Source organism: Leopardus geoffroyi, chromosome A3 (assembly GCF_018350155.1).
Source record: "Leopardus geoffroyi isolate Oge1 chromosome A3, O.geoffroyi_Oge1_pat1.0, whole genome shotgun sequence".
Lineage (NCBI taxonomy): Eukaryota > Metazoa > Chordata > Mammalia > Carnivora > Felidae > Leopardus > Leopardus geoffroyi.
In genome coordinates, this window is record NC_059336.1 from 7,342,991 (window position 1) to 7,415,079 (window position 72,089).

At 38.7% G+C, this 72,089-nt stretch overlaps 1 long non-coding RNA gene across 1 annotated transcript; it reads right to left on the reverse strand.

The window, feature by feature from the left end:
* Positions 1-10,734: 10,734 nt before the first annotated feature.
* On the reverse strand, positions 10,735-13,125 carry LOC123579618. The gene is made up of 2 exons (XR_006702851.1): positions 12,948-13,125; positions 10,735-11,248 (listed from the first exon to the last, which is right to left on the reverse strand). It is a non-coding gene; the product is annotated as an uncharacterized LOC123579618 (long non-coding RNA).
* Positions 13,126-72,089: the final 58,964 nt, after the last annotated feature.

The following is a 72,089-nucleotide window of genomic DNA, read 5'->3' on the forward strand; positions in this document are numbered from 1 at the left end:
CATTTCTCACGTATTAGAGTATCTTACGAGCAGACAGCTTTGTATTAAACTCACGGACACTTGCATCTTAACACCATATTAGGTAAAGAAATTTGTTGGTTTTTAAAAAAAAATTTTTCAACGTTTTTATTTATTTTTGGGACAGAGAGAGACAGAGCATGAATGGGGGAGGGGCAGAGAGAGAGGGAGACACAGAATCGGAAACAGGCTCCAGGCTCTGAGCCATCAGCCCAGAGCCTGACGCGGGGCTTGAACTCACGGACCGTGAGATCGTGACCTGGCTGAAGTCGGACGCTTAACCGACTGAGCCACCCAGGCGCCCCGGTTTTTTAAAAATTTTTTAATGTTTGAGAGAGAGTGAGAGACAGAGAGAGAGAGAGAGACAGGGAGGGAGGGAGACACAGAATCCGGAGCAGGCTCCCGGCTCCCAGCTGTCAACACAGAGCCCGACGCAGGGCTCAAACTCATGAACCGCGAGATCATGACCTGAGCCGAAGTCGGACGCTGAACCGACTGAGCAACCCAGGAGTCCCGATTGTTGTTTTTAAAGAACTTTTTTTTTTTTTTTACTGTCTGCAGTATAACAAATTAAAAGCCAAAAATATAAACAGGTAAATACAACTTTTAGGTGTTACATCTCATTCTTTATATTAACACCATCTATGAAAATTGTGTTTCTATCAAAACAGAAAATCCCAGATACCATGATGATCAACGTATTACCTGAAAGGAAAATAACTTTTAAAATGTGATTCTATTTTTATTAACATTTTAACTTCCTACTTTTTAAAAGTTTGTTTGTTAGTTTTACTACATGCAATATTTAGAAACTATTTACCTGAGTACAAATCAGATGAAAAAAAATTAAGATCAAACCAGAATTTAAGAAATGTTAACATCATTTAATTGGTTTAACTGTTTTTCCCCCTCATGAAACCCACCCAGTTCTAGTCAGAGATAAGTAAAAATAGAACTAGTGTTAAATTTGTTGGTTAGCTAGAGGAAGTCATAAATAAGAATTATAGGCTTAGGGTTTAGCTATAACTTTGGTAGATCAATTGAGGTTTCTTTATTTTACTTGCTGCTTTATATTTTTTCAAAATTTTTTTGTAATACAATGTCATTGCAATATGTCAGTCTCCTCAGAGGGTATTTGATGGACTTAGGCAATGGCTATAATGTATTATGAATAATTAAAAACTACATTTACACAACATACTGAATACTTCACTTTCTTGTTGGTGTGGAGTTTATTTCCACTGAGCAGTAGTTGACTTCTGTCATTTCATTGTTTACCAATAGTTTCAAGCTATACTTGAAGTGAATTCACCAGCACGGAAAGAATATTTGCTTAATGTGCATTTGTGTTAATGATCCCAAATCTGACACCCCTTACCTAACCATGAGATCAACCTATGGATCTGATAAGAACTCTCGAAAAAAATATAGAAAATTACATGTATCAAGGTATGTGGGATGCAGCTAACGCAGTGCTGAGAGGGAAAATCATAGTACTACATGTTTCCCTTAGTAAAGAGGAGCCTCAAGTTAATAATCTAAGTTTCTAATTCAAGAAACTAGAAAAACAAGACCAAAATCCAGAACAATTGCAAGAAAGAGAAGTGAACTTAAAAACAGAAAAACAAAGTCAAGGGAGCAAAAAGTTGGTTCTTCAGGAAAAAAAAAAAAGGGGGGGGGTCTTTGACAAACCTGACAAAGATACAAAGTCAAGTGACACAAATTACCAATACCAAACATGAAACAAGTGCTATCACAACAGCTTCTGTAACTATGGTAAAGATAAGGGGATTAGTGTAGTAAGATTTTAGGATGTAGGTGAAATGGACCAATTAATTCATCATAAAGCACAAACTAGGATATCCCTCCTCATAGGATATAGATCATTTAAATTGCTATAGGACTATTAATGAAATTTAACTCCTAATTTTAAAATGCCAGCTTGACTACTTTTCAGATGTTGAGCCAGATTCCACATATGGAATAAATCCAATTTTGTACAGTATAGAATTCTTTTTACATATTGCTTAATTCTTGTCACCAATATTTTGAGGATTTGTTTTGTTTTTGCTATCAGGGCAGGGCTAGCCTCATAAAATGAGTTGAAAATGTTCCCTCCTCTTCTATTTGAAAGAGATCGTACAGAAGTCATATGGATACTTCTTTAAATGGTCAGTAGCATGTTCTAGTAAAATGATCATCACCCAGAGGTTTCTCGTACTGGATATTTGGCCTATTTCTATTCATTTGTTAAAAATAGTCAATATCTGACTCATACCAGTATTGGCACCAGGTGACTTAATTTCATACTATTTTCTTGGTATGAGTGATTTTTAATTGTATCCACAAATTTTTTGAGGAGATTCTGAATCCTATTTGCTATTCTACTGTCAGCAGACAGTCCCTCCACTGAAGTATGGCACAAGGGATACACTAATTGTGTGTTCAGCTTCCCGCTGGACCTTGCCAGTAACACTCTAACAGAAGTGGAACATTGGATCCCAGACTCACTGAAGATGGTGAGGCAAAAGTTTAGCACCCCCAGCCCTTCAGCTTAGTGGATACCTCCCACGTGTTTAATTGTTTCCATGTGGGACTGTATGAGGAGCTTCTCATTAGATCCTGCCGATACCAGAGTAGGCGAGGGAGAGAGGTGAAAGCCAGGCAGCCCAGCCTCCCTCCACCTCATTCCGCCTCACTGATGCAGAGTCAGGTAGAGGCTTAGCTTCCCCTGGGACCAACTGACATGGAGAAAGAGAAAGCAGGTTACTCACTACCCCACCCCATCTCGTACCACCTAATTCTGCTTCACTGATGCCAGGTCAGGGTATAGACTCAGCTCCCTACTGGTGTCCAGCTGACCCGAGGGAAGGGTGAAGCCGAATGGTCCCTGGCCTGACCTCACACTGCTTCTTTAAGTTTAGTTGCTACAGGTGAGGGTAGAGGCTCCGCTCACTGCTGAATTTGTTCCTCCAGGAAGATCACCTCATCACTCGGCCCAAACAATACTGCCCTGTCATGGTTATTGAGGCATCACCCAAGGAAGGGGATGGAATTTCAAGTGGATCTCATGGACTCTACCCCAGCAAGAGAATCTGATCTGATCACAGTTGCCTGCTTCCTCAACATGGAAAATGGAAGACCACCTCAGTTCAGCCTTCCGATACCACCTGTAAAATTGGAGCCCTTATTTTTCCCTTAGGACAAAGATGGAAGTTAGACTTCCCTGTTGACCAGTCAACACTATGCGAGGTGGAATTAGGTCTTAAACCCTGTTTCTGTGGGGCAGCCAATAAACCAGAAGACCAGGCTAAAACTGAGGAGGTGGGGTAGGGGAGAAGAGTTTTATCACTGGTGTTCAGCTTGAGTAGGGCTGTTATTGCCAGAACATTTTTCTTTCATTAGGCCAATTTTTCCCCAGACTTTTGGCTAGGTGGAGATAGGCTTTCCTTGAACGCTTCCCTCACCCCCTTGTCTATTCCTGTTGGAAGTTCCAGGTTGGAGATTTCTGCAGCATCCTGTCTGTACAAATGAGAGAAGGAAATCCTGGGAACTCACCTCTAGGCCATCCATCTTCTTGCTTTCACCTCTCTGATGCTTGTTAGGTTTGAACCGTGCCTTATTATTTGTAAGGAGGGGATCTTGGGAGGAAATAGGGCTATTCACTCCTGGCAGAACCAGAGGTCTGTTGGCTCCATATATTCTCACTCTATCCCCTCTTTCCACTTAAAATATTTAATATAATGATTTTTTGTAGAGCTTCTCAGAGTCTGAATTTAAATGATTATGTCACTGATGGTGTTTCTAAAGTCCACATATCCCCAGGATTTCCTGGAAATTTGGTATTTAGATCTGAAAGATTTATTAGATTCAAATGCAATTGGAGAGTGGCGAATGCAAAATTAATTCACAGTTGGGAGCACAAAATACCTGGTTACTGCTTGATAATTCTTGTCTAGATCCTTTAATTCATTAGGTGTTATAAAGTGATATTCTAGTTGCATAATTCTGTATTCATTCATTAATCAAAACACTCTATTAAGAGAATCTTCTCTCAATCATTTGGGTACCTAGAAATAGCAGGATATCTTTTGTTTTTTTACAGCTATGTAGTACTCAATTTTGTAGATATACCTTAAGTTACTGAACAAGTCCCTATTAATGGGCATTTGGACTATTTCCACTCATGTTATTAGAACTTATGCTACAGTGAATAACCTAATGCTAACCACTTTGTACCACTGAAAACTAGAAAGTTCAAGGAAGGGCACAAAATTTGCCAAAGGAAAATTTTTAAATATTTATTTATTTATTAAGAGAGAGAGAGAGAGAGAGTGAGTGTTGGAGGGGCAGAGACAGAGGAAGAGAGAATCCCAAGCAGGCTTTGCACTGCCAGTGCAGAGCCGGAGTGGGGCTCTAACTCATGAACCGTGAGATCATGACCCGGGAGGTAATCAAGAGTCAAACACTTTACCAACTGAGCCATGCAGGCATCCCAAAGGAGACCTTAAGACTAGAGAAGGAATTGCTCTGGAGATCATTAAACTTCAGAAATAACTCAACCACAAGGAGCAGAAACTCAACTGAACAAGGTCATCAATAATATTCGTTACTTAACACTAGTTTAAACCCTGTAACTTTTGTAAAAAGCCTTTTGCACCTACAGTCACATCTTTAGAGCAATTCCTGGAGGTTGCAGGAGAATGAGAAGAGAGAACTAGTTAATGGATTTGCTAAAATCCATGTAAATAACCGTAAAGGCTCTTAACTGCCAGAATAATCATGATTCAACAGACTAGTTGGTGAGAGTCTTTATTGTTTCCAAATCAAAAGTGCTGGTATTTGTAATTGAAACTGTGGGTACTGTTTGCCTTATGGGATTATTCTCTTGAATTAACTGCCTGGGGCACAAACTAACGCTCACTAACACACACAAGGAACCTTCCCAGGATCTTTGTTGAATAAAATGATAGCCCCCCTCTTAGGCTCTGACAAGCAAAATATATACTAATTGGATCAGCAGTACAGAATCATGATTCTATTAGTAAAACCACAGTTCACTTCGATGATTCCCATTACTGGTCTTTAGTTATTGAGTAAAAAGTAGAATAGCTAGAAGCCGGAAGCTTAGTTTGTTATTCCTTTTCTTTATATGCAGATTGCTTACTAAGATAGTGTTTATCTGAGAACAAAGCATGTATTTTTTTTAAGTATTCATTTTCTATGCTGCTGTAACAAATTACCATAAAGTTTGTAGTTTAAAACAATACTCATTCGCTCACCGTTCCGAGTCCACCAGCAAAGTCGACTGGGTACTCTGCTTTGAGGCTGTTGGCAGAATTCAATTGCATGCCATTGTAGGACTGAGGTCCTCGAGTCCTTGTTGGGTCATTCTCAGTTTCTAGAGACTGCCTGCACTTCTTGGCTTGTGAATTCCTTCCTGCAACTTCAGACCGAGCAGCGACGGGTTGAACCCTTTTTACACTTTGAACCTCTTGTAGTCCCCTCACTCACCGGGTCTGATTCCAGCCAGAGAACATTCTCTGCCTTTAAAGACTCAAGTGATTATACAGGGCCCACCTGGAGGACCCAGGGCATTCCCATGAAGGTCTGGAGCATTAATTCCATCTGCCAAGCCCCTTCACCGCAGTAACTAGGTTAGTTTTGATTGACCAACGGGGGATGGTAATCTTGGTGATGGAAGCAGGCTCTAGAACTCTGCCTGTACTAAAACCAATAAGTACGTCCCATTCCAAACTTGTCTTTTTTTATTCCTCAGTGTTGCAAGGTACAGAAGACGTCTTTTTATCCGACTAAATTTGGCCAAAATGTGAAAGCTTTAGTCGACAAGTAGCCAGGCACCTGCTGCCTGCCCCACTGTTCCGACACCAGGCTGACATAGAACAATAAAAGAAGGGCCCTGCTTTGTGGAGCTTCCATTTTGACAGTGAGACAGACAAGAAAACAAATAGATAATATGTGAGAGGATGAAAAGGACTTGGAGCAAAATAAAATAGGTGAAATGATAAGAAATGTCAAGGGATTGGGGACCCCTGTTTTATCAGAGGTAGTTTGAGAAGGCCTTGCTGATAAGGTGACGTAAGGGTAGAGACCGGGAAGAATGGGAGGAGGACACAAGGGGAAATGGGGACTATGTTTTCTAGGCTGAGCAAAGAGTAACATTCAAAATCTCAGGAGGATGCCTGGGGTGTTTGACGTAGAACAAAGCTGAAGCTCAGTGGTCATAGGAGTAAGTGGTAAGAAATCACGTCAGGGTGCGCCTGGGTGGCCCAGTTGGTAAAGCATCCAACTTCGGCTCAGGTCATGATTTCTTGGTGCATAAATTCGGGCCCCATATCAGGCTCTGTGCTGACAGCTCAGAGCCTGGAGCCTGATTCGGATTCTGTGTCTCCTCTCTCTGCCCCTCCCCCCACTCCCACTCTCTCTTCTCTCTCAAAAATAAATAAATCATTAAAAACTTAAAAAAAAAAAAAAAAGAAATCATGTTAGAAATGCAGCGGACAGACAGATGACCCTATAGAAAACTCTGAGATGGGGAACCCTTGGAGTTTAGAGCAGTGACTTGACATACGTTTTATGGGTTTTTTTTTTTTTAAGCGTATTTATTTTTGAGAGAGAAAGAGAGCATGAGCAAGGGAGGGACAGGGAGAGAGGAAGAGAGAGAGAATCCCAAGCAAGCTCTGCACCGTCAGAGTGGAGCCAGATGCAGGACTCGAACTTGCAAACTGTGAGGTCATGCCCTGAGCTGAAATCAAGAATCTGACGTTTAACTGACTGAGCCAGCCAGGCGCCCCCGACACGTGTTTGAAAATGATCACACTGTCTACTGTATTGAGTATAAACTAGGAGTAAAGGCAAAAACAGGATGACCAGTAAGCGTGTTACTTAAATAATGCAAATTAGAGGCGACGGTGGTGTGAATCATCGCAGCAGTAGAGGTCGTATTTTGAGGTAGAACTGGGATAAAACGTAAAGAGAGAAATGAAAGATAACTTTTTTTAGTCTGAACTGAAAAGATGTCATCTTAGATGCTCTGATAGACCACAGAGATCCCTCCGTTGGGTTGGCTATCTCCCCAGTTGCAGGATATGCCACCAAGCAGGGAGCCCTCAACTCCCAGTCGTCGCTGGAAATCGATTTCAGCTGACCAGAATTCCCTTGCTGAAGGTCACTCCCCATTGCCGGCAGTGTGCATCCAACAGCTGGCTGATATGGGGGTTGGGAGATAAGAGCCTGACTCACCGGATCCTTTTAAGGATGACTCAGGAAATCTATTCCAACTTCAGCATTCTGGAGAGCTCAGCTGAGGCTGTGTCTTACCCCAGCTTCTCCCTTTGCCCATCTCACTTCCTTCCCTTTCCCCACACTCATTGATTTTGAGAGCACTCTCTGATTAAACTTCCCACACAGTAATTTCCATCTCAGGGTTTGCTCCCCAGAAAATACTCAGTCTGCAAAAGATAGAGCCACCATTTACTGAATGGGAAAGACAGTACAGGAAGAGCAAGTTTTGGTGACAGAATCGGGAGTGCAATAGTGGAAAAACTTAGAGCAAATGCTACTGCTGTCTAAAATTTACTGCACACTTAGCCACTCTGGAAAACAGTGTGGAGGTTCCTCAAAAAATTAAAAATAGACCTACCCTATGACCCAGCAATAGCACTGCTAGGAATTTACCCAAGGGATACAGGAGTACTGATGCATAGGGGCACTTGTACCGCAATGTTTATAGCAGCACTCTCAACAATAGCCAAATTATGGAAAGAGCCTAAATGTCCATCAACTGATGAATGGATAAAAAAAATTGTGGTTTATATACACAATGGAGTACTACGTGGCAATGAGAAAGAATGAAATATGGCCCTTTGTAGCAACATGGATGGAACTGGAGAGTGTGATGCTAAGTGAAATAAGCCATACAGAGAAAGACAGATACCATATGTTTTCACTCTTATGTGGATCCTGAGAAACTGAACAGAAACCCATGGGGGAGGGGAAGGAAAAAAAAAGAGGTTAGAGTGGAAGAGAGCCAAAGTATAAGAGACTCTTAAAAACTGAGAACAAACTGAGGGTTGATGGGGGGTGGGAGGGAGAGGAGGGTGAGTGATGGGTATTGAGGAGGACACCTTTTGGGATGAGCACTGGGTGTTGTATGGAAACCAATTTGACAATAAACTTCATATATTGAAAAAAAATAAAATAAAATTTACTGCACACTTACTCAACAGATACTCTTTCTAGTATTTTATAGAGTTAATTAAAAAACATTGAATGAAGCAAAATATTATTTATACTCCCAACCACTCTGCTGTAATGCATCCCGGGCAATTTAATGTGTGTTGCACACAAACCGTCTTTTGCTAAAATCTCCTTTGTGGGTCATCTGGTTACACAAGTTCACAACACCGATTAAAAAAAAAATCCATTCCACATACAAATATGCCATTTGTAGATGTCTTTCTGATACTGAATCTGTCTTGTTTAACAAATATTTTTTGGATGGTCGGGTGAATGGATGAATGGATAAATGGGTGGGTGAATAAAAGAAAGAATAAATAAATAAAACACATATAGTGAGGGTACCACTTACACAAACACATGAAAGTGTGACAGAGCACAAAAACTATGGAAACTTTGCGCTAAGTTTAGTATGACAGGACTCAATGGTTAGGACTGAAGAATGACAAGAGTTGGGCTGGACAATTAAGCAGTAATCTGATCATAAAGGACCAAGTGTCAAGTTTCTTAGTTTCTCACGTATAGATATCTGGAGAAAATGCTAAAAACTGAAAGAATAGGAGTAACCATCTAATTATAGATGATTATTTACAATGATGTGCCAGCTTAACTTAGTACCTTTAGTAGATACCCAGAAGCCCCCAAACCAACTAATAGAGAAGAAACAAAAACATCAAACAGGAAAAAGCCAGAAGTCTAGAGCTGGGCTATCTACTATGATGACTTTCAGCCACATATGGCTATTTCAATTCAATTCAATTAAAATTAAAATTAAGAAATCATTTCCTTAATCACACTGCCTACACTTCAAATGCTCAATATCCACATGTGGTCAGTGGCTAGTGCACTGAACAGTGCAGACTTTATAGAACATCCTACCATTACAGAAAGTTCTACTGGACTGTGCTGGAATAGAGCCATAGGTACCCGCCACATTATTGCTGGATAAAAAGCATCATTTGTTGTTTAATGGATCATTTAGGACTCTTTTAGTTGCAGATAACAGAAATCACTCTAGCTCACAAATAAAAATGGAGGGTTTTATTTTAAAGATACAGTGATAACCGTTCAAGGGAGAGATGGGGCCAAGTTTTGGGAAGGGATTGCAATCTGGAACCACTCTCCAGGGATCCAGATCTCTGCCTTCTGTTCCTTTACTTCATTCTCCCATTGTTCTTGTGATTAATCTCATAGTTCATTGGCTGGCCACATTCCAAGTTTTCATGAAAAGGATGCAACTCACCCTGACTGGGTCATTTGACTGCCCTTGGTCCTCTTATAAGTTCGGATACGAGAGGTAGACTGGGGAGGTAGTCTACATATGGGGGGGGTACTCTATAGGTATACCTGCTGCAGGCACCTTGGTGGCTCACTTGGTTAAGTGTCTGGCTCTTGATTTTGGCTCAGGTCATGATGCCAGGATCATGGGATCAAGTCCCGCATCAGGCTCCATGGATTCTTTATCCTCCTCTCTCTCTGCCCCTTCCCTGCTTGCACTGTCTCTGTCTCTCTCTCTCAAATAAGTAAATAAACATATTTTTAAAGAGAGAAAAAATAGACATATCTGCCTAAAATACATCCCAGTCAACAGGGGGCCAGTGCTCTGGAAGGAAGAACATTGTGAATTGGGAAAATACCTTTACCAGTGACTATAACTTCAGTCAGCTGCTGTCCATAAGCATCCTTCCAATGCATTTTTCTTTGTCTCTATAGCTTATTTTCAGTCCCTGGTTTGGGGTACAGAGTGATGCATCTGCAGTATATGTTACCCCATATGGGATAGGGACTCACGGAGAATGCAATTTTATAAAGGGACTTCATACAAAGATGTAGGCTGAGTGTAGGGAAACCACAAGGGACGGTGGAGCACTATGGGATTGGTAACAGGGCTCCATTATCATTATAGAGGCTTGAAGGGGTGATAGGAGGAAGCCAATTCCCATCCCTGGAGACAAAGATGGCCATGGGGGGAGGGATGCTTACCTGTGACAGAACAATACATCAGCCCACAGGAACCCGATGACCAGAGAAATGGAATAAATAATTCAAACTTACTCCCTTCTCTCTTTCTGATCTGCTAGACACTTTCCGTTAGTGGACTCACTCCCAAGTCAGGAGGCAAGGGAGCTTGGTGATAATTTCCATACCAATTAGCCTCCTGAGGGACACAGCAGGGTTAATAATAAAGGCTAAAGAGTCATCCAGAGGGACAAATGGACATGAGTACACATCGTGGAAGCCATCCCATAAGGTGGAATATGGCTGAACTGCCTGGCCAACCAGACAAGACTGGTTTTCCTCCCCTGACCTAGGATTTCCATCCATACACTTTAGCCTCTGCTGAGAAAAGTCCAGCTTTTAGTCATGTTTATTCAAAAAAATAAAATAATAAAATAGCACCATATTCTCAAGCTTATCTGGAAGAAAGCAAATGTGCAATAGATTTAATCTGCCAAGTATTATTTTCAGTGAATTGCAACTTTGCCACTTTATTTATTTGCAGTGAAAAAAGTAAACGAGCAGGAAAGGAATCTCCAGAAGCTGATGTGTCTCAGCTGATAGGGTGAGACAGAGGCAAGGTGACTCAAGGACAGCCGCAGAAAGACAGCTCATACCTGGAAAAGGTTTCTGGTGATGGATTAATCACAATCACTAAGTTAAGCCAGAGATGCTCTTGGTAGTTTTGTTCTTGGATTTCTTCTCTTTTTCAGGCAGCCTTAGGCTGCTGTGTATTTCAGGTGACATGTTTGTCCAGATGCTTGCTTGCCTGCTCTCAGTCAAAGAGAATTTAGTAAGCTCACACCTTAGTTCTTCCGTTTTAATAGTTAACCCGGGAGCCATCCTGTAGTTAGAGTTTTCAATTACACTCTTCAGCTGTGTCCTGGGCTTCTTGGGCAGCGATTGGTCAGAGGTTGGTCATCATAAGACACAGAGTGTCCTCCGATGTGAGGTTGACGGGCTGGTACTGAGGCTTGATGAGAATTTGTGTTTCAGCACGAGCATGGGGAAAAAAGAAGTTTTAAACAAGAACAAAAAGAAGGCAAACAATTTTGTTTGCTCTTAAACATAATTCCTTTGCTTTTGGAATAAAACAAATTCTTGTGCTCTCTCACTTTGGTGATCTTTTCCAGGAGAGAAGTTAAAGAGAAACAGCCTGTGTGTGATAATTTTGCCAGATGCTGATCCTGCCCCAACTACAAACTCAGTTTATCATGTATTCCACTCATTAATGAATTTTCCATTCCACAAATTTTATGATCTGCTAAGGCTTATCTACCCACTCATTACATATCGGAGCAGTCAGGCCAGTTTCTGTGTCTTTTTCTTTCACTTTACAATACTTGTAGGGAAATGTCATCCATACTCATGATAAAATAACCATCTCTAGTCTAGAGTTCTATTTTTTTAACTTTATTTATTTATTCTGAAAGAGAGAGAAAGAGACAGACACTGAGAGAGGACATTAGCAAGGGAGAGGCAGAGGGAGAGGAAGAGAGAGAGAATTCCAAGCAGGCTCCACACTATTATCACGGAGCCCACCGGGGCTCAATCTCATGAACCGTGAGATCATGACCTGAGCCGAAATCGAGAGTCAGACGCTTAACTCGCTGAGCCACCCAGGCACCCCTACAGTTCTACTCTGGATTTGTTATTTATCTGCTTGTCCTCTCCTGTTTTTTTTTTTCCCAAAAGCACCTCAAATTCAACACATCCAGGGCTAAACCCATGGTCTTCTCAACAAACTTGACTGGGGTTTGAGAAGCATGCAATGTTTCTATCCTCAGTAAATGACACAACTCTTCTCATAGCTGTATGTCAGCAGCCAGGAATACATTTTAGCATCTCCTTTGTGGTACCTCCCCCCATTCAATCCATCCCAATTCCTGTCAGTTTGTTGGCAAAATATTTCTGGAATATTTTTTAAGAAATTTGTTTGATGTTTTTATTTATTTTTGAGACAGAGAGAAAGCACAAGCTGGGGAGAGGCAGAGAGAGAGGAAAACAGGAATTGAAGTGGGCTCTGTGCTGAAAGCAGAGAGCCTGGTGCAGGGCTCCAACTCACAAGCAACGAAATCATGACCTAAGCTAAAGTCAGACGCTCAGCTGACTAAGCCACCCAGGTTCCCCCTGTGATAAATGTTGATTGGTATTTTCACGTTTTCCTCCTTCGAATGCACTATTCATTCTACAACCAGAAGGCTCTTTTAAAAACCAAACGAATGTCAGGCAAGTATGCACCCCTGCCCTTAGTTTCATGTTACAGGAAATTCATGCTTCTCCCACCCCTTCAGTGGCTCATAATGATAAGGAAAATCCCCTTAATATGGCAACACGTCCTGCCTGGTCTGGAGCCTGCCTACCTTTCTGCTGTGACTCCCTCCAGGTCAGCCCTCACTTACTCCAGCCAGCCATGTGGAGCATGCTCTCTTTGGCCACAGACTATTTGCACCTACTCCCCCTGCCTAGAATATTTTCTCCTGCTCTTTATCTCAGGGAAGTCTTCTTAAATCTACACGACTTAATCACATACCTGTATTGTGGGAGCTCATAATTTTTTTAAAAATAAATTTTTGTCCGTGGTTTTATTAGATCAAAATTCTTTTTATTCCTTGTTGGTTTAAAATGCTGTTAAGTCTTCATTGCCTCATTTTTCACAGCTGGGATCTTACCTTCATTTCAGAGTTAGCTGCAGGGGAGCAGAACTGTCCACTATACATACAGCAACGTGCGCGTAATAGGAATGCTTTGCGCTCAGCCGACTCATCTATAAAACAAGAATAATAATATACGCTTCACAGGGGTTCTTTCTTATTAAGTGAGATACATCATCTTCTTAGGACAGTGTCTAAATCGTACAGAAACAGGCATTAAATGGTAGCCATGGCAACAGTTGAGTCTGTTGTTTTAGAATCCGTATTCTTTGAGTTCCACAGTTTATCAACAGTGGCTGCCCTACTTATCTCAAGAAGATTGGAAGATTGAGTGACTTTCTAATTTCGATGCCAAGTGAGGCATCCTTAAATTGGCCTTTCACAGTTGAATTGAAAGTTTGGGTCTAAGCATTACACCTAATTGTACACCATTCAGAGTTCTTGCCATTGGTTTGCTTTCTAAGTACTTTTCGGAGCACGTGCATTTCCCCCAAGGGCTGGCAGGGAGGAACTCAATTGAAGCATGAAACTTTAAAACAATGTTTGGTTCCCTAACGGGAAACTCTGCCTTGCTGTTTTAAATGTTCTCTTAGCTGACAAACACAATGTGCCACTTCAGGGAATCATGACCGGTAACCCCACAGACAGTAAGTCATCAATGACATTGTCAACCTCAGTAATTATGCCTTTTGTTGGGAGATTCTTGATGTTGCAAGTTCAGACTGAGCTAGTTTAGCAGTGAATTAAAATGAATCAGTTACAAATTGGTAACTGTTCACTCTGAAGGGAAAACGGCTTTGGAAACATGGCTAGCCTCACAGCCCAGGATGGCTGATGCCAGGAAAAACAAAACAAGCACAACAAAGGCAAGGTGTTACGGTTGTGTAAAAGACGTTGCTGATTCCCTGCTTGGATCCCCTTTACCAGACTGGTGCTCCCATCTCCTAGTTACTAGGACAGTTGAGTGCTCACAGCCCGTCACTCCACCCTTCTCAAGAAATCTTCCCTGGGCCTGATAGGAACCAATTCACCTGGAAATAACCTGACAGGTCACCTCCTTCCCTCTGGGATGGCCCACTGCCAATGACTGGTGTTAAGTGGCATAAAAGCCCAGTCCTGTTTCCTCAAGCTGGGATGCTTTGTGGAACTGTGTATGCTTCCAGAGTTCCCTGTGTTGTCAGACTGGGGAAAGACAGCATCTAAAACCAGATCTTATTTCCCCTTTTCCTTCTGCCCTATTCTGCTTCCTTCATATCCTTGTAGTTTTCTCCTGAGAGCACCCCCTCGATGAATCAGAATCTGTCTCAGATACTATATTCAGAAACCCTGATCTAAGTCCCATTGTGATCATTTCAATCCACGCCTAAGCATAGAGACTAGAAGCTCTGAATTCTACATGGGGGTTTTTGGATGGACCCATGATAAACACAAGCAAAAGACCAGATGGTAGAGTTCTGTTCCTCATGAAGCAACAATCTACTGATATTGTTCTCATGACATGAACCAGAAAATCTCTTTGAACTCTAAGATCTAAAAATCCATATTGACTATAGCAGGAAAATCCAACAATAGGCATTTTTTAAATTGTTTTTAATGTTTACTTTTGAGAGAGAGAGAGAGAGAGAGAGAGAGAGAGAGAGAGAGAACCAGCAGGAGAGGGCAGAGAGAGAGCGAGACACAGAACCCGAAGAAGGCTCCAGGCTCCGAGCTGTTAGCACAGAGCCCGACGCAGGGCTCGAACTCATGAACTGTGAGATCATGACCTGAACCGAAGGATGCTCAACCGACTGAGCCACCCAGGCGCCCCAATAATAGGTATTTTTGTTGTTCAGATCCGCTGTGCTTAGACTGGAGAAGTCGGAAGTCCCCTTGAGTAATAAAACAAGTAAGGAGACTTAAAAAGTGACCATTAGGGATTGTCTCAGCAAAAGGGATTTTCCCACATTGAGTCAGCAGAAAATGATCATTCATAAAATCCCACAGATATGAGGAAGCCTTGTTAAAAGACTACCAATAGCTTCAGAATATATGAAATACAGCAGGTTAAAAAAAATCAATGAAGAGTTATTTTTCAGGCCTTTGTGTTTGTGGATGTTTAAAGAATCTGTCGTTATGATGATGCCTTTGAGCAACTTTTAATAAAAACAAACATCTTTCCCCAGCTGTGTTTTGAAGCAATTTTTTCATGTATTTGAGCATGTTATGATCCATTTAGCATAGCTTTTAATTTTTTTTTGAAACAATGATGGAATGTCAATTGCTGAATATTTTTTCTGTTGTTTGTTATTCCACTGCTTCTTGGTATCTTGAATCTAGAGAAATTTAAAACCAGCTTTGCAAAAAGCAGTATCTCTTGCCCCAAGCCAGAGGTAAAAGTCAAGCCTTAGCCCCAAAATGCTGTCAATAACTACCCTGAATTAGGAGGGAGAGCTATCAAAAGTTGCCAGCCACGTAAGAAACAGTTTCTGTGGAGAGGGAAATCTGGTAGAGTTTTTTCATTTGTGCGGTTTCAGAACTTTAGAACTAGAGGGAGATAAGATGACAGTAATATGAATTCAAAGAGGGAGAAATGCAGGTTATAAAAATCGTTACGGCGTTTAGAATAATGGTGATTAAATAATTATATTTAATTATTTGTGGAAGTTTTTTTAAAATAAATTTTCATTTATTTTTGAGAGAGAGAGAGAGAGGGCATGAGTGGGGGAGGGGCAGAGAGAGATGGAGACGCAGAATCTGAAACAGGCTCCAGGCTCTGAGCTGTCAGCACAGAGCTCGACTCGGGGCTCGAACCCACGAACCGTGAGATCATCACCTGAGCCGAAGTCGGACACTTAACCAACTGAGCCACCCAGGTGCCCCAATTATTTGTTGAAGTCTTAATCAGCCTGGAATTCTCCATGCCCAGGATTTTCATGGCTGATTCACTGCTGCCAGGCAGATGTCAGCTCACACGTCATTGCTTCTGGGAGGCTTGACTTCCGGTCTCCATGGACATTCAGTCATGCTCTATGACACCATGCTTGCTAGTTATCTCCCTGTGCATTTCTAGTCCAGGTATCACCCATCTGCCCACATCCTTAATGATCAGCTTGGTTACTTTCCCTTCCTTTTGTTATGGTTGGCTCTACCTCTAGCATCTAGACCAGAGTTTGGTTCATGGTAGATGGCCACCAAATACTTGTTGGTTGATTAAATGAATTATTCCCACCAGACTCTAAGTTCTGACAAAAGAGAGGATGAGGTCTCTTTCGCTCTGTGCCTTGATGGTATCCTCACTGCCTGGCATGGAGTTAGGTGTTTAATAAATATTTGTGGAATAAATAAATTATCCTGGACCTTGAGGGTAAATGGGAAACACATAAGAAACGGTCCTTGGCCGTGGGGAAGCAGTTAAATCGATGAACAATACTTGAAGTGGCTCATTAACTCCTGACTTCATGGGAGCAGGGGCGGGGGAAGGAAAAATGTTTAGAATGAATGGGCCTCCACTCGGCAATGAGGCTTCAATATGTTCAGCTACACTGTTTATCTGTAAATGGCTTGAAGCCTGAGCATGCACAATTGTACATAATGTTTGGGAGTGTCTGGTGTCGATTTTTGTGTTCTCCTGAGAATCTGGGCTAAGAAAATGTTCTCTGCTGTCACGGGGTCAGATCTGGTCTAGTCTCTTCTGAAAGCCGACTCTGTGGACCTCGCCTGACATGTCCCTCCATGCCACCTGCCCCGGGACTGGTTGATTTCTTTTTTGGGAGAATATATGATTATGTGCTGCTGCTTCTTAGACCCCTATTACTTCCATTCCTCAGAGTTCACTTTAGCTTCAATTTTTTCAGTTGAAGTCTATGAAAGGTTTGCTTTCTTCCAACACACACTGCAAAATGCCAGAGTAACTGTGAACCCAGTAAGGTGACCTTAGTGCATTTGTTAGGCTCTATAGCTACTGCTCTTACCTAATTGCCTTCAAGAGTTGCTTTCTTTTCACTCAGAGAATGGAGGACAATTCAACTCATTTTTTTTACTAGTATATTCAATCTCCTATAGGCATCCTTGTTAAAAATAGACTTTCCCATTGTCCAGCTCCATGCCAGGTCCTACAGACCACCATCAATGGTCCCCTGGACAGGAGAAGTCCACCCTGTTTAACCATTTTCTGCCTGACAGGACGCCAGCTTCTCTGGCCCATCAAATGCCCTGCCTTGAATGCTTTCCTAAGTCTCATCCTGTCCATGCTGCCCTCACCTTTGGCTACTCCAGATTTCCTGGATCTTGTCTGGAAGCTCAAGTATCTGATGTCCCTCTTATCATGTTCCTTACTATTTGTAATTTCATGGCAGCTGAATCATTTATGTTACATAGTATTTTGGAAATGACCCAATTTGAGTATTGGAGAGCACATTAGTGGTTGCCAGAAGTTGGAGATTGGGGCCACAGCAAGATGGTTTTGTTTATAAAAGGAAAACATGAAGGATCTTCATGGGGTTGGATCTGCTCAGTATCTTGACTACAGTGAATACACAAAACTACATAGGGGATAAAACTATATGGAACTACATACAAGCAGATACATTCACACACAAACACTGATGGGTAAGTAAAACCAAGGATATCTAAATAAGGCTGATGGATTATATCGATGTCAGTATCCTGGTTGTGATATAATAGTATATTTTTGCAAAACATCACTATTGAGGAAACTAAACAAAGTGTACTGAGGTCTCCTTACCTTATTTCTTACGGTCGCATGCGCATCTGCAATTATCTGAATCGACCTTCTAATCAAAAATGAATGAGAAGTGAAATATATGGATTAGGGAGGAGGGAAGGCAGCGAGGAAGGAAAGAAGTGGGGAGGGAAAATAGAGAAGGAAAGAAGGAAGAAGAAGGAGGGGAGGAGACAGTAGAGGAAGAGCATACAGAAGAGTTGGTGAAAGAAGAAAGGGAAGAAAAAAGGAAGGAGGAGGATAAGGAAAGGGGATAGAAGAGAAGAGGAGAGAGAGAAGGGTGCAGAGGTGGTGAGAGGGAGAAAGGAGGAAGGAGGTGGCCAGGAGGCGACGGGAAGAACAGGAAGAGGAACTAGACTTGAGCATCTTGGCTGACTGTAGTTCTCAAAGGGGGAATCTTGCCACTCAGCGGAGACACCATCATCCAGTAAGGGACATGGAGTATCCCTCAAGTTTAGAAAAGAGAACTCCTCATTTCTCCCATAGCTGAACACGTCCCAAGCTGAACATGTTACTATAATGGACAGTTAGACATTTCTCACCCAAGTAGAGCCATTCAAGCAATTATTCATCTTAATAGCTCTTGTCCCTGCCAAATATTACTCTGGTGCCTTCAAAATGAAATTCCACAGAATAATCCAAAACACAACCAACAGACTCATGTTGTGGATGAGTATTTGGATGGCCCCTCGTCTGTCAATCCTCTGAGCCAAAGAACAAGCTAACTACAATCCAACTAGCTGTTGAACTGACTAATCTATAATCCTGTTGGCTGATGATAGTGTTCATCAACTGTTACTTGATGATCATTGGTGTTCCAATTTAGACCCTACTGCCAATTAACTGAGTGACTGCAGGCAAAACATTTAACCAGCTGGAATCTGTATCCAACTTTCCATATCATGAAGGCAGCACAGTATACTTTATGACAGCATGTTTTCAGAGCCAGACACATCCAGGTTTAAATCCCAGCAATGTCACTGGCTCTGTGACTTCAGGTAAGTCACTTAACCTCCCTGAGCTGTAGGTATTTCATTCATAAGGGAAATAGTTGCCTGACCACAGGCTTAACTATTGGTTCAGAAAATGAAGATATTATTGTATATGGACCCTCTGACACATGGGAGCTCCTAAGAAAAGTATTTTGCCCTGTTTCTGTCCTAAAAAAAAAAAGTTGTACTAATAAGAGTCAAATATTCTGAGCAATTAATATAGGGCCAGGCAATAAATTAGGTATCATATGTGCTAGGTCATTTCAAATTCAAAGTACTTCTGCAATATAGGTATTCCCAATTTCATTTTACAGTTGATGAAGCTGAGGTTTAGGGAAATTAAATAAATTACCTGTGATGCCACAAAGTGTATGCATCAGAGCTCAACTACCATACAGGTCTATCTAGAGTTCTAGAGTCTCTCTAGTCAGGTTCTGTCTATATTTGCATTCAAATATTCAAATATTTGATATCAGGGCTTTTGGCTTGCAAGAAGGGAAGGGAATGGAAGCAAATGGGCAGGAAGGGGAGGGGAGGGACATAACGTGAAGGAAGTGTACCCTGTGGTGATGGGGTACAGTGCTAACGCAGTTCTGCCTACTATGGTTTTAGAAGTAACACACCAGTATTGGGGTTTGGAAAGGAGTTTGACGTACACGGTACATTCAGAGGCCAGGTTGCTTCCTTCAGTCCTGCTTTGACCGTGAGCACCCTGGCTCGTACAAGAGCAGCAATCAGGAGAGAGCAAGACACAAAATCATCTTCCACCATCCAACCAACCAGAAGGAATAAACGACTGGTTCACCTCTTCCTACAGCAACTTCCTGGTTCCACTGTCATTAATGATTCTAGCTAGGTATAAGACTGCACAGGTCAGGATGGATGCCATGAAACTTCCGTACTTTGTGGTCTCTCAATTCTTCAGTGTCTTGTCAGGTATCCTCTTGTCCTCCCCTGATGACCCAGATGCTCACTGCTCTGTCTTTTCCTTGGTTCATCCTTTACCACTTGAGCCTATATCATCTCTTCTAGTGCAGCAACAGATTTAATTTAGTAATATTTGGGGGGGATTGTTTCAAGCGGTCAAGATTCACCTTCCTTGTCAACATTTTTGTACATTTTTTAGATTTAGGGACTGAACATTCCTTATTTGCTATTTTCAACAATGGTTACAGAGTGAGGGGATGTAGTAGGTAGGCAGTTATATTTTCAGTGAGTTAAATTATAAAATTACAAAGGCAGTACTGGCACCAAATGTGTGTGTGTGTGTGTGTGTGTGTGTGTGTGTGTGTGTGTGTGTCTATAAATAAAATAATGTTCAGAGCAATGGCTAGAAGACACATACTTTGAAATCCACATTGTTAATGAATAATAGGATCATGTTTGCTCTTGTTTTGATATAAATATTGGAGACTACTCCTTTCTGTATTGATATGGTATCTAGCACATTTTAGGAAGTTGGTAACGTGTTGTAAATAATTGTTGATATCATCGTTATTTCATGGAATTTAGGAGACCACTTAATCTATTGCAGTTGTCCATGTATTTTTTCAGTAAAAATTTATTAGGCATCTATGTGCCAATTAATATAGAGACAAGGGCAATATAGTCCCTATCCTCAATTATTCATAGTATAGATAGATACATAACTGAAAAGAAACAAGGATGTTTCACTTTCTGAATCACTCTGGATAACAGGAAGTTCACTGTTTCAGAACTTTGACACATCTAAAATTACGTATGCTTTTCAGATATATTAACTTAAGAGATTGTGTCTTTTCTCATGCTGTTTGACTCCAAATCAGTTCCATTTCTGCAGTAATGCCAGGGAAAAAGAAAGCATTATTGTCAATGTTTTATTAAAGGCATCAACATTGCTGTTTTTCATTACACAAAGCACTTGGGGGTACCTGAGGTATGAATGCCGACAAAGAGAAGCCAATTCAATTCTCTGTTCCATTGATCTGCAAGGAAAATAATTCCAGAGATACGCTGGTTGGGGAGGGAAATTGAACTTCCTGGGTTAGCTTTATAATAGTATTTCTAAATAGAGCTATCTACATAAGCACTGTTCCCCAAGATGGATGGGCTCACATTTCCATGATGAAGTACAATTTCTCTGAGAGTGAGAATATGGTCCTGGAAATCAACTCACAGAACAAACAACCTTTAGACGTTGCAACCTGATTGTCAGACTTTCTTGTCTCCTTGAACATTCTGAGACACACAAAAATCACATTTCATTCGGCACAGACTGCTGTTATTATTCCTATTTCTGTTGAAACCTCATTTTGTAGCTTGAAATTTCATATACATTGGCAACAATTAGAAAATATCTCTTTGATTTTTTTAAATACATATACCAACAAAGATATTAACATTTGGATATTATGAATATATATATAAATATATATCACGAACATAAAATTCAAAATATTTGTACAATTTTGAATAAAATTATCAAGATAAATTAATGGATTATTATTATAGCTTAATAAAGCAGCATCTATCAAGTATTATGATAGCTTATTAGCAGACTTACTTTTTTTAAAATAAATTTTTAAAGTTTATTTATTTACTTCGAGAGACAAGAGAGACCATGACTGAGGGAGGGGTGGAGAGAGACAGAATCCCAAGCAGGCTCTGTCTGCACTGTCAGCACAGAGCCCAGATGGGGGCTTGAAGTCACAAACCATGAGATCACGACCTGAGCCAAAACCAAGAGTCAGATGCTTAACTGACTGCTCCACCAGGCGCCCTGAGACTTACTTTTAAAAGTTTTGTGCAAATATCTTAGGACAGTTATTGGAGATTTTATTTATCTTGATGTTTCTGCTCTACACCCAAACAGGGAGCTATGTAAGGCAACATTTGAAAAGGGAAGTGGAGAAAACAGACCAATGCCTCCTTTTACCTGGGATCATGGTAGTGCCAGTGGGGCCATAAGTCGGGACGACCATTTTGGAAAACAATATGGCGACTGTCTGACAAAACTGAGGATGCACACAACTTACATTCTGACCTATACTTACGAGGAAACTTGCACACCAAAGGACTGCTCCAAAGTGTTTATACTGTGGTGTTTATAACAGAAAACAAATAGAAACAATCAGTTGAGACTAGATATTTTACAAAAAAGAAAATTCTTACAATGTGATTAATGGCCTGGAACATGGGTCAGCAAACTTTCTTAAAGAGCTAGGAAGGAAATGTTTTAAGCTTTGCAGGCCAAGACGCAAATTTGAGGATATTCTGTAGGTACTTGTATAGCTATTATATTTACATAATTATTTAAAGTATAACAATTTAAGGCAGATATCATATGATTTCACTCATATGTGGAATTTAAGGAAAACACACATGGACATAGAGGAAAAGAAGCAAAAATAAGAGAAAAACAGAGAGGGAGGCAAACCGTAAGAGACTCTTAAATACAGAGAACAAGCTGAGGGTTGCTGGAGGGGAGGCAGGTGGGGAATGGGCCAAATGGTTGATGGGCATTAAGGAGGACACTTGTTGGAATGAGTCCTGGGTGTTGTATGTAAGTGATGAATCACGAAATTCTATCCCGGCAATCATTATTACACTATATGTTAACTAACTTGGATTTAAAAAAAAAAAAAAACTGGCCAAAAATAAAATAAAATAAAATACAACAATTTAAAAATGTGAGAGAAAAAAAACATTTTTAACTAGCCAGCTGTAAAAAAGTAAAATCAAATAAAGCAAAATAAACTCTTGTACATATTAAATAATTCACGGCAACTTAAAATGTAGGTTAAAAAGTATTTTATGAAATGTCATGTTAATTTTAAGTGACAAAAACAAAATGCAACAGGGTCAAAAATCAGAGATACGGCATCCAACAACTTCCGTAAAGAAGACTTATAATAAATCAGGATGGGAGGGGAAAAAAAAACCCCAAAACCCTGCTTCACTTCATGTTTTAAAACTTTGCCCTAAAATTTCCAAATGAGGAAAATGAATCATGGCCCTGTGACCACTCCCACACAGCTGAATCACCAGTGGGAGCTGCATAAACCCTTTGATCTTCTCTTATTTTCCTTTGTTCCAATGAGAACTTTGCAATTGTCTGAATATCAAGTTCTGGGAACACTTCCACAGGTTAAAAAAAAAAAATAACATAAACAGAAAAGAGTGCCCTCGCTTGGTCTGCAGAGTGGCATCTGTGATGATTTCAATCGGGCTCACATTAACTTAAAGAGGCCACTGTCCCTTTATCATCCCTTTATCTCTGCTCTCTGACACTTGTTCATAAATAGTGACACGAACAATCAGGAGAGCTTTGTGGTTCGGGGGAAAGGGGGGAAACAGCCTGGGACAGGGCACTTTATCAACGTCACTACCTGTGTCAAGAGATGGTCATTACTGCCCGGAGGATTTATCGCCTGGGTCAAAGCAAATTACTTTCTCTTCCGCTAGCCCTGGCTGCTCAGGTTTTCAATCTTTCTCCTGTGTCTTGTCTTCTCTCTTGCTTGGGGCTGGGCGATGAGCCTCACCAGAACTTTTTTTTTTTTTTTTTTTTTTGATGATGATGAAGACAATTAATGTGATTGATGTATCAGAAATTGTGAGTCCATGAGAGATGAACACAATTATTGAATTGAAGGATTGAAATTCCTAAAACATGGGGCATCTGGGTGGCTCAGTCAGTTAAGCATCATCTCTTGGTTTCGGCTCAGGTCATGATCTCATGGTTCTTGAGTTTGAGCCCCGCGTTGAGCCCCATGCTGACAATGTGGAGCCTGCCTAGGAATCTCTTTCTCCCTCTCTCTTTGCCCCTACTCTGGTATATCTCTCTCTCTCTCTTTCAAAATAAATAAACTTTAAAAGAACCAAATAAAATTCCTAAAACAAGAAAACAACAATGTTCTCAATGCAACCACCTGAACATAATTTGCAGCACCCCCTTCCTAGTGTTCACCTACAACGATCATGTCCGCCTCCCCCACCACCATTGAATTCCTAATCATTCGTACTAATTACACAGGGGTGTTTTTCCATCATGTGATCTTTTTAAAAATATATCCATTCTAAATTCACCTACTTCAGCACTATTGGTCTTCAATGGCAAGCTTCCAACACACAAAGACTCTACCTGCTGATTTTTCTACCACAGGCGTCTTTTTGTAGATGTCCTTGTCATAAAGGTGCAGACATCCAAGGTCCGGTGGGCTCTAGGACCCTGAACCCGGGTACAAAACTCAGTGACTGGGTAGACCAAGCTATCCCACAAATGAGTGACAACGTGGCAGGGGGCTGGCATATCACAGACCTCATCCAAGGGCTCAGCTACTGTTCTCCCTCATCAATGGGGTCAGCCTTGGTCACCACATCTCGCTTCTCAAGAAAAGGCAGAGCTTCCTATTTTTAAGTAAAATTTTTCATTTTAAAAACATGGCGGAAGTTCAACAAAGCATGGGCGTGAGCCAACCCTAGTTAAAAGTGGCTGGTTTTTTTTTTGTTTTTTTTTTTTTTTTTTTTTTTTTTAATTTTTTTTTTTCAGCGTTTATTTATTTTTGGGACAGAGAGAGACAGAGCATGAACGGGGGAGGGGCAGAGAGAGAGGGAGACACAGAATTGGAAACAGGCTCCAGGTTCTGAGCCATCAGCCCAGAGCCTGACGCGGGGCTCGAACTCACGGATCGCGAGATCGTGACCTGGCTGAAGTCGGAAGCTTAACCGACTGTGCCACCCAGGCGCCCCAAAAAGTGGCTGTTTTTTAACTTCTGACATATTATGAATCTTTTCTATACTTCTCTCGAGCCATTCCATAACTCTCAAATTTACTCTCTGACTCCTACATTTGAAATGCATTCTCAAGACCCTGCTCGAAGGTCACCCCCCCCCCCCCCCCGCAACTATTTCCCCTTAATGTTTCCAGGGTGCAGCATGCTTCACTTTGGGCACACATCTTACCAATGCTTCTTAGCAGTTGTGTGTGTATCTGCCTGTAGCCGCCCTCCAGGAGGTGGTCTAGTCACCAGGGGATGTGTTAACTTGGCTTATGGAGCTCCTATTTCAATGGACCAGACACTGTTATCAGTGCTACTCCTGAAGCAGAGAGCACAGCTGTCTGTGTCCATGAACTCAGGAAGCTCACACTCAAGTGATTCAGAGAAACAAATCAAGAAAGCAGCACATTAAAAGAGAAGACAGTGTTCCTAAACTAAGCCATCATAAGCACCAACAGTCTTTGAAAACTCTGAAACTTTTCCATTTTTTTTTTTATATACTTGGGCAATGTTCAGAAAGAGGATCTGTGTCTGCAATCGTATTCTCCAAGAGATCCATGACCCCAAATAAATAGGAACAACAGCAATATTGTTCTAAAGAGAAAGTAAGGTGCCTGTTCCCTTACTTCACTTCAATCTTCTTTAACATCAAGTGGTCCTTATAACCAGCTACTTCTTAGTAGTAAGAACTTGAACTTCTATAACTTACTGGCAGTTTTCAAAGCACATTTCCTTGCATGATTTATTCGCGTTCCCATAAAAATGCTATGAAAAAGTTATTATCATCACGCGGCTTTACAGATGAGAAATTGAGGTTCAGAGAAGTTAAGTGGCTTACTCAGAATCACATGCTTGACTGGAGCTAAACCAGTCCCTAACTTGAGACCCAGCATCACACCATGTCACGTTACCTCAGGTTGCCTCTGTGACTAAGCCAAACCACTGCCCATACTGGGAGCTCTCGCAGATGAAAGATGTGATCTTAGCACAATGAATTCACCTACCAATTACTAATCAACCCTAACTTGTTTCTTCTCCATTTTAAATTCTTATTTATTATATTTATTATACTCCCCCCCCCCCCCCGCCCCAATGGACTCAATGATCTGACCTAAGTACTATCGGCTTTCCTTACCTCAAAAGTAATGTTTCCAAATCTTGGAAGGAAGCACTTCAAAGAACGAAGAAAGTTTAAAAGAAAATCTATGGAGTTTCAGAATCCAATCCAAATCTACCTAAGGACCACACTTAGCAGACAGTTCCTGGGATGTGTATTTCAGCTAGTTTTTCAAAACCCTGCAAATGCAGCCATTTTAAAGATTAGCCTTTGGGAAACAACACTTGAACCATTGTATCCATAAGCTCATAATTTTTCCCAAATTCTAGGCACCTCAATCTAAGGACCCTACTCTGTTGAAGTTGTATATTTGTGGTTGAAATAATTATATTTTAAAAATAGACATAATATATAAAATATACCTATGTGTGTGTGTGTGTGTGTGTGTGTGTGTAAAACGCATATATGTTAGTTATATATATTGAGACTTACTTTAGTGAGACAAAGACAATTGTAGAAACTTCACATAGTTAATGCAAAATAACTCGCACCCTGAGTGAATTTTGAAAGGTGAACGACAGAAAAGAATAAGTCCCTACATAACATCTTTCTGCTTTGGATGTAAAGGAGTGGGGGTGAATTTCATCAGACCAAAGAACAGACAGTCCTTAGCCTCTACCAGGGAGGGACCAGTGGTATGAAAGGTCAGGTGGAGGGAAGGTTGTTCTCCAGTTGATGGTAATTTGGATTAGAAAACAGACCCAAAGATACAACTGTCACTGTGGCCATCAGCCCATAAGCTAACTACAACAGGATCATTAGGGGAGGAGAAAAGCTGACAAAAATTTTCACTCTAAGTGCAACAGATGGGCTTGCAATTGAGCTAAATATAACCCTCAGACTCTAAGTCGCGCACAATGCATTCAGCGTCCACCCTCTCTTGGCTACAGGTGACAGAAACTAACCTCAAACTTGTTTCAGCAAAAATTCGAACTTAGTAAATCACATAACTGGGTGTCCACTTCAAGCACGACCACCTCCAATACCTCAAAATCGTATATATTTCTCCCCTCTCATTCTCTTTTAGCTGTGATTCTTTGCTTCTTTGGATATTTTGGTTCTACTCTTTCCTTATAGGAAGCTTTCTCCATTAGTCTGGAAAGATGGCCACGGTAACCCCAAGCACACATGCTTCTGACGCATGATACAAGAACACAGAGATTTATCTCTCAAATTCTGGTTTTTAATATTCTGGATAAAGACAGATTGGTCTGGTTGTGTTACTTGCCCCAAAAGACGTGGTCCTATGATTGCCTAGCCTGTGGTCACTGAGTAACTCCCATGGGTTTCACCAGGACCATATGGAGTAAGTGAGGAGTGTGCATAAAGGAAGGATACAGAGCAGGCAAAAACAAGAGATGGAAACAATTCTCCATCGTCCTGGTTAAGAATACTTAGTTTGTGGTAAAGATGAATAGCACCTGAGAGTTAATGCAGACCTGATTCAAATTGCACTTTTGTTTATACATTTTAAATCCTCGGTATACACAAGATCAAATGGTTGATGTGTGTAAAGCGAAGACTTCTAGACAACAGTGACACTGTTTTGAAGAAGAGTTAGAATCAATCAATAGCAGGACTGAGCGGGGGGGTCTCTGTTTTCATAAAGATGGAGGCTATTTAAGAATCAAACCTACCTGAAAGAGACGGTCCACAGTCATTTATGAATGCATTCATTTCTTCACTGAATGCACATGAGGCAGATGGCATTAGCAACTGTGGCGGGACTTAATTTATTACTTCTAGTACACGAATCATTCACAGACTTGAAAACTTTAACTATCATGAACAATAGGTTCATATTTAGAGTGGCCACAAAAACCAGGCAAACTTTACAGATCCACACTATAAAGAAACGGCAGAACTTCTAAAGGCTATGGGCAATGCTCTTACCATAATGATATTCTCACTTCTATTTCAGGCAATCATTTATACCCTAGGTTGACCTCCCTTTTATAACATCCTCTTACTGACTTATGTCGAGTTCAGGGTTTACAGTGTCCCCAATTTGTTTTCTGGCCTTTCTTGGAAAAAAAAAAAACCCTGCATTATGAAGCGACCCATTTTTTATCAGTCTCTATTTATCCCCATGTAGAATTATTCATCCTAGAAAAGGTCTGAGGAAGATGGAATAATTCTCTAAATAATAAAACCTTGCAGCCTTTTTCTCTGACAATACCCATAGTGCAGAGGTACAGGGAAGTTACTGCCAGGCAGAGCCAAAAGATAAGGTCAGACACTGGCATTTATTCATGAAAATAGTAGCAAGATGGCTCAGATTTATTATTTTTTAAGGTCCCTTGGAAATGCATGACAATGCTTTTAATAAGCATTTTTGTATAAGAATGTCAGCACAACACTGCATGGGAAACTGGGGCTTCTGTCTCAGAGGTGTTTGGGGGAGTCTATAAAGCTAATGGCTTAAGTGCAAATCATCATTGTAGGAGAGGCTGCTGGCATTGCTTAACAAAACTCAAGCTCCAGGAGAAGAAAGTCTGCTTTTCAAAGAATACTTTCCCTTCTCCTGTTATTATAAATATACCCACAGGCGTCTGAGAGCAAGGGGTAGTCTATGGAGTTTTAAAACGCTAAAAAAGAGTAGCTTTCCAACTGGAACTATTCTATAAAGGGCACAGACATTTTAACATGAATTTATTCTCATGCAAAACAATAATTGTTGTACCTATCTTCCTTTTTTTTTTCCTTTGGCACGTGCTTATGTAAAACTCTTTGACGAATATTTTTAAAACACGAACTCTGGAGATATAACCATAATGAAACTATCCGTATTTTAGGTCTTGTTCATATTGGGGGAATGTATTGAGTAACATATATTGTCTTTTTGAGAAACCCAGCTCCAAACATCTTATAAACAGTGAGCTCTAAAAACCATGGAACCTGAGGAAAATGACAAGAAGGACTAAATGTCGATTGCTTGGAGAAAGGAAAGAGAGAAACTCCTGATGTACGGGTAACTGGAGAGCAATTTTTGAAAAACGGTCCCATTTTCACGAAATCAAACAAAGCGACAGATCAACATACATACATAAGCTCAATATGAAGTGCATCTAGGAGTAACATGAAACAATCTTATCATCTCGGAACTTCAAAACTATCACCTGCTACAAGGAAGGAGTCAAAGTATACTTCCTGATGTTATCATGCAATTCATTTGTTGGACTTTCCACTCAAAAATGAGAAAAGAAAGGTAATTTCCTGAACTAACGAACATTAACAATCAAAAGCTCCCAATACGGCTCTGTTGAAATCATAGGTAATTTTAACACAGGTAAAAATATGATGAAAGTCTCGGTGACACTGGTAGCTGCGATAAGCAGATGTAATTGTAAGGTCCCAAGGCAGAGAGATGAACTTGGTTGCTTTCTTTCAAAGGAGACACCAAGGTTTAGAGCGATGTTACCAAAGAGCAGGATCTGTTGGAAAATAAAACCCGACAAAATCCTTTTAAAAAAAATTTTTTTTTCAACGTTTATTTATTTTTGGGACAGAGAGAGACAGAGCATGAACGGGGGAGGGGCAGAGAGAGAGGGAGACACAGAATCGGAAACAGGCTCCAGGCTCTGAGCCATCAGCCCAGAGCCTGACGCGGGGCTCGAACTCACGGACCGCGAGATCGTGACCTGGCTGAAGTCGGACGCTTAACCGACTGCGCCACCCAGGCGCCCCTTCTTTTTTTTTTAAATTTTTTTTTTTTTCCGACAAAATCCTTTTAATCTTTCTGTTAGTGGGTATGTTTTTCTTCTTCCTCTTAGGTATGTTAATTTACAAAGCACCCTCCATAAAAGCAGGCATCACCATGGAGACAATGCATGGAAACTGTTTATAGCAGAGCCACCAAGACTTTGCTGTTCTGTTGATTTAGCATTCTGTTGTTTGTTAGCAGACAGGTGTGTGTGTGTTTGTGCGTGGGGAGGTGGGGTGGGGAGGAATGGTGTATGCCCAAGTCCAGTCTTTTCCGACAGAGACAGATATACTAAAATTGCATTCCTGTTGAAATTTCATCCAGACTCTAAAAGTCCACATGCAGCCCCCACCATCAGGCTTGTCTGTTTCATGGAATTAGCTAAGGAGTTTATCAAAATGGATTCAAACAAATGATGCCTCCATTTGGCGTAATCCAGTAGATCAACGAGGGCAAATTCAGCGTCTATAGAGCCCAGGTAGATAAAACAAATTAGTACTATGAATCTGGTATGGAGACCTGTAACTCCATGGCCTGTATATAGAAGGCAATCTCTACTCAGTGCGATACTCTCTTGCCTTGCCATAATGCACCTCCCAGTATTGGGGGACCTGTTTCTTTATGATAAGTCAAAAAATCAGGCCACATGCATGGAATTTTCTGAGTTTTCCTGTTGAAAACGAATTCAAACTTTTAAACCGTTGCCATATCCTCAGGCCAGATTTCAGGTTGGTCTGCAACCCCAGCAGATCGGGTTCCCATCTCCTCAAAGAAGGAAGGACAAAGTCATGCCTGGTCTGTGGTTAAGTAAATACTGTTGAGACTAGTGCTACTTCTCAAATAGGTTGGGGACCATATCAAAAGAAGGAAGAGTATAAAGTGGCTTTTAAGACACATTCTAGTAAACTTTTTCACAGATTTATAGTATTGGTTTTTGTCTCATTCAGTAACGATTGATGGGGTTCCCAGACACCATTGAGGAAATATGGGGACGGTAGAAGAGTTTATGTTTGTTTGTTGTTAAATGTGGGATCTCATTTCATCTTTGCAAGCAAATGGAAATGACCTAACTGAAAACAAAACTAGGACTTTGCTCAGCAGAAACTGCAAGACCACATATTATTATTAAATGTGAAACACAGCATTCTCTTGCACACAAATCTCCCAGAGTATTCCACCCTCTGGGTGATAGCCAGTTCTACTTCAGAAGTTTCTCATGGAGAGGTGCCTAAGGCTTAGGTCTGGCAGTATCTTTTTCCTCCTCTAGAGTCCTCTTTCTTGGTCTCCCTGTTGTTCTGTGGTTGGTTAAATCATTTTTGTCAAGATAATTGGAGTTTGTAGAGTTTGATGCACCAATTTTAGGTTAAAGGGACACATTTACTTTCTCACATAAAGCAGACAGATCAATTTTCCCTCGCAGCAGTCTGCTAATAAAATATTTTCTCTCTTCACTAAACGCACGTAAATACTCATAAATACTTCTTCACCAGTAAAAGGTTTAACCCTTCATCCCATTTAAAGCCTGGGGATTGGTGGAGGTGGGGCCGCGCGAGGAAGATGCACAATTGATGGGGTTCCGAAGGAGAAGGCTTTCTTCAAACATTAATTTAACACAAACCCGGCATTTCCAGTCTTTCCTGCTACCTTCCTCTTTCTCTCTGTGCCCTTCACACGCCTAAAGCATTTTTTTTAATTATTAGAGGAGGCAAGACGGAAAGTGGGAGCGTATATGCAGAACACAGATAAATAGCTACTAAACACAGAAACAGGCATTTCAGTTTCGTGGCAACTGGGGCCTCGGAATCAGGGCTGGGCTTCTTCCACAGTATTGGTTGGAAGATGTTAGCTTCTCCCATATTTGTGTAAAATATGTGGGACGAAGTTCACTGCCTATACAGAACACGCTCGGGAGGAAAATACACTAGGTAGTTATCAATTTGACTGTCTTTATTCTATATATTTATAGAGTAGGGACTATACATTAACAGAGACAGAAAGAAGCATGAGCCCAGACACATACAGACATTGTGAAACACCCTGGATATTTCAGACCCAAAAGGCACATAGGAGAGACTGTCTCGTAGGCCTCATTGTAGAGGCAAGGAGATTGCGGGCCGAAAGACCAAAAGTCACATGGCTAAGCTAATAACACAACTTGAGATGGAATCCAGATTTTCAAAATCCCCAACTTCTAAACTTATACCTACATTAAGTGCAGAAAGGGAGGAATAATAGTAACAGAAAGCTGCAAGTGCAATAACGAAAATGTGTTCTCATGTGCCCTGCATGGTACACCATGTTAAGCGTGATGTGTCTCATTTCTTCTAATATTCTGAAGGTACTATTATAATCCCAATCTGATAGTTTGAGAAAATGGAGTTTAGATGGGTTCAATTGATTGCCAGGACTCCACAGTATTCTCTATTACCCTGAGATGAGAGTCTCCAGTGGCTTCTAGGGCACGCTTGCCTGGATCCATTCTTTAGATTCCTAACTATGTAAAAAATTGATGACACTTCAGATGCCTTTAAACCCACCCAATTCTGAACTCAGAATGAACTGATCCATTTTATTTTATTTTATTTTATTTTATTTTATTTTATTTTATTTTAAGTCAAATTAGTTAACATACAGTTAACATAGTCTTTTCCCTTTAAAAAATGCTGTTTGTTGCTTAATATCATAGCAATAGTTGACAGGGTGTAAAAAAATTACTTAAATGTTTAAAAAATATATTTAACTTCTTTTTTCTTCCTTGATGAAATCAAATAATTGTTTAAGCTCACTTTTATATTGAAAAAGTGAAATTACAAGCTTTTTCTGCAATATTGATGTAGTCTGTTTTCCAACAACATGGCATCAGCTTTCCTCCTCTTAAATAGGACTGGACGTTCACACAAGACCCAGCATGTCCTGCGTGCTTTGTGTGTCTTCTATATGCTTTTCAGGATGAATGCCTGACTCCACTGAATTCTCAATTGCTTCAGTGCCAGTTTACTTCCTGGACTGTGCATTTATAAGTCATATATATATATATATATATATATATATATATATATGCGCTATTTTGGGTAAATCTAAAGCTGTTAGGTGTCATCAGATTTCATGGAAGATTTGGAGTACTGAGGGGAGATTTGGAGTACTGAGCCCAGAACACATGATATATTACAAGGATGTGTTTGTCCAGACTCTTCTTAGGCCATCAGACATCTTCCATTTTTCCAGTTACCACCCCGAGCTATGTCACTTGACCCTTCTCTTCCTACTGAGACTCTTCTCCTTTTTCATTTTTCTCTTCCCAACATTTTTAAGCCTCCAAATTCCACCCCCCCATCCACTAAGACAAAGATGCAAAATCCCATCTACTTTAATGCACAGAGTTATCATTTGCAAGTGACAAAATGCCCAAAACAAGCAAAAAAAAAAAACAAAACCCCAAAAAACAAAAAACAAAACTGGAACAGACTATCGCATCACCAAGTCCCAGAGCACAGCTGGTTTCAAACAGAACTGAGCACGAAGGTTCAAGCAGCGACCAGGACTAGGCCTCCTTCTCCGTGGCTTGGTCCCAGTTCCTCTGTGCTCACTCCACTTTTAGGTTCCAAGTGAGGACAGTGGCATCAAGCCCTATAGTGTTATGTTCAAGTGCAGTGGGAAAGGGAGAATGCCTTCTCCTGTAGCCCTCTAAGAGTCCTAAAGTTTATTCTTATTGGACTGGTCATGGCCAACTCAAACAATCATGCTGGCCATGGCTTAGGCCAGGGTCACCACTTCAACCCCAGGGAGGTATCAACAAGATCACAGAAATGAATAATTAAGGAGGAGCACAAAATTTGGGGATACTGTCAGAAAAATGAGGGATGGTTCTACTGAGGCAAACGGCAATAGATAACTACATTCTTTTTGTCTAAATGTCTTCTCCTAAATTTTATTTTTTAATTTTTAAATTATATATATAGCAATAGATAACTACATTCTTTTTGTCTAAATGTCTTCTCCTAAATTTTATTTTTTAATTTTTAATTATAATTTTATAATTATATATAATATAATATATATATATTAATATATATATTAATATATATATATTAATTTTTAATTATAATTTTATAATTATATTATAATAATTATATATATAATTATATATATAATATATAATTATATTATAATTATATTATATTTTATTATTATAAAAATAATTTTAATTATATATATATATATATATTTAGTTAGTTAATTTATAGAGGAAGGGAGGGAGAGAGAGGAAGAGGGAGAGAAAGAATCATAAGCAGGCTCCCTGCTGAGCAACCCTGACATTATGACCTGAGCTGAAATCAAGAGCCAGACTCTTAACCCACTGAACCACCCAGGCACCCCATCTTTTCCTAAATTTTAATATAACTTTTTCCTCAGAGTAGGGCTCATTTTCATAACCAACATGTCCATCAAAGTATTTCCCCCCCACAAATTCTCTTTGTAATAAGAAGACTCCCGTTCTACTTTTAGCCTAACCTTCAACCTTAACTTTAAAAATAGTCCCTTTCCTCCCATTATATTGAGAAACTTTATGAAGTCATACAGATAGGTTTATTTCTATAGTTCTTTAATGTTCAAGTACATGGACCAACTGAATGAAAGCAGGCCAAGCGTTGCTTAATGGAGGGTCTATTTTAATGGGTTGATAAAAATGATTTGCAATTTAAGCACAGCTTCTTTGCAGAGATAGGAGAGGCTCGGATAGGCTGTTGCCGTTATTTGAAGGTGCTCATAAATTAATATTCAAACCTGTGTGAAAATTAAGTTCCTGTTTTATGCTTTGTTTAAAAGTTGATATTTATCAGCAAAACGGATGACTATGTGTATTGCAGGTGGAACTTTAAAGGTTTTATAAGCTATAAATATTGATTATCTATTTATAGCTTACCTATTGACAGTCTTTACTGTTTTTCTCCTCTGTGAATATGGTGAGAATATGCACAGCGTAACACATAAGAAATGCACTGAGTATTTAAGTGATAGAATGAATATAAAATGCACTGCACAGTTCTTGACTCTTAATAAGCTTTAGAGCGATTTCTGCTATTATTATTATTACTAAAGTAATGATGAAGATTACATAGCTTGGAGATAGAGGTCCTACGTAGAATCATTAAAGATTAGATAATATCTGACATCAATTAAGAGACCCAATGGGAAAATGAGACCTGTATGAATCCATCACACTTACAAACTCAAGTGTGGGACTGTGTGTGCATGTGTGTGTACTGTATGTGTACAATAAAATGCACACACATGCACACACACAAATACCCGGTGTTCAAATTACCAGTGGAAGGCCTAAAGCCCATAACATCCAAAAGGATTTCTGATCCAGTCCTCTTGGTAGAACACAAGACTAAACAATATGTATAAGACTGTAATATCCTCACGGCGGTCTCCTGACAAAGATGAGAAGCTACAGGCAATACAGCTGATAAAACGGAGAACTGTATCTCACACCACAATTTTAACAGTTTAGAACACAAATGTATTCTTACTTCCATCGGTATCAGTCGTACCAACTCTTTTTTGCTCTGTCACTACAGATTTTTCCAAGGGTGGCAGCATGTCATTACCAATCTTTGGCTTATGATTTCTTATCACATTCCAGCACATATAAAGTAGTTTTAAATAATTCTACAACTTATATGATAAAAAGGATTTTAATATTACTTTTTCCAAAGAGAGCCCTTTCCATCGTACACATGTGTGTCTTACAGGCTGACAAATGTCGTCCTGAACAGCTTCCAGTCTTCGCTCTGCCATCTGTGAAACGGAGTGACTCCCACTTCTCTTGAACAGGGCATCGGTGAGATCGTGTGTAGCCTTCCTGGGCCCCTGGAGTAACCCTGTCCTCAGATCCTCGGATGCTGCTGTCTGCGTCCCCACCCATTGTCCTCTTTAAGCCAAAGCTCTTCTCCATTCAGCGCTGTGGAAGTGTGTATTTCAACTGGCAACAAAATGACTTTAGGAGATGGTTTGCTTCTTCTTTCTTCTACCAGGCTTGTTCTCCACATTACTAATGGGACATCCAGACAGTTCATTTTTCATGGATCGTTCTCAGCATGCTGTGTGGGCAAGTGCCAGCTGACTCAGCACATCCTCAACTAGAGAAGTGTTTCTCAGTGAATGCAAAGCTGGGACCTAAATCGCTAAGGGCGATGAATCGTGGGTACCTAATTTCATCAATCTCTTCTACCAGTTTATTGTGTAGGAGGGTTTTTCATTGGTAGTGGCTTTCCCTTGAAATTTCAAAGATGTGTGCATTTGTCTTGGGTGAGAGTCTGATTTAGGCAATGGCTGTTTCCCTTCTCTTTCTCTATTTGCCCTTCTTCCTTTGTGAATGTTGGAACAAAAGCTCCCATGTCTAGAATCCATTTAATTGGGTTACACAACCATCAGAGGTGTGACAATTTCTATAGAGGTTCTACTCATAAAATGTACTGTGTGTCTTCAGACCCAGGTCTCTAAAAAGAATGAATGAAGACAGAGAGTGATTAAGGAGGAAAGGAGGAGGGAGGGAGAAAAGGAGGAAGAAAGTAGGGAGGAAGAGGAAATGTCATGTAGAAGAGTCCAAGCTCTGAATTTAGACAGAACTTGTTTGAAGTCTTGGCTCTACAACTAAACTTGGACCCTAGAAATGGAGATATAAAAACACAATTAAAAGTCTACTGGGCGCCTGGGTGGCGCAGTCGGTTAAGCGTCCGACTTCAGCCAGGTCACGATCTCGCGGTCCGTGAGTTCGAGCCCCGCGTCAGGCTCTGGGCTGATGGCTCAGAGCCTGAAGCCTGTTTCCGATTCTGTGTCTCCCTCTCTGTCTGCCCCTCCCCCGTTCATGCTGTGTCTCTCTCTGTCCCAAAAATAAATAAACGTTGAAAAAAAAAAAAAAAGTCTACCTGGAGAGGGGCGCCTGGGTGGCGCAGTCGGTTAAGCGTCCGACTTCAGCCAGGTCACGATCTCGCGGTCCGTGAGTTCGAGCCCCGCATCAGGCTCTGGGCTGATGGCTCAGAGCCTGGAGCCTGTTTCCGATTCTGTGTCTCCCTCTCTCTCTGCCCCTCCCCCCGTTCATGCTCTGTCTCTCTCTGTCCCAAAAATAAATAAACGTTGAAAAAAAAAAATTAAAAAAAAAAAAAAGTCTACCTGGAGGGGCTCCTGGGTGGCTCAGTCAGTTGAGTGTCTGCTTTAGATTTCAACTCAGGGCACGATCTCATGGGTTGTGGGTTTGAGCCCCATGTCAGGCTCCACACTATTAATCTGGAGCCTGCTTGGGATTCATTCTCTCTCTCTCTCTCTCTCTCTCTCTCTCTCTCTCTCTCTCTCCACCCCCCACAAAAATAAATATATAAACTTAAAAAAAAAGTCTACCTGGAATCTGATTTATGAGCAAAGGGATCTTCCTAGACCGTTCCCAGGATGTGAGAAATGGCAAAAATTGATTATTTAAAACTAGTTGTCTAGACACTGAAAGTCAGGAGGAAGCACCCGATTGATGTTTGCCCAACTATTTTGAGTCATCAGAGAGACTGAAGGGTGAGATAGTTTATTTAGTGACTCACTAGTGTTACTCAATTTCTGTTAGTAGATTTTAACCTTCTGTTAGAAGATTTTAACTTCTTGAGATTTTTGCCAAGGAACAGATTGTAAACCCCTTTCCTCAAATACTAACAATCAGTGGCTGGGGAGCAACATGGTGGGCAACACAGCAAAGGACCCTCTGTCACTGTAACACCAAATGGAAATGTAATCAATATGCCAGACAAAGCTTTTATTACTTGAAGATATTTTAGATTAGATTAGATAAATGACACAAACAAAAAAAAACCAAAAACCCAAGAAATTCCTTTTATTCTTGACCCGAATCATAAAGCTTTAATATTAGGTAATGATGAGAATTGGATCCCATGGAAAATATAAATAATCCAAGTTAGCTTCCGATTGTATATTATCTTGAGCGGACAGCTGGTTAGTTTATAATACTCTTCAGAAAGCTCCTTAACCCATTTCAAAGTAGCTATACTACCCAGAACCCAATTCCTGGCATCAACATCTTCTTAACTGCTGGATACGTTATTCTCCTTCCTGTCTGTACTGGATACTTGTCACCATCGATGGTAACCTGAGCCTCCATTAGGTTCTCTGTAACTAGCTTACTTGGTTCACCAATCTTATTTTTCCCCCAGTCTGTTTGCAGGAGTTTCCTTTTTTCTACACTTTACTTACATGGCTGTAGGCGTCTTCCATTCTCACTCTGCGTGCTCTCCATGGACAGCCTCAGCTAGATTCACAGCTATAGCCACCCTTTATGACCTGCTGGCTTCCCAAGGCTGCACCTTCGAATCTGACCACTCCCCTGAGTTGGGCACGTCCTATCCAACTGCCTGTGAGTCAGCTCTCTTCTGAAGTCCCGTGGGCCTCTGAAACCCCGTGCATACAAATATCTATTAAATCATTTTATCTGTGCTACCTCCTTTATAATAGCAATTCCACGTGGCATCACTGAACTAGTGAATAGCATTACTCAGTTGCTCAAGTGAAAACTGGGGCCATCATCCTCTATTCCCGTTTTCCCAAGCTTTTCTGACCCTCAGCATCACCTGTGCTGGGTGTTACACACGGATTCCCAGATCCCTACCCTGAAATGCGGATTCAGGAAACCTGGAGTTGGCTGAGAATCTGGGTTGAATAGTCATTTGGATTGATTCTTCTAATCAGACAGGCTTGGAAAACACTGTCCTCTCTCTTCTCTCTCCCCAATTAAATCAATTTTTAAAATCCTACATATTCTGATTCGTGAATAGTTCTGGAATCCATTCAATTTCCATCCTCGTGTAGAAAGCTGGAATGAAGACCCTGTCCCAGGTCAATTCCGTCACAACTCCCACCTAACTCACATATCTTGCAGTCAGCCCCTGCCCTCTACTCATAGCTCCCGTCCTTCCTCCCTTGCCACCTCCTCCGTGCTCCTTACTTGACTAACTTTCACCCATCAGTCAGACATCCACTTGGATATTTATTTTTCTAAAAAACGTATATTGACTTCCAAGTTCTAGAATAAGAGCTTTCTAAGCACAGTAAAACCTTGGTGTGTGAGCATAATTCGTTCCGGAAACATGCTTCTAATCCAAATCACTTGTATAACAAAGCGAATTTCCCCATAATAAATAACAGAAACTCAGATGATTTGTTCCACAACCCAAAAATATTCATGTAACAATGATTACAATACTGTCAGATAATATAAAATGATAAAGAGAATACAAATTACGAGGAAAAATGAACAAATTAACCTGAACTTACCCTTGTAATCTTTGTGGCTGGTGTAAGGGAGACAAGAGAAAGGAGGGAATTGTGTAGGACAACTTTCACGATCACTAACGATGTCACTTCTACCTACTGGCTCAATGAAGTCTTTTCCTTTTCATGCAACTTTAACAAGGAAGCTACCCAATGACACTTGATTTTGCTTTCTTTTGAGCATTCCTGGCAATAAGGCAGCAGAGGAAAGGGTCTAGATCCGCAGGCAGCCTGACCTAGAATGAAGCAAAGCATTCCTAGGCTCACTCTTGTCTGGAAGAACAAAGGCCTGTCCACAGGTGCTTGGAAGTGACAAAAAATACACCAGTGCCAGTTGTGGGCACCTTCCAATGTTCTGAAAAATCACTGATTTCTGCCAAACACCGTGGACCGATTCTGAGCATCTGAGCATGAGAGATAATTACCTACAATCCCACAGTGAGAGAGAGCGTGTGTGCATGAGACAGAGAGAGAGGGAGAACCACTGGCTCAGTTGTGATCACGTGACCTTCAGCATCACACACGACTCGTATTGCAAAACACTGCTTATTTATCAAGTTAAAATTTATCAGAAATGTTTGCTCATCCCGCAGAACAGTCACAGAACAAGTTACTCACAATCCAAGGTTTCACTGTATTCACTTAAGACCTGTTTTGGGGTGTCTGGGTGGCTGTGTCAGTTAAGCCTCTGACCCTTAGTTTCCACTCAGGTCATGATCTCACGCTTGTTGAGACTGAGCCCCACATTGGACTCTACGCTGTCAGCCTGGAACCTCCTTGGGATTCTCTCTCTCCCTCTCTGCCCCTCCCCCCACACCTGCTCCTCACCCACCTCAAATAAATAAATACACATACACACACAAAACAGGTGCCTGGGTGGCTCAGTCGGTTAAGTGGCTGAGTTCAGGTCAGGTCACAATCTCGCAGTCTGTGAGTTCGAGCCCCGCGTCAGGCTCTGTGCTGGCAGCTCGGAGCCCGGAGCCTGCTTCGGATTCTGTGTCTCCCTCTGTCTCTGCACCTCCCCTGCGTGCTCTCTCTCTCTCTCTCTCAAAAATAAATAAACATTAAGAAAAAAAGACGTGTTTTCATTGGATGACGGTATCTTGTTGTGTATTGCTAATTTCCATCATCAGATTTGAAGTACAATGAAGGCAGAAGCCATATAGAATCCCTGACACCCGGCACAGCAGTTTGCCACAAGTATTCATTGAACAAATAAATGATTTTATAAAATAAAATTATTAATGTGCAAAACTATGATTGAAGGTATCAGTTCGTTGGTCGATTAATGAACAGAGACTACAGCTGCAAATTTGAAAGGCACATCACTTAAAACTGGAGGAGGCTGGATTGGATACACAGAAATGACAAGTGTCCTAGGACTGTCATATGCAGACACTACGTCAAAAAGACAAAACATTGACCCCAATAGCATGAAACACGCTTTAAATTTGCGTGTAAAGAACCTTCGATAACCTCTCAGAGAGTCATCTGGCACAGATTCATAGATTTGTTTAAATTATGATAATTGCTATTAAAATAAAATTAATCGAACATGCTATGTAAATGCCCCTTAAACATATTTAGATTTTGAAAACTGCCATTAGACAGATGAGAACATAATGGAAGTGCACTTTCAGCATAATTGTCATTATGATAGCTAATTGTTTGTGTTCATTTAAAGCCGAATCTATAACTAGTCACTTATGGTGCAATCTTTCCAGCTCAGACCAGAGAAGGCGCGGGTAACACAGAATAAAGAAACAGCTGAACCAACGAAATACAATGTCATGAGTGTGGGGATAATGAAAACTGAATTAGGAAAGACTTCTCCAGCTGAAAATGGCAGTGTCCAAGTGGAGGATTTTGTCACAGTCCTCACGTGTCTCCCCACACGTTTAGTAAAATACACAGAGAGATGCAAAGCTGTAGCCATGTTTGGAACAGTGAATGAGAATTACTGATACGCAAGTACTTTGGGCACCACGCACCATTTCTATTTTGGAAAAGGAGTAAAAGAACACCAAACAGAATCACAGGTTCACCCCCCCTCCACCACCATACACACACACACACACACACACACACACACACACACACACAGACATCACTTACTCCATAACACATATCCTATCTTCATGTTTTGGCAAGTATATGGTCATGATGACAATTCTTAAAAATATGTAAATGTAAGACTTTTATATGACTGAAAGTTGGCCAACTATCAAAAAGTACTAAATGTAACTATCACAGATGTCTCTGTCCATAAGAAATGAAACAGATCATTCATAAAATGCTTTAAATTTATAACATGTAATATAATTTTCCAGTTTTCATTTCAGCAAAATCACAAATTATAATATTATCATCAAGATTTTCCCATTTGTGCCCTATTGATAACAATGAGCTAAAACATTAAAAAAAAATGCAGCTATGCAAAGTACATGAAGTAAATGATAAAGATAAAATGCAATTAATTTTTCCATGTTTTAAAAGTTATTTGTTTTAAAATATTAAAATTATCTCTTAAAATTCAAAGATGAAATACAAATTTAAATAAATGAATGTCAACATTTTAACTCAAATTATTTATGTAAAGCAAAACAAGTAAGGAAACACACTCCTACTGGTCCTACAGATTTTTTTTCTGAGTGTGGTAGGAAGGTACTAAGAAAAAGGTATCTGAGGGGGGTGCCTGGGTGGCTCAGTCAGTTAAGCATCTGACTTCAGCACAGATCATGATCTCGTGGTTCGTGAGTTTGAGCCCCACTTCGGGCTCTGTGCTGACAGCTTAGAGCCTGGAACCTGCTACGATTCTGTATCTCCCTCTCTCTCTGCTCCTCCCCTGCTCATGCTCTGTCTCTCTCTCTCCTTCAAAAAAAAAAAAAAAAGATACCTGAGAAAAGTTCATAGAGAAAGACACAACTCAGGGTGAAATTCCTGAACTTCAAGATTAATAGCAATATAAACAACTTTGGAAAAACAAATAATAAACCATTAAGAGTGCTTATTTTGGGGTGTTGGAATCAAAAGTCCTATGTATTCCTTGTACCTTTCTGTCCTTTTCAAATTCCCCACGAAGTGCATACACTACTTTTAAGTCAAAGTGAAAACGTAAGTGCTAATTTTTTTTTGTAAAATTACACAAGCTTGTATCTATTAAGCACTTGCCCCCAAGTTTTCCCTTAACTATAATGCTATTATATTAAAGCTATTTGTTAACAACATTTCATTGTGAAAAGAACACATGAATAGGCATTTAATTGCATAAGGGATTTGTGCTGAAACCATTTTAATAAATCAAGCTTGGAACATCTGCAAACATTTTGTACCTAAACTACATATGTGAAGGAACAACAACCAAAAAGCACAAAAGCTCTGAGTCAAAATGAAGATGAAGTTTTTCAAAACAACCCTGGTGCCAAAAGTCGTAGAAAATCACTGTTTTATACACAATTCTGATTTGTGTGATGAAGTATCAGTAGGCTTGATGCAAAATAGCAAAGCTTTCCAAATAGAGTAACAGCTTTCTTTAACACATACCCAACAAGAAAAAACACAGAAAGTCAAAAGAACAATACCAAATTCAATGTTCTTTGCTTTTTCTTATTCCAAGAACAATTGGTTTTCTTTCCAACAAGAGCATATTGCCACCAATCTCAAAAATAATAGAATACAATTGAGTTGCTACATCCAAAGAAAGTCACAAAGACAAGGCACTCACTATCTATAACTGAGAGAAAATAAGTCACTGAATTCCTTATTCACAGAAATTTATCTGAAAACTGGAGGGGCAACTATTAATTCCCCTGTATTTATCAGTGTATGCAATATGTAAAACACATGATGCTCAGTCAGTTTTTAGTTTTCCTCTCTTCAGTTCCATTTCTTGAATGGTTATTGGGTAAACTAAAAGAAGTAAACTGTGGGCAAAAAGAATGGCAACTTGCTTGCTCTACATAAACTTCCCTAGTGTTGCAATGGTTTCCATACTCCCATGGACTTGAAAACAGTTGGTGGTGTTAATACAGCAAGGTATAGAAATTAATATCACTTCTCAAAAGGTTTAAATATTGAATTACCACATGACCGGGCGATTCCACTCCTAGGTATATATCCAAGTGAATTGAAAATATATGTCCACACTCACACAAATAAACTGCCACACAATTATATCATAGTAACATGAATAATGTTATAAATAAAGACAAAAAGTAGAAATAATACTATGTCCGTTAACTGATGAGGGAATCAACAAAAGTGATAATATCCACAAAACAGAATATTATTCAGCCCCATAAAGGAATTAGGTACTTACACATGAATGAACCTTAAAAACATGAAAAACAAAAGAAGCCAGACCCTACAGGCCACATAGTATATAATTCCATGTATATGACTTATCCAGAAAAGGCAAAATCATAGAGATACAAAGTAGATTAGTGGCTTCCAGAGGCTGGTGGGGGTAAGGGGTGGTCAGGGGTAGACTGTGGTTGCTAATAGGTATGGAGTTTCTTTGGGGGGTGATGAAAATATTCTGGATCAGTTATGATTGCACAGCTTTGTGATTATACAAAGACCCATGAATTCTATAGTATGTGAATTATGTTGCAATAAAAAAAGGAAAAGAAAAAGAAATGAATGCCTTGTCAAAAAAACTCCACATTGCATGTGCCGCTGGAACCCATGCCCAATATTACGTCAGATTGTTGCAGTGTTATGTTATAAAATAAAAGGTCTCATGGTCAACACAGTTTGAGGAATACTGAATGCAGATTTCATTTCTGAAAGACATCACAGAGTTTTCTGATGTGCTTTGTGAATGTCTGCACTTCCTACACATGTTTTCTGTCTTCTACTTATGGAAACTCTCTGAGGACATGTGTTCTCCAAACTTTGGGAACTGCAGCCTTAGAAGACCAGTCTAGGGGAATGTACCGATGAAAATGGATTAAATTTTCCTTTGATCAAAATGCAAACCATTATTTATTTAGAGGCTTTATATTGCTTACAAAGCTGCTGATATTTACACTTTGCTTCATAATGTAAGTTTTTGCCTTTAAATCTAACAGTCACAAATTTAGAAACCTCAATACTTCGATAGGAAGTATATGCTTGACAAACTGCATTAGTGTGAAACAATCCAATAAAGTTAAGTGACTAGAAATTTAAGCAAGACTACTCATTATGGATCAGATCCCATGGAGAGCTTTTTGACAATGTCCAACAAAATTACGAATGCATATACCATTTGACATAGCCATTCTATATCAAGGAATTTATCCTTATATATGAATGAAATATTTTACAGAGATGGATAGATATGAAATACACATAGCAATAGATGAAGAGATGGAGATATAGAAAAATATATATAAATATGATTTTAGCTAGCTTCCAACATGGTTTCTAATGATGATTATCGCCTTGTGGTATTTATGACCTGGTGTAGTCCCCTCCCACACTGAATGAGGTTGACCCACTTAACCTATAGCACCTGATTAGAAATGATGAAGTGTAACTTCCCAGCTTAAATCATAAAAGACATTGTGGTTCCCAGTTTACTCTCTCTCCTGGATCGCACACTTTGGAGGAAGACAGCTGCCATGTCACAAAGACACTAAAGCAACCCTAAGAAAAGATTGATTTAGTATGGAAAGGAGACCCCCTCCCTCCCAACATCTAGTGTGAAACTGACTACGGTTATGGCTATGTCAATGAGCCATCTTGGAAGCAGATTCTCCAACCCTGGTCAAACCTTCAGATTTCAGCCCCCTGACTGCTAGCTCTACAGATTCTGAACCAGAACCATGCAAGCCAAATGCTCCTGAATTGCTGACTTACAGAAGCTGTTTTCACTTGTGAAATCTGGGGTAAGTTATTACACAGGACTGTATGTCCAACATAGCTCCCTATTATTTTATTAATTGTAGTATGTTTAGAATAGCAAAAGGTTTTAAAAAATCTCAGTGTTTATAAGTATTGAATATGCAAAATTTACTATACATATATTCAGTGAAACAGTGGACAGGCATAAAATTAAGAAGTATCTTTATACGTGGATGTAAGATATTCTAACAAAATAAGTATGCAAAAAAATTTATGAAAAAAAAGAAAATTAATATATGTCTACACCTGCTAATATATACATAAGATATCTCTCAAAGGGTGCATAATAATTTACTGACATTTATTGATTCCCTTCCAGGGTAGCTGGAGGAGGAGGAGGAGGAGACAGATTTGAAGAGGGGAGTTTTCATCGCAATATACGTTCACTACATTTTCAATCATGTGAAGGTATTACTTTTTTGTTTTCAAGCATTCATTTCTGTTATTGGTATAGCAGCATGAGACGTTCAGACAACTCCCCTCCATAGTAAACAAGCATAAAACCGTCAAAATTATTTTTAAAACAACTGAAAATGACCAAACACAGGCACCAACTTGAGAAGTGTTTACTCATGGGCAACTCTACTGTTTCAAATAAGAATGGTGAATTTGTAAAACTTCTTGCTTGGAGGCATGTCCATCGCTCCCAGCTCAAGCGATAAAAAACCCAAAGTCTGATTAGCCAGAGGTGGTAGACTCAGTTTGGGCAGGTGGCAAAGCAGTTAGGAATTTAAATGGAAGATAATGAGAATAGAAGGCCTTTGGAAGAGCTGAGAAGATATATTCTTGGCACATTTCTAGCTGACTTTTCAACTGTGTGCAGGGGAGAGGATGAATCTAGAAAAAATAGAAAGCCCAGAGAAACTTTATTTATTTATTTTTTCAAGTTTTTATTTAACTTCCAGTGAGTTAACATACAGTGCAATACTAGTTTTAGGTGTAGAATTTAGTGATTCATCCCCTATCTACAACACCCAGTGCTCACCACAAGAGGCGCCCTCCTTCATATCCATCACCCGCTTAACCCTTCTCCCTGCCCACCTCCCTCCAGAAGCCCTCAATTTGTTCTCTATAGTTAAGAGTCTGTTTTCTGTTTTGCCCCTCTTTTTTTCTTTCTCTCCCTATGTTCATCTGTTTTGTTTCTTATATTCCACATATGCCTGAAATCATGCATTTCACTTAGCATAATACTACTCTCTAGCTCCAACCACATCATTGCAAATGGCAAGATTTCATTTTTTTATAAACCTGAGGAACTTTAAATCAATGGCACATCTAAATGAGTTCCACATAAAATCTGGGCAGCAGATAAATCATTGGCTGACTGCTAATTACACTATCAAAAGGATGGTAATTGGGGAGATGGAGACCAAACAAACAAATAAAACTTCAGCATAGATATCTGTGGCTGCTCTGAGTGAGGGAGACAGATTTTACAGTTGGAGCCCAGGCAAATTATGTGCGTGCAAAATAAAAACATGAACAACATTTGGAGGAAGAAACTGAATCCAGAGTTGTTACAAGGCATCAGCAATGATGTGCAGTTTTAAACCGAAAATTATTAAGACATTTTAATAGAAAGACATTTTAAAAGCAAACAGAAAGTCTTACCTGTGCTCTGGAAACAAGAAGACAATAGAAACAGACACTGAGTTGGAACACATTTGGGATTGAGTAGATGAATATTTCAATACATATATTATAAATGTACTCAAGTAATTAAAGGAAAGTATGTTTAAATAATCAATGGGAGATATGTCAATAATAAGTGAATAAATGGGGAATTGTGCCAGAGAGGAGGAAACTATCAAAAAGAAAAAAACAAAAAATTAAGACTTGCAAATAATAAAAATGGAAAACTTATTACATGAGTGCAAGAGCACATTTGACAAAGCAGAAAAAAAATCAGGGACTGGAATATAAAACAACAGAAATTTTACAACAAAATGTCAGATAAAACATATTGAAGAAAAATAAACAGAGCCTCAGAGACATGTAGGACAATATTACACATCCCAACATTCATATGATTGGAGTCCAAAAAGAGACAAAAAAAGGGCAGAAAAATTATTTGAAGAAATAATGGTGGGAAAGTCCCATTATTTAGTGAATTTGGTGAAATTTAGTGAAAAATATTACTCTATAGGTTCAGGAAGGTAAAGAAAATCCCAGTAGCATAAGCAGAAAAAAAAAGTCATCTAGACGTATCATACTCAAAAAAGATCATTTGAAATCAATAGAGATAAGTAGAAAATCCATAAGCAGCAAGAGAAATTACCACAAAAATACATGGATGAATCAGAAATGCACATTGTTAAGTGAAAGAAGTTAGTCTGAAAGGGTATGTACTGTCTGATTCCACTTTACAACATTCTGGAAAAGGCAAAACTATAGTGAATATAAGATTATTGGGTTGCCAGAGGTTCAGCTGGAGGTAGGGAGGGATTGAATAAGTTAAGCACAAGGAATTATTTGTGGCAATGAAACTATTCTGTATGATACGACATTGTAGCTGTGAATATAAGATACTATGCACTTGTTAAAACCCACAGAGTTTTACAGCATGAAGACCAAATCTTAATGTATGCAAATTTAAAAATCATTTAGGAGGTCAGAGGATCCCCAGATGGAATGCTGAAAGTGACAAAATAATTTAATTGTATTACAAATGTATGAAAGAATTCACTGAAGAGGATGGGAGAAAAAAGTGCTGACCCAACGCAAATAAGCAAAGTCTTTAAGGCAAAGAAACTATATATAAGCACTGTAGTTTACTGTGGTGTATGGATTAACAATTGTGATATTACTGTACATGGTTATTGTAATTGAACAATAAAGAAATAGATAGTGGGTGGTGGGAACCAGATTTCCCACTGTTGGAATAAGAGGTTACCAATAAACAAGAGTAAAAGACTAGAATGATCCATGTGGCTTAATAGATTAGAATAGGGGATAGCAGTATGAACTCATGTTTAGCTTAACATAGAGAAGGTTATATATAAAATTTTTAATAGATCTGTGTGTATACATTGTTAATACACACACAAGTATGTCCTTGCTCTACTGGTTAAAAGAATTGACATGCCAGTAGCATTGAGCATATCAGCATACAGATCTTGGTTTCTAATACCATTAGCTAGTAAAAGAAACCGGGGATCCTCACAGAAATAGTTGATTCTAGGAATGGGGAAAATATACAAGATGAATCTGGAGCATTGTATAGTGCTGGGAAGGTTCTACAATTTATATGAAAGGACTTAGAATAACCGAAGTGATTTTTAAAAAGAGGAAGTAGGAAGATTTGGCCACCTAATTTAATGACTTACTATAAAAGCTAGAGTAATTAAAATCATGGCACCATGAAAAGATAGAATTATATATTGGCAGAATGGAAAAGAGAGGTCAGACACGGATTCACATATATATGATTACTTGATTTTGACAAAGATGCCAAATCAATGTAATTGAGGGAGAAAAATTCTTTTTAAACAAATGAGCTGGATCACCTAGATATTCCATAAGGAAAACACTGAACATTGACCTTTTCCTCACATCATCCACAAAAATTAATTCAAAATGCAAAGCCTAACACTGGAAAGGTTCTACATGAAAATATAGGAGACAGTCTTTGTAAACTTGAGGTAGGCAAAAGTTTTGAGAACACAAAATGTGTCCAAATAAAATAATGGTAAATGGGGCTTCATCGTGTCTGTCATAAGGAGGTACAAGGATAAAGCCTTCAGTTGGTTACAGTTCTTTGCTCTGATTAGGAAACTGTTTAACACCGAGGTTGAGCTGGGATATTTTAAAAGGTGTAGTAGGTATTTAAATGATACATTCGAGGATATTAGTTAGAATAATCTATCATTGATAATGAAGAGTTCTGAATGATACAAGGAATTATTGGAGCAGAGATCCAGACAGAGAGAAAAATGAGCAAAACCCCAAAACAGTTACTAGGCCAAGGGAGCTAGTGACCTGATTGGGTTGAAGATCACACTCTACTTCTCAAACATCAATGGCATGAGAACTTGGAACTGCACAATAGGGCAGATGGCTAGTCTGAGGCACAAGAAGGACCAACTGGAACTGGTCAGTGTCTGCTCACGTGAACACCATGGACATAGAATCGGGACGTCGTGACACGTCTCACTTACTTGATAAAGAGGAGGCCATAGTCTCCATTTGCTCTATGATTATCTAGAGCAGGAGCTACAGCCTTCAAAGGAAGCCAAGTCTTTCCCGTCTTTAGAACAGCTGGGTGATTGCACAGCATGAAGCAAATCCCATAGCGTTTAAACAAATCCTGCTCATATGAAGGCACTTTCTGGGGAGTGTGTGTGTATACTGAGAGGAGCTGATGTGCCAACCACCATAATTTATTCACTCTAAACCCAATAAGATCTGGTCAGGATGATTTAGATCTTAAATTACGCTCTGACTGACAATCCCTATCCAGATGCCAAGGAAAATCAATTTTTAAAAAACCCTACCTGTTTAGTCTCCATGTATAACAAGGGAAGAATGCACATTTGTAATTGAAATGGCAATTGACCATGCTAGGTATCATTGTTGTGTGGGGTTTTTTTTCTTTAATGACACAATGAACAACTAATCCGTCATTGTTTTAATCTTCAACATGACATTATTTAGGCTGCTGATCCACTGGTGCCCTTCTGATGACACTTAATCAGGCATTATTTTGTATACATCAAACTTCCATTTGCCGCAATAGTGCTATAATTATGCTGTTGCATAGATCATTTAGGAGAGCTGGAGTCTCTGTGGCCTGAAAATATTAATGTGATACGGTCATCGTGTTAAGCTCTATTTTGCATTTTCTTATGGCCTCTTGTTCATTTCATATTACAAATCTGTACCAGGGTCAAATTCAATTAGTTTCTGAGACAGGGATACTCATTATGATTCATAAATTAAATGTTACCTGCTATTACTCAACGGAAAATATGTTTCACTACTAGGAAGGAGTTGAGGCTTCTTTTACTTGATTCCTTTTATTTAAAAAACCAAGTCAACAGGCTTCAAACAGAAAATTATGTTTTTTTTTTCAAGAGGTGCCTATGCATTCAAGCTCCTGTCAAAAGAATTTCGACTCACAGAAAATGTAGAGACCTTCTCTATCCCATAAGTTGTTTCTCAAGTCTACAAGACTAATCAAGTTATGAAATTCAAAATAAAGACACATTCACACTCATTAATTCATTCAACCAATTTTTATTAAGTAATGTGTGTGAGGCATCATGTTGAGGCTAAGAAGGAGAGTTAGAAACAAAGCAAATGCTGTTCCAATGGAGATAATGGTGAACGGGCCCCAGGAGCTTTCCTCAAGAAGAACTATAAGGAAAGGAAATACCAAGGAATTTATACCCAATTCATAGAACAGGAAGGGCCTAATGGGATAGTTGTATCTTCCATACTGGTAATGCAGTGCGTACTTCCTTCTTTCAACATCACTTTTATATCATTTCATGCATGCGACAAATACATTAGCAAATCGGAAATGTTTGCAGTGTCACTTGCTAATGTTGAAGCCTAATTTGTTGAGGTACTTCTTGCAACAAACACAAAGCATGCACCTGTTGTTTGCTAAGGGAGCCGCAAGAGAAATAAAAGGCACAGATTCTGCTCTTGAGAATGTACCATTCCCATTTAAAAACAAATCTGTAGAGTCAGCATGTTTTCCAGTAAGCTTTGTTCATTGAATAGAACTGTCTTTTCAAATTATCAACCGATCATTTGATCTTTTTTTTTCTCTTGTGGAAGCATTCAAGAGATTGTCTCGAAAACTCATCTGAGAGAACACTGGATATTTCTAAAAACTTCATATCATGGGAAATATGACATATTAATAATCTCTGGAAATAATAGAATGCTCAAAGTCACCATTCTGCTCATGTCTATGAGGTAAAAGAACACTGTCACAGGAGAATACCAAGTTCCTGAGATTGTTGTGTGAAACATTAAAAATCAGATTGAGGATATTTTAAAGGAAATACTATTGGAAGAATTGGTGGGTTTCCTTCCAAATTACTACCTACCAATAATATCGTCTCCTTTTGTCCAGCTCCATTTCTAGACAATGTCAAAGCTACAGCATAAAGGGCAAAAGAAGAGAAGATACATATAAAATAATATTTTTCTTCTGTCAACCAGAGCTACAACCTCGCAACAGACAGGTGTCTCAATATAATGAAAGTTGGCTTAACTGAAAAATATTACATAGAGAATACAGTACTCCAAAACACAGAATTTCCTCTCTTACTGCATTCGTTCCTGGGTCTGGCAATGACAGTTCAATTTCAGTAAGTGAAAACACGGGTACAGGGTAAACATTGTATTTTGTTCACCCATTATCTACCCATCCTCACTTCTGGCACCATGATTTTCTTCTCAGAGCCCATGTCTGACATTGTTTCCATCCTTGTGATTCAGTGAGACTGACATTTCCTTCATATAGCTCAGCACTGAGTGGGTCTCTCAGACCTGGGGACAGAGTATTCAATCCACTGGGCATGGGGACCCTAGGCAGATGACCCAGGCTGGCACCAAAGAGCTTCCAACTTATGACTTGAACAGGAGCTCTTGGGAAAGAGCATTTGCCTTTCCACTGGCGTTTCTAAGACAGTGGGGATTGGAATTTAGCTGTCATTGCATTACCAGATGGGGTGTGTTTGTCTCAAAACAAAGCTAATACAATAGAGGGCACAGTTCAGAGGTGGAGAGAGAAAATTTTGATCCCAAGCTTGATATAACGTATGTCTGGGCTTTTTATTCAGTTCGACTACTAATTTTGCTAATTAATTAATTAATTATTTTTTACTTTTTAAGCTTGATTGAAATGAGTTTCTATCTTTCTGCCATTAGCAATTGAGTCCTGAAAAATACTGTCTTTTTAAAAATTTTTAAATTATATATATAATTTATTGTCAGGTTAGCTAACATACAGTGTATACAGTATGCTCTTGGATTTGGGGATAGATTCTTGTGATTCATCGCTTACATATAATACCCAGTGCTCATCCCAACAAGTGCCCTCCTTAATGCCCATCACCCATTTACTCCTTCCTCTTTCCCCCACCTCCCATCAACCCTCAGTTTCTTCTCCATATTCAAGAGTCTCTTATGGCCTCCCTCTCTGTTTCCTTCCTTCCCTCCTTCCTTCCTTCTTCCTTCCTTCCTTCCTTCCTTTCTTTCCTTCTTTCTTCCTTCCTTCCTTCCTTTCTTTCATCTATCTATCTATCTATCTATCTATCTATCCATCTATCTATCATCAGACACAGTCTAATGAAAGATAACCTTAAAGCCTGATTACAGAGGCACTGCTTATGGAGTCTGGCTGCCTAACATTCAAATTCTAAGGCTACCACTTAGCATAAAACCCTGAGTAATGGATTCAATCACTCTGAACATTAGATTCCCCATGAAGAAAGCATAGACACCAGAATCTTGCCTTGCATTTCTATGAGTATTTAACTCGGACATAGAGAGAAGCTGAGTTGCCCATTTTAATCCATGTAAACAGCTCCTAGGAAGTCCTCCAAGAGACACCATTTATTTTGAATAGACTGACTACTGAAACCAGGAACTGCATAATGGGGCAGCCGTAAAGATGTATTTAAGGTCACCTGGACCAGTGCACCTAAAAATATTTTTCTTTGTGTGATTGCCAGAACGTCAGACCTAGAAACAATCCAATGACCACTTCATTTAACTACTTCGTTATACAAAAGAGAAAACGAAGGTCAAGAAAGGGGAAGAGAGATGTTAATCTCAAATGGCCAGCTACAGGCAGGTGTACGTCTAGGTTTCTTTTTTGTCTATCATTGCCCTTCGCTTGCAACAATTGGGAAAACGATCGTGTTGTACTTAAAACGAAGATCTGAGCAGCTCTGTTTAGAATGCTACCAGCTGGCTTGCTTATTTCTAGAGTCAAAAAAAAAATAGGAAAAATGAAAGATGTTGGACTAACCTTTTGCAGGTGAGGTTGAGTGTCAGTTGCTATGCAACTCAACAGGGAGGATTTACAATCTGCAGGAGTTGAGTGGGAAGCAATTGAATCTGACTGAAAGTTGAGGTCTGACTGAATAACAGAAGTGTGTGTGTGGGGGGGGGGGTGTGGAAACAACCACGTCTGCCTTTGGTGCATATATTTATAATGGAATATGAATGGTAAAAAATTAGATTTTCAGAGTTTGGGGGCCACATGTTTACCTAAAATTATTAGATAATTGTTCTTAGTTTTTTTTTTTTTTTTCAACGTTTATTTATTTTTGGGACAGAGAGAGACAGAGCATGAACGGGGGAGGGGCAGAGAGAGAGGGAGACACAGAACCGGAAACAGGCTCCAGGCTCTGAGCCATCAGCCCAGAGCCCGACGCGGGGCTCGAACTCCCGGACCGCGAGATCGTGACCTGGCTGAAGTCGGACGCTTAACCGACTGCGCCACCCAGGCGCCCCGTTAGTTTTTTAATTGAATATGTAGACATAGCCTATCACAGATGAGAACTGTATTATCTTGGTAAAATTACCAATTTCCCTTTTTGAAATTCAGTCCAGTATACGAATTGAAAGTAGGGTCAACATAATCCCAAAGCAGCGGCCTGGATATTTTCTTCTAAAAACCAACAAATCAAAATTACACAGCTCATGAAAACAAAAATGTGTCAAATCAATTTTGTGATTCAAACAATAAAGACGTAGAATTTGACAGTTTTAAATAATTATCTGATACACACAAGTAAATTTAGGTATTGAGAGAGAGCATTTAAAAAATTCTTAATACAGGTATTTGAGCAGTCAGCATCTATTAAATTTGGAAATATGCAATTGCTATCTTTTCACACCATGTCCTTTTCATGTTTCCCTTAGTCTCTTGTAATTTCTCTTCCTTAAAAAGTACCTGGAGTTCTGTATGACTTTGTTAGTTTTCCAAAGCCCCAGTGTCCTTCCCCTACTGTGTTTCCTTTCTCAAGTTGAAGAGCCTCTCTAATTGAGCCTTGTTTTTCTCCAACATTACATCAAAATGTAACTGTAGCAAATCTAATTCTCACAAGAATGTGCTCTCATCCTAGGAGCTCACCAAAAGAGCAAACAACCAAGAGGCAAAAATCTAGCTCTTGAGAAGATGTCAGGTAGTTTGCCTCTGTCTTTAGTTTTTAATTGGCAGCATATAGTCACTTGGTCACTTCTAAGTATAGTAAACAGTAGATTAGTTTCAAAACCTAATGCCCTACTTTGGTTCTAGTATGAATGGATTGACCCTCATTTCCAAAAATATAGTAGACCATATATATTTAAATCCCTCCTGCTACAAAATGTCTAAAACTCTGAAAGATACATTTAAAATAAGGCTTTAAACACATAGCTGTGATATAAAGGAGAATATTCATCCCAGAGGGCATGGAGGCAGGAAGCTATCTAAAGGGCATTCAGTTGAGAGTCCTGAGGAAGATGGGAGACTGGCCTTAGTCCCTTGGAAGGCAACATATTGGGGCAGAGATGCCTGTGTTATCTAGAATCTGCAATGGTAGTATCTTCAGTGATAAGCTAACCTGAAGAATAATGCATCCCATTTTACAAAAGCAGTAGTCAAAGACATTCTCTGTATGTTTTTACTCTATCTGCAAAAGAAAATTTGTTCATCTTGAAATGTATGATCTACAACTAGCCTTTACATGGATCTAGGGTTCAAATTCACTATCTGTGTAATATAAAGAAATTCAGTCCCAGAAAATCTTTTAAAGTGGTCTTGGTATAGTAGAGTGTCCAGATGTTCAAACTAACAAATGTAAATCCTCAAAGTAGTTTTCACAGAATTCCCAGAGATCAAGTTTTAGCAAGCATGGAATCATACTGAACATCACAAAACATGGGAAAACGAGGGAAAATGAGGGAAAAACAGCAGAAGCCACAAACAGCAGTTTGAAGTCCACAATATTTTAGATGTTGAAAGTATCAAATGTAGACTATGAAATAAATGTATTGCATATGCTTGAAGAAATAAAAGGGCAACTTGAAAACATTAAGGAGGAATAAGAAAATTGTTCATATATTGAAAAAAATAAAAGAATACTTCTCTAATGAATAATAGATTTCATTTTAGTTGAAATTTAAAAAAAAAAAAAAACAACAAATGTATGGGTTAACAGCAAATCTGAAAGATGAAGAAAGGGTTGGGAGAACTGAGAGATATAAATGTCTTACCAATGCCCAGAATGTCAAAGCAATGGAAAACTACGGCAAAAGTTAAGAGCATGCAAGGCAAGAAAAGTTTTATATGTTTAACCGGAGTCCCAGAAGGGGAAAAATGGAGAGATTTAGAGAAGGGATATAAGAAGAGAGAATGACTGAGAATCTTCCAGATGTTATGACAGATATAAATCATTAGACCATTATAGTTAAAGTGCAGAACACCAAGCACTAAAAGAAAACCACAAGAACAGTCAGAATGCACAGAAAACTACCGACAAAGCAAGATTGTAAATCAACAGTTGATTCTTCCACAGCTACAATGGGAGCCAGATGACACATAAATAATATCTCCAGATAACAAAAAATAGCATCAATTCAGAATTTATACTCTGTGAAATAATCTTTGAAGAATGAAGGTAAAATTAAAAAAAAACATTCTAAAATAAAAACTGAATGGATTTACTAACATAGACTATCACTTCCAAAGGATATCCTTTACAAACAAAGAATTCCACCTAAGAAGAAAGCTCTGAGGGGCAGAAGGGAGGAGGGGAAAAAGATACCGCTAAACCTACAGGCAAATCCACCTCTGAGTAAGACTGCCTGCATACAACAACAGTAATAATGTATAATTTGTATGAAAAACATTATGGACTAAAACACTGAATAGCAACTTACGCTCTGAGAAGGGAGTCGTCAGAATTATGGGACTCCAGTGACTTCAGGAGTACAGAAGGAGGATTGATTTTAGAGTTGATTCTGTATGCCTGTTAAAATTTCAAGGATACGGTGCCTGGGTGGCTCAGTTGGTTAAGCATCTGACTCTTGACTTCAGCTCAGGTCATGATCTCATGGTTGTGACATCGAGCCTCAGGTCAGGCTCTGTGCTGAGTGTGGAGCCTGCTTGGGATTCTCTCTCTCTCTCTCTCTCTCTCTCTCTCTGTCTGCTCCTCCCCAACTTGCGCTCTCTCTGTCTCTCTCAAAATAAACAAATAAACTTTAAAAAATTTTTTTCAAGGATAAAACCAAAGTGAATAGAAAGATGTTAACTTCTAAAGCATTAGAAGTAAGTGTTATAATCACAACAAAAATAAGATAATCCAATGTGATGAAAGGAAGGAACAACTAAAATGTAAATATAAATGTTTTAAAATGTAAAACAGGGGAAATTAAAATAATAGAAGGTGACTGAGAAACAAATCCATGAATATCAGTAATCACAATATATGTCAATTTATCTGCTTAAAAGACAATGATTGTTTAACTGTAATTTAAAAAAATCCAAGTATATACAGTTAACACAAGATAGACAAAAACATAAGAGTAATAGTGAGAAAAGGTATAATAATAAATATTATACACATATTATATATAAATAAGTATTGTACACATATTATATATATGTATATATATATATTGGTTAATATACTATTAACCAAACAATTTGGTGGTGATATACCAAATGAAGTTGACCTTCAGGCAAAAACCATTAAGACAAACTGTACCAGCACACTACAATAAAAATTTTCAACTTTTCAAGGACATAAAAGAAGTTGAAAATTGTATGTCTCTAAACACATAGCTTCAAAAAGTATGAAAAAGCTACAAAAAATACACCTGCCTGACCAAACTTGATATATGGACATATACTGAATCCTGGACCCAACTATTAAACAGTACACATTATTTTTTCAGGCCTATAGAGAATATTTACAGAAGCAACAGCAAATACTTAAAACTCAGGGGATGCCATAAAGAAAAAATTAGAAGAAAACATATAGTCTTAAATTGCTGAAATAAGAAAAAGAATGTAAATTAATAGAGAAGGGAGACTGAGCTAATTAAACAGATATTATAGCTACAATAAAGAAGCTCAGCAGTATCACTTTGGAAATATCCATAGCGTTAGGTGAGTTAGATACCGGAAAAATATACAAGTGACTGCAAGAGAATTTCATAAATGCCAACAGGGGATGGAGAAAATGCTGCTTATTTCGTTATTCTGTATGTACTTGTATGTATTGAACATACTATTAACAAATTGGACGTATGTAACAATAAAACAAAATATAAAATGACAAATACCCCTAAAATGCATACAGGGTCAGTGTTTCCTTGCTTTGTTTTGTTTTTTGAACAGTTACTCCCTTAGCAATGTGATGCTCTTTCCCTAAATACGACTTTACACTAGAGCCACCCTCTAAGGAGTGGATTTTTTTCTTTCTTTTGTGACTCACGGCTTCTGTGACAACCACTTCTGTCTTTCTCCTTCCTCATCATCTGGGTCCTCATTGCTTTCTGCCCCATTTCTACCCTACTTGCAGAATTGTAGGTTTTTTGGTCTTCCTCCTAAACCTCTTCTTTCCTCTCTGTTGGATCCCATTAAATTCCACGAATTGAACATCATCCTTAATTTAATGGCTCTGAATTCTCTGTTCTTATTTCTGAATTTGTCTCTGATTTTCTGACATATTCTAATTTCCTTCAAGAAGGGAGCAATGTTTTTAAGAAGCCAATAATACCTAGACATGTCCTGAAGACATTTCTGAAATTTTAGGATAAGTTAAAAAAAAAAAAAAAAAAAACAAAAAAAAACTACCAGTGATCTGATCAAAGAAAAAAAAAAGCCAGCAATAAAAGAAAAGAGGGAGAGGGAGACAGAGTTAGGGAGGAAGAGAGGTAGAGAGAGAGAGAGAGAGAGAGAGAGAGAGACTGACATATCTTATATTTTCACATGTTAAAAGCAATACCCAGGGGGTCTTTGAGTATTTGGATACTATTTGCAAATGCAATTGAAATGTATTTCTAATGTATAAGTTCTCAGAAAGCATTATATTAATATCCTTCCTGAAAAAAAGACCTTTCAAATAATTATTTTAGTCAGAGATAAAGAAATACAAATTTAAAAAATGGAATTATAAGACATGTAACAAAGTAAATCATGAAAGACAGATTGCCTCAGTTATTGTTCCCAAGGTTTAAAATGCACTGAAATATTAAAATATTTATTAAAAGAAAAGATTTAAAAATATTTTAATGTTTATTTATTTTTGAGAGAGAGAGACACAGTGCAAGTGGGGGAGGGGCAGAGAGAGAGGGAGACAGAATCTGAAACAGGCTTCAGGCTCCAGTCTCCCAGCTGTCAGCACAGAGCCTGAAGCGGGGCTCAAACCCATGAAGTGAGAGATCATGATCTGAGCCGAAGTCTGACGCTTAACTGACTGAGGCATGCAGGTGCCCCAAAAGAAAGATGTTGAAAGCAAACTATGGGGCACCTGGGTGGCTCAGTCGGCTAAGCGTTGGACTCTTAACTTCAGCTCAGGTCATGATCTCATGGTTTGTGGGTTTGAGCCCCTCATCAGGCTCTGTTTTGACAGTGTGGGGCTTGCTTGTGATTCTCTCTCTCCCCCCCACCTGCCTCTCCCCACCAATAGTGCTCACTGTTTCTCTCTCTCTCATTCTCCCTCTCTCTCTCTCTCTCTCAAAATAAATAAATACACTTAAAAAAAAGATTGCCTTAAAAAAATAAAAGAAAACTATGATGGGGCATCTGGGTGGCTCAGGAGGTTAAGCATCTGACTCTTGATTTTGGCCCAGGCCATGATCTCACAGTTCATGGATCCCCAGCCCCACATCAGGCTCCATGTATCAGTGCAGAGCCTGCTTACGTCTCTCTCTTTCTCTCTCTCTCTCTCTCTGCCCCTCCCTGACTTGTGCGTTCTCTCTCTCTCAAAATAAATAAATAAACTTAAAAAAAAAGATAAGAAAACTATGATAATATTGTGGTGATAATAGATAACAAAAATACCTTAAACTTTTCATTTTTGAAGACAGCTAATAGATCATGGTTTAATCTTGATGATTTTATGTTGTTTTCTATTGAAAGCAAAGACTATCAGAAAATAAAAGGAGTCAAGCTTCAAATCCCTAAATAAAATAGACAAAGAAACCCAAAACAGACACAAAAAGCATTTGGAAACAGAAATAGGAAAACATAAAGAAGCTCATGTAAACAGAATCACACAGAATGACTGCTTTTTGAGATTCCTTGCTCTGAGCACAGGGTTTTCAGACTCTACCCTACTCTTGTGTGTATGGTCAGATCAATTCAGTAATTGCTGAAGAGCATTCATTTGTATAAATGTTGCAAAGTTTGTTTATTCTTTCTTCCATTAATGGTCATCTGGGATATTTCCAGGTTTGGGCTATTAAATAAAGCTTCTGTAAATATTCCTGCACAAGTCCTTTTGTGAACATATGTTTTCTTTTCAGTCTTGGGTAAACACCTTAAGAGTGGCATGGCTGGACCCCAGGGAAATGTATGTTTAATTTTATTAGAAGCTGCCAGAACTTTTCTCAAAGGAATTGTGCTCTTTTACATCTCTGCCAATGATGTGTCAGACTTCAGGGTGCCCAAATCCTCACCAACTTTTGTTGTTGATATTTTTTCAAAAATAGTTCAGTGGGTGTGAAAGTTATCTGTCTCTTAACAAAGAATGCACATAGCCATAAATAATTTTTTGTCAGAAACACATATAGATAGGTAGATAGATAGATAGATAGATTGGTAAATAGGTAGATAGACAATAGATAGATAGATATGATAGATATAGATAGATGATAGATTGATAGATGATAGAGATAATAGATGATAGATAGATATAGATGATAGATGATAGATAGATAGATATGATAAAGAAAGATAGATATAGATGATAGAGATATATTGATAAATATAAATGATACATAGATATAGATAGATATATGATAGATCGATAGATCGATAGATAGATAGATAGATAGATAGATAGATATACATGACAGAGAGAGATAGAGATGATAGAGAGATGTTAGAGAGATAACAATCCACAAAATCCACACCATGAGAAACTCTACAGGAGAAATGAGATTCTTTTTTTATAGACAACGGTTATATGTGTTGAAGAATGGGATCTATCCAATGAAAGGGTCATGGGGAAAGTTTAGCTCCTGATGTAGGTGGCAGGTAAAAGGGAAGTCACATCATAATCACATTGGTTTTGTGTGCTTTTCTGCATTTGTTTTATATTTTGCAATTGAAAATATTTTTGAGAAAAGTCACATTGTATGTAGCAACAAAAGACTATTTGTAAATTCTCTGAACACATTGCAATAAATCTGTGAATGAGAAGCAAAAGGTCAACAACTCAAACCAAATAAACTTGGAAGGCTGAAAACAATTCCAAGTTCTGAAAGAAAACAGAAGCTACCATAAATGATTATTATGAAAATAATCATGAGGATTCTATTAGTACATACTAATGTCTGAAGATAATATGCAAAGCTGTATTCAAAGAAAGTATAATTTAATGTCAAGTAACTGCTAAAAATAAGCTATATAGAGTATACATTTTAAAATCTCCTAAAAATGGAAATTTTCTAGAAAGAATACAAACATGTCATTTGACTCAAAAAAGTGAAGGAAATAAGTACATCAAAAAACATGGAAGAAACTAAAGTTACGTATAACTAAGCTGAAAAAAGATAGCACATTTGCATATTTTAATTGCTGTGATATATATATTCTACAGAACAGTTCATATGTATGAAAGTTTTAAAGAAAACTAAAATTAACACCCACTTATCCATGAATAAGCTTAAGAAATAGAAAAATGATTTGAAAGCCTCAGTACACCCTTTCATCAATGCTAGTTCTCAGAGGAAATATCTGTTGTGATTTTTGCATATCATTTCCCTTGAAAATCCTTCCTTTGCCTTTTTAAAAATAGTATTAACATATTCACACACATCTCTAACAATATATTGTACTCCACAGCTTTGCCATACGTAACCTTGATAGAAATGGAGTTGTATTCCAAGAATTCTGTGAATTCCATCCCCACCCCCAACCCAGATAAACATAAAGTTTTTGAGTCTCATCCCACATTCATTCATTGACATTCTTCCATAGTGTTCCATTGTCTAAATATTAAAAATGTATCTATCCATTCTATTTATCTGTTCTACTGCAGATAGATATGTGGGCTGTTTCCAAATTTTTAGCTATTATAGAGAATTCTACTCTAAATATACCTCCATGTGTCTCCTTGTGAAAATATGCGAGAGGCTCTCTAAGTATATTCCTAGGAATTGAAATTTTGAAATGTACATGTGCACATCTTTAACTTCACTGAATAATGCCACCTCCCTTTTCAAAGTAGTTATGGACCTCCCAAGGAAATAAATCACTTGATATTGTCTGACTCTTTAATTTTTGCTAATATAATATGTGTAAAATGGTATCTCATTGTGGTTTTGATTTGCATGCATGACTACCAACGATTTTGAGAATGTATTACTGTTTACTCGTCTTTCCTGTTTACTTTTCTAACATCTTTAGCAAAGTGAGTTTTCTTTTTATCATTGATTTGTAGATGCTGTTTATATTTTCCAGATGCTAACGCTTGGTTATGGATCTTAAAAATATCTTTTCCCATTATGTGGTTTGTCTTTTCAGCTTCATAATATTTTTTTGGTAAAAATCTATCTTTAATATAATTCAACATATTAATATTTTCTTTATGATTTCTCATTTGTGTCATATTTATAATTCAAAATTCCCTATTTCAATGTTATAAGATATTCTTCTAAGTTTTCTTTTAAAAATTAATGTATTATCTTTCATATTTAAAGCATAAATCCACCTGAAATTGATTTCTGTGGCTAGTGTGAGCCTGAGATTCAATTTTATATGTTTCTATATAGAATTGACCCAGCATAATTTATTAAATAGCTCATCATTCCTACAGGGACCTGAAATGGAGGCTGTGTAATACATAAAGTTCACATATATGTGTCTATGTTTTATGGCTTTCTATCCCAATCTATTGGGTTTATTTTTTCATGCCAAGTATAGATGTGCTTATAGGATGAATTGTTTTAAGTAAAAGGACAGAAGATACCTATTTTTTTACAGCATCACAAAAAGGGAAAAAAATCCTATAGAGAGAATGATCCCTATTACATAATTCATAGTACATCTTTTATAGCAAAATCTGAAAAAAATCTCAAATACATGTATACACACACACATACATCAAAGTACTACCTCTTTTATAACTACAGAAAAAAATATTTCTGAGTAATTATTAGTCTACAGAATCAGCACAACAGAACAGAAATTACATATATTATCATCTCTCTCTAGATATATAAACATAAATATGAAATCCACGAATCTATTTTATGACATTAGAAAGCCATACTATATAATCCACAGAGCCTATAAATGAATAAAAGCATTTCATAACATTTAACATCCATCTCTAATAATAAATCAAATTAGTAAACTAGGAATTTAAAAATTACTTAAGATAAAGAAAATCCACATGAAACCAATAGCCAATCTTGTACAAAGAGACAAAACACAGAGGCATTCTGACTAAGCTATAAGCATCTCATTTCTGTTCTCACCATTCTAATTTAATAATGTTCTGAAATCCTAGTCAAAACAATTATAGAACAACACCAAAAAATTTTAAGCACAGTGATTACCAAGATGAGACAAAATCATTGTTATTTACAGAAGATAGTATTAGCCTGGATAAAAATAAAAACACAAGGGAGAGTCAACTGAAAAATCATTTTAAAAACAGGAGCTTCAATAATTTTGAAGAACTCAAAAGTAAGTACAAAATAGCAATAATCTCTATTAATAATAGCCAGGAAGGGCTGATGGAAGAAAAAGCCCCACAAATTTCCTTTAAACACACTAACACAAGTGAAATACCTAGAGATAATATTAACTCTACATCTGCTGAACCTATTTGCACAGACTTCACCAAATCTTTACTGTGGAGAGTACACAAAAATTGGATAAATGAGAAAATGATTGCCCCATTCAACTCTGAATATCAGTGGGCAGTGTGAGCCAGGAAACATTTTAATCTACGAAAGAAAGATAATGCTTTACATATAAAATGATTGAAAACTGTTTAAAATCAGAAAAATGAGTGAAATGCAATAAAAAAAGTTCTCACGGCAGCATAGGAGAGAAGTTTAAAAATATAGATCCAAGGCCTTTATAACATATATGAATTATTTTCCCTTTGGTAATTTTTTTTTCTTGCCAAGATTTTATTTCAGTTCAAGTTAGTTAATATGTCGTTTTGTAACGGGTTCAGGAGTAGAATTTTTTGCTTCGACACTTACATATGACACCCAGTGCTCATCACAAGTGCCCTTCTTAATAGCCATCACCCATTTAGCCCATCCCCCTACCTAACACCCCTCCAGCAACCCTCAGTTTGGTCTCTACCATTAAGAGTCTCTTATGATTTGCCTCCCTCTCTGTTTTTATCTTATTTTATTTTTCCTTCCCTTTCCTTACGTTCATCTGTTTTGCTTCTTAAATTCCACATATGAGTGAAATCATATGATATTTGTCTTTTTTCTGCCTGACTTTTTTCACTTAACATAATGCACTCTAGTTCTATCCAGGTCATTACAAATGGCAAGATTTCATTCTTTTTGATGGCTGAGTAATCTCCCATTGTACATATATACCATTTCTTCTTTATCTGTTCATCAGTCAACGGACTTTTGGGCTCTTTCCATAATTTGGCTATTTTTGATAGTGTTGCTTAAACATTGGATTGCATGTGCCCCTTCGAATCAGTATTTTTGTATCTTTTGGATAAATACCTAGTAGTGCAACTGCCATGTCTTTGGGGTAGGGTATATGAATTCTGATCCTGCTTTTCCACTTCTAATATTTTATTGCATGGAAATAGTTTTAGATGAGGATAAACCTTACCTATTAAGTTGTCATCAAATGGCTGTGAATAATAACAAAAATACTGGAAATATTTAGCATGAATAAATTATAGGGATTGGTTAAGTTGTGGAGCATTAATAAAATGGAATATTATATAATTTTTAACATAATGTATAAACTAACTCATGTCATGGGGAAAATATTCATATTGCTTTCAATAATTAATTGCTTCGAAAATGGGTAGTTCCTTTTTAAGGAGTACACAAGCATCTATTAACCTATCAACTGATCCCATATATACTAAACAAGATGGATAATGCTCTCAGTATATGACAATGATTAAAACTGTAGGCATTGAGGGACACCTGGGTGGCTCAGTCTGTTAAGTATCTGACTTCGGTTCAGGTCATGATCTCACGGTTTGTGGGTTCAAGCCCCACGCCACGCTCTGTGCTAACAGCTCAGAGCCTGGAGCCTGCTTGGTATTCTATGTCTCCCTCTTTCTGCCCCTCCGCTGCTCACGCTCTGTCTCTCTCTCTCAAAAATAAATGAACGTTAAACAAAATTAAGGATGTTTTTTAATGTTTATTTTTGATAGAGAGCGAGCGTGAGTAAGTGGGGGCAGAGAGAGAAGGAGATACAGAATTCAAAGCAGGCTCCAGGTTCTGAGCTGTCAGGACATTGCCCGACACGGGACTTGAAACCATGAACTGTGAGATCACGACCCAAGCCAAAGTAGACACTTAACCGACTGAGCCACGCAGGCGCCCCTAAAAAACATTTTTTTTTTTAATTTTTTTTTTCAACGTTTATTTATTTTTGGGACAGAGAGAGACAGAGCATGAACGGGGGAGGGGCAGAGAGAGAGGGAGACACAGAATCGGAAACAGGCTCCAGGCTCTGAGCCATCAGCCCAGAGCCCGATGCGGGGCTCGAACTCATGGACCGCGAGATCGTGACCTGGCTGAAGTGGGACGCTTAACCGACTGCGCCACCCAGGCGCCCCCCTAAAAAACATTTTTAACTAAAATAAAATAAAATAAAATAAAATAAAATAAAATAAAATAAATAAAATAAAGTAAAGTAAAATAAAGTAAAATAAAATAAAATAAAATACTTTAAATTCGGCCAGATCTGTGTTTGAATCTTTATTAATTAGCCACTCCAAGCCTCAAATTTACTCATCAATGGGTTCACACATGACTGGGTTGAAGAAAAAATGAGTAAGACAATATATACAGTATTTTATATATTTAGTGGTCAATATTCCAAGCTTTCATAACATTTATTATTAGTAATAATAATTTGTCTCATAATTAATATCATAGTACATTTAGTATAAGAAATAAACCATACAATGACTATCATCAGATGAAAAACATACGTATTGACGTGTGAACCCGAAGAGAACAATGATATGTATTATTTTCATATTTTCCTTGAAAAAAGCATAATGAATTGCTACCATTTCTGTAGCCCTAAGCAAAAGCCTCAGCAATTTCCCCACAAGTATAAATTGTGTCAGCCATATTATGTAATTATCATGCAACAAACATAGCAGCTAATATAAAAGATTAAATATCTAAAGTTTATCAGCCTTTGGGAAAACAAAAACTGCTTAATTCGCTATTGAGTAAAAGAAGTAATTAAAATTGCAGCCAGAGGTTATTCAGAAAATAAAAGAACAGAACACCAGCCCGAGAGGGTGTGGCCCCAATCTGCAATGCAGGCCAATTCAGCATCAGTTAATTCCATCATTACATATGGGAGAATGACGATAAGTAAAATAAGGTGAAAAATAATGACAATGGAAATTAATGAAAGAAAGAATGAATCAACAGAAGAATAGAATGCAGACAAACAGAGAAATCAGAAAAAGCAATGCATCTGTTGATTATGTGTAGGAGCAAGTTCTTTACACTTACTAACTCAGTGTGTTTACAACAGCCTTCACAGAATGGTTGAGGAAAAACAAGAGATAAATCACAAAGCACAATATTAAGGCTAATGAGGGAGATTGTCTTTCATATGAATAGAGGATATTTAATATGGTGGCTTTCTGTGGATACAATTGGTAGCAGGGCATCTGGAAAACTAACTTCCTAGAGAAAAAAAATGACCAGTGACTCAGGAGGTAGACAGTCCAGTAGAACAAGAATTATCCTGGGGTGCCTTGGGTAGCTCAGTCGGTAAAGCGTCCAACTTTGGCTTAGGTCGTGATCTCAGGGTTTGTGAGTTTGAGCCCTGTGCTGGGCTCTGTGCTGACAGCTCAGAGCCTGAAGCCTGCTTTGGATTCTGTGTCTCCCTCTCTCTCTGCCTCTCTCTCACTCACACTCTGTCTCTCTCTCTCTCTCCCTCAAAAATAAATAAAAAGAAAAAAAGAAAAGAATTATCCTGAAAGCTTTTAAAAGCTATCAAAGAATTACTCCCTAAAAAAAAAAAAAAAAAAAAAAAAAAAAAAAAAAAAAAAAAAAAAAAAATTACACTTAGCTTATTCTCCTGATTCTTTTTTTTTAAATATTTATTTATTCTTGAGAGAGACAGAGCGTGAGCAAGGGAGGGCCAGAGAAAGAGGCAGACACAGAATCGGAAGCAGGCTCCAGGCTCTGAGTTGTCAGCACAGAGCCCGACATGGGGCTTGAACCCACAAACCGCAACATCATGACCTGAGCTGAAGTTGGATGCTTAACCGACTGAGCCACCCAGGCACCCCTATTTTCCTGATTCTTTGAGTGAATTTATTTCTGAAAAATATGTGTATTATTGTGAGCCTGTGACTTGCCAGATGTTGCTCTAGGGCCCAAGAAATAATCCAGCAGGAATCCAGCTGTGGGCAAATCCCCAGTCCTAACAAGGTAACTGCTGAAGAGATCTAGGATAGCCGGTGGTGGTAAAGTATGACATGGGGATAAATCAGGGCAAGGACTGGGTGTTGTAGAAAGGATGAATGGCCGTGGGGGCATCTGTCTGCCCAGCTGGGATCCCCACTACCCAACCAAGCAGCTGTCGTGAACGTGCATAGGTTACCACAAGCACTGTGCCTCATGCTTCTCGTCTATAAAGTGGGATTCATACTTTTTACCCCACAGTGTCATGGTGAAGATTAAGTTAATATGGGAAATCTTTAGAAGAGTGCCTGGTATATAATAAACAAATGGGGGTGGCGGTGGGGTTCTTAGTGTGCCGGGAAAACGCTTCTGATAAGAGATCATACTAGAATCCGTGAAGGAAGCGAAGGAAGACAGCTGGGGGCGATCTGGGATGTATTCTGTTTCATTGTAGAAACAACAAAGAGAACTCCAAAGGGCTGGGGAGAGCGAGGGGAAAGGAGCAGAGAAGGGTGAGTGAGGCTGGGTTATAGTCTTAAGGGTGTCACAGGAAGTTCTGGAGAGTTCTCAGCAGAGAAGGGACATGTGCTGACAAATACAAGGTTCATTCTGGCTGCTTGCTAAACACCATACCAAACGGAAGGTAGGGGTGGAACCTGGAACAACAAGTCAGTCCAGACAAGAGATTATGGAGGTGCTTGGACAAGAGTCAAAGCATGAACTGTACATTCACACTCTAAAAAAAGTAAGTTCCAGGTTGTTTAAACTTTTTTAAAGCCCAGAAGAAAATTACACATTTTCCAATTCAACTAGGACGGCTCATATTTCTATATCGCCAAATCTGAAATAGTACACACATGCATGCACACACACACACACACACACACACACACAAACTCATAGTCCTATCTCACTTAGAAACTTAGAACCAAATTATAAATTAAATATTAGTATATTAATGCCAGATGCACTGCAGACACCGTGGTTAAACTATAAAAAAATCTTAAACTCTCTCAGTCAATTTCACCTGGCACTTAATGAAAATGCAACAGACATTACCCCTTAGAACTAACGGAGAAAACAGGCATAATCATAATCAGCACATTATATTCTTCATCAAACTGTAATCAAAGCAATAGACAAAAAGGAAGAAAGGAAGAAAGAAAGGAAAGAAGGAAGGGAGGAAGGAAGGATGAACTGAGAGAAGGCAGGACAGAAGGAAAAATAATATACTTCGGAGATGATGAAAGTAAATTACCCTATTTTTTTAAGAAGAGAAAGTTATTTTGTCTAGATAATCCACAAAAACTATCTGAAAAAATCATTGAAAGTTTTAAGAGAGTTTAGTACATTGACCTGTTGCAAATGAAATATTTGGAATCAATAGCTTACTTATGTAGTAGCAATATTTATCTAGAGTAAATAAAATGACCCACCTACCATGATAAAGAAGGGAACATGAAATCACGTTTAAAAATAAAAATGGGGGGGGCGCCTGGGTGGCTCAGTTGGTTGGGCGTCCGACTTCGGCTCAGGTCACGATCTCGCGGTCCGTGAGTTCAAGCCCCGCGTCGGGCTCTGTGCTGACTGCTCAGAACCTGGAGCCTGTTTCAGATTCTGTGTCTCCCTCTCTCTCTGACCTTCCCCCATTCATTCTCTGTCTCTCTCTGTCTCAAAAATGAATAAACGTTAAAAAAATTTTTATAAATAAATAAATAAATAAATAAAATGGGGACACCTGGGTGGCTCAGTCGGTTAAGCATCCGACTCTTGGCTTCAGCTCAGGTCATGATCTTGTGGTCTGGAGACTGGAGCCCCACATTGGGCTCTGCGCGGAGAGGACGGGGCCTGCTTTGAATTCTCTCTCTCCCTCTCTCTTTGCCCCTCCCCTGCTCATTCTGCACTCTCTCTCAAGATAAAAATAAAAATGAAAATGAACAAAGGATCAGTATGTAGGATCTCAGTATAGAAAATGACAAATCATTAGTGAGGCCATTATATATTATACATCACATATCACATATTATATATCATATAACATTATATGCTATAAGTTATGTGCTATGCTATATAATATGTCAAGAAAGATACATTAGCTACCAAAAAATGAAGATAGGAAGAGAGTTTGGCATGTTTAATAAACACAATCTATAAGATTATACAATAAATTCCATCTCAGGTGAGTGAGATTAAAAGCCATTCTTATTTTATTCTTTTCCCACTTTTTCTACATTCAGTATGTATGCGGCATTTTTAATGCCTCCAAATTTTGCATTACTTATCAGTAACTTATATATGTCTACATTTTATTCTTTGCTGTCTTAGTTCCAGAAATGTATTCTGAGATAAAATCAAAGCTGTATACAAAGATTTAGCTTTAAAAACATGCCCAGGAATGTTGTTTATAATATTGAAAAATAGGAAATTATCTAAATGTCTAACTATTGGAAGCTCTTTAACTGAGTTTGGATTCACCCATGCAATAGACTTTGTGTGTGCGTGTGTGTGTGTGTGTGTGTGTGTGTGTGTGTGCTGTGTTGTGTTTCACAGAAGATCACTTGGCTTGGGAAATGGTCTCAACATAATGACCAAGAAAAAATGAGTTAAATACATTTATAAAACAGGTTGCGAAGCATAGTGGAATTTTTTATGACATAAATATTCTGCAAAAAAAAAAAAAAACAACTAAAAGCATCTGTACTAGAATACAAAGAACAGAATGAGTATCTGTATTTTTTTATCCTGTTACATATTTTCCACCAATGCTATCATATATATTCTTTTTTTTAATTTTTTTTTAACATTTATTTATTTTTGAGACAGAGAGAGAGAGAGCATGAACAGGGGAGAGTCAGAGGAAGAGGGAGGCATAGAATCCGAAACAGGCTCCAGGCTCTGAGCTGTCCGCACAGGGCCCGACGCGGGGCTCGAACCCACAGACCGCGAGATCATGACCTGAGCCGAAGTCAGACGCTTAACCGACTGAGCCACCCAGGCGCCCCTCATATATATTCTTATAATGAAAAGTATTATTACACTTTTTTTAATCATATGTAATGTCCAGGAACTAGGACCATAATAAAATGCCCTGAAATAATAAAATTACCAAGTATATGGTGTTGTATTTTTATAATGGATAACATCTTTATATTTTTTATTCTGATAATGTTTACATAAAAGAATAGAAAGCTGATGAGAACAGTTGATAACACAGAATTTGTCTCCATTAAAGCAAAGAATACTCTAAAGTGGACACATAAGTTTGTAAACTGGTAACAACCAAACTTAAAGTCATCATTTCTAGACGAGGCCAGTGAAACACAAACTCATATTTTCAAGTTCGCCTCTGTTTGGAATTATAAATTCCCAAATTCTGGAGACTATAACTGAAATCAGGAAAATCTTATGGCCTAGGATAGACTTTCCCCAATTGGAAGTTTAAAGGGGTGGATTAAAATTGGGTTCGTAAAGTCAGAGACAAAAATAACTTCTAAAGAAATTCTTTTAAAACAAATTACAGAGTGTTCTAACGGTCCTAATGTGTCACGGTGTGTTCATTCGTTATGCCACCAAATATTTGATAATCACAGGTTTGAGGCAAGAGATGAGGTGGGTGCTATTGATTCAAAATAAATAAAAGGATCTGTATCTTCAGTGAGTTTATGATTTGATGAGGGAAAGTAGCTAACATTTATATAGTACTTTATGTTTACACATGAATTCATAAACACATCAAGGTTTGGCATAATCCTCTCCAGCTCATCTGATCTTATGAGTCTCCCAAGCTATTAAATCCATTGGTCCATTTCAGTCCTTTTCTTGACCTCACTGATCACTTTAAAATACTGTTTTTCTCTCTGCTACTGTTACACTGCATGCTCTTGGTTTTTCTCCTCAATAATCTGTTGACTTCCCTGGCTTCTCTTCCTGTCCATCTCTTCTCCCCACCTGCACTGCAGTTGCCTTGACCCAAGCCACCATGATCTTTTAGCTGGAATCACTGTCAGAATCTCAAACTCAACCTCAAACCAACTTAACTGCTTTCCTGAAATCCTTACTCCCTACCACATACCATATTCTATGCCAATACCAATTCAAAACCCCTATCTGGCTACGAAGAAGGTGTCTGGGCCTATTTGGGATGCCCACAGGAGAGAAGGGATTGAGAATGGATGCTCTGTTCAGCAAACCAACAGTTTAGACACCTGGAGGGTGTCTCCAGGCCATGATGAAACTTAGTATCCTAATAATCCTTTCCTTAGCATAAAATTTTACACAGTTGAGAGGCTTACAGGTGCTGATAGCAATTTAGGTGTACTTTAGAATCACCTGGGAGTTTGAAACCAGATGGGAATGAATTTCCAGAGCTTTAATTTGGGATTTGTCAGCAAAAGAAAAAGAATGGAAGGCTTACGTTAAATGACAAAACTTCACCCAATACTTTAAAAAAAAAAAATGTTATTTATTTGGAGAAGGGAGAGGGACAGAGAGAAAGGGAAAGAGAATTCCCAAGCAGGCTCCACACTCAGCACGGACCCCAAGATGGGGCTTGATCTCAGGACAGCGACCCGACATCAAGAGTCAGACATTAAACTGACTGAGCCCCCCAGGTGCTCTGGTTTATTTATTTTTTTTTAAGTACTTCTTTCTTTCTTTTTTTTTTAACGTTTATTTATTTTTAAGAGACAGAGAGAGAGACAGAGAATGAGCAGGGAAGGGACAGAGAGAGAGGGAGACACAGAATCTGAAGCAGGCTCCAGGCTCTAAGATGTCAGCACAGAGCCTGACACAGGGCTCGAACCCACGAACCGCGAGATCATGACCTGAGCCGAAGTCAGTTGCATAACTGACTGAGCCACCCAGGCGCCCCAGCATTTATTTTGACAGAGAGAAAGAGAGAGCAAACTTCACCCAATGTTAAAAAAAAAAAAAAGAACACTTGCATTAATAGTCATCGTTATTGATGATTACATTTTAAATAATGCTACATTAGCCTGCCTACCTATCAGATTTTTCATTTTTCTTTCACAACTGTTTAAGGGACATGGCATTTTATTAAAAAATAAAAATAATAAAGAAAATGCTGTTGGTTCAGCATAATAGGAAGCAGTGTTCACTTACTTACAAATCATAGGACATTTAGGAAGAAAATGTTGCAAAAACCACGTTCAAGATACAAGCTTTCTCTGAAGTCTGATGGGAGCGTAAGGTTACATTCATGGCACTCCACTAAGATTTTAACAACATAACTTATTCATGCATGCTCTTGGCCATTTTGTATACTACTCTTCCCTAAAGAGGAAGAAATATAAAGAAAGCCCTTACAGAGGATCAGGTCATATTAGACAAAATGTCTTATGCTGCTGATAGGTATCTTTAAAGCTATAACACAGCAACGAAAGACTCATAATGGCTACAGCAGAAATACGGAGGAGAGCCTGACAAGATCAAGACATATTTGGTTATACTCAAACAGAGGCCTGAATATAAATGGGTAATGTTAAAATTCACGAAAGAACAAATGAATATGATGATAAAGGGTGAATATCTCTGAGAGTCACAAGCTCACTGGTGAAAGACAGAAGGAACAAAATATAACCTTGTCTGTAAATAATCTACAGTAACATTTGCTCTAGGACCTGCCTGTAACAGAACATCCCATCCAGAATGTAACACATCCTCCCCACAGGTAATGGGGTTTTATTAAGAACAACATATTCTTAGCTTCCCAGAACACACAAAAGTACCTTCTATTGAAATAATAAATGAGATTCAGCTATGTTCATGTAATTTGACATGAATAAGGAAATAGATACCTTTCCAGGTAATGTAAGTCAGTGGGATAATTTACAACC